At 43.1% G+C, this 72,089-nt stretch overlaps 1 protein-coding gene and 1 long non-coding RNA gene across 3 annotated transcripts; one reads left to right on the top strand and one right to left on the bottom strand.

Moving 5' to 3' along the window:
- Window positions 1-32,155: 32,155 nt before the first annotated feature.
- Window positions 32,156-33,831, top strand: LOC311146510. The gene is made up of 3 exons (XR_014614690.1): window positions 32,156-32,941; window positions 33,187-33,405; window positions 33,500-33,831. It is a non-coding gene; the product is annotated as an uncharacterized lncRNA (long non-coding RNA).
- Window positions 33,832-33,875: 44 nt separating this feature from the next.
- On the bottom strand, window positions 33,876-41,733 carry LOC311146509 (G2/M phase-specific E3 ubiquitin-protein ligase-like). 2 transcript variants are annotated; one of them, XM_084183017.1, is made up of 13 exons: window positions 41,471-41,729; window positions 41,245-41,365; window positions 40,832-41,138; window positions 40,665-40,744; window positions 40,338-40,390; window positions 37,620-37,656; window positions 37,474-37,541; window positions 37,263-37,352; window positions 36,852-37,165; window positions 36,527-36,705; window positions 36,125-36,297; window positions 34,757-34,971; window positions 33,876-34,681 (listed from the first exon to the last, which is right to left on the bottom strand). In XM_084183017.1, the coding sequence occupies exons 3-13, from the start codon at window positions 41,121-41,123 to the stop codon at window positions 34,446-34,448; spliced, it is 1,737 nt and encodes a 578-aa protein (XP_084039143.1). In that variant the 5' UTR covers window positions 41,124-41,138; window positions 41,245-41,365; window positions 41,471-41,729; the 3' UTR covers window positions 33,876-34,445. The 2 variants fall into 2 exon arrangements, with proteins under 2 accessions (XP_084039143.1, XP_084039144.1); XM_084183018.1 differs by lacking the exon at window positions 37,263-37,352 and having other exon boundaries at window positions 41,471-41,733.
- Window positions 41,734-72,089: the final 30,356 nt, after the last annotated feature.

Below are 72,089 nucleotides of genomic sequence, written 5' to 3'. Positions count from 1 at the left end.
GCAGCCTGCCCTCTGTTCTCCTTCTCTCCTGCAGCCTGCCCTCTGTTCTCCTTCTCTCCTGCAGCCTGCCCTCTGTTCTCCTTCTCTCCTGCAGCCTGCCCTCTGTTCTCCTTCTCTCCTGCAGCCTGCCCTCTGTTCTCCTTCTCTCCTGCAGCCTGCCATCTGTTCTCCTTCTCTCCTGCAGCCTGCCCTCTGTTCTCTTTCTCTCCTGCAGCCTGCCCTCTGTTCTCTTTCTCTCCTGCAGCCTGCCCTCTGTTCTCCTTCTCTCCTGCAGCCTGCCCTCTGTTCTCCTTCTCTCCTGCAGCCTGCCCTCTGTTCTCCTTCTCTCCTGCAGCCTGCCCTCTGTTCTCCTTTTCTCCTGCAGCCTGCCCTCTGTTCTCCTTCTCTCCTGCAGCCTGCCCTCTGTTCTCCTTCTCTCCTGCAGTCTGCCCTCTGTTCTCCTTCTCTCCTGCAGCCTGCCCTCTGTTCTCCTTCTCTCCTGCAGCCTGCCCTCTGTTCTCCTTCTCTCCTGCAGCCTGCCCTCTGTTCTCCTTTTCTCCTGCAGCCTGCCCTCTGTTCTCCTTCTCTCCTGCAGCCTGCCCTCTGTTCTCCTTCTCTCCTGCAGTCTGCCCTCTGTTCTCCTTCTCTCCTGCAGCCTGCCCTCTGTTCTCCTTCTCTCCTGCAGTCTGCCCTCTGTTCTCTTTCTATCCTGCAGCTCTTCTTTTAGTGTGGTCAGCTTATTATTACTGCTCTTTCTGTCTTTTTATAGATCTATCACCTCCTTTGTTAGATCAGCCAGCTCTCTCTTGAGTCCATCTATCTCTTGCTGGACCTCTTCAGCTGTGCTGTAAGGCTGCTGTCCTGCTCTGTCCGCACCTTAGTTAGGAGCTCCTCTAAGGTGTGGGTGTCTGGTTGTTGTTTGCTCACGCTCTCGTGAGCAGGACCTCTTCCCCCTCCAGTTTAGTGAACTTGTCTCTCATAGCAGCCATGGTATGAAGGTGGTTCTCTGTAGCTCAGCTGGTAGAGCACGGCGCTTGTAACGCCAAGGTAGTGGGTTCGATCCCCGGGACCACCCATACACAAAAAAAAATGTATGCACGCATGACTGTAAGTCGCTTTGGATAAAAGCGTCTGCTAAATGGCATATTATTATTATTATGGTGGTAAGGAGGGCCTGAGCCTGCTCTGCACTGAGGGGGTCACTCTCCTCCTGGGGCGTGTCCTCCACTATGGTGGGGAAAGAGGTGCTGGATGTGCCTTTTTGGGTGGAGAGAGTGGGGGTGAGGGTTGTGCTGGTTGAGTCTCTCTTGTGCGAGGGGGTGTCACTGGTGGTGTCCTTCTCTCTCAATGCTCTCTCCTTAATCGCCAGAAAGCCTAAGGTTACCTGGCACCATGACAGTCCCAGTCTTGAAGAGGTAGATTTTTATCATGGTGCTGTCTGGGTCGTCTGCCTCTTACTTTCAGCTTCCACCCATTACAAATTCCCTCTTCTTTATGGATGAGTAGTGAGAGCAGACTGCTGAGTGCCATGCACTTGGCTGGTCAGTGAGAAAGATGAGATTACTCACATCACCGTTTTTGTAGAGGTCTGCGAAAAGGATTTCTGGCCTCCGCTTTAGTAGTGTCTGTTTAAAAGCATTCCTCGTTGTGTCATTTTTGGCCTCTGGGGGGTAGAGAATGGACTCAGTGCTGAGGTGGAGGTGGGACATGGTGCCTCAGTTTGTGGGCTCTGCTGCTCTTGCAGCTGTTGCACCATTGACATGGCAACCGGGTTTGTTTGTCTGCTACTGTTGCTAGCTCCTACAGGAATCCTGCAAGAATTCAACCTTTTGTGAAGGAATTGTGCAGTAGGATTGACAAAATTCTGCAGGAAAAGTCCCTGATGCTCCTGCAGGAGTATGAGTATGACTTGTCCTGCAGAAATGTTGGAAATCCTACATAAACATGACAATTCCTGCAGGACCAAGTACATTCCTGCAGGAATCATGCAGGACTGAAACCTTCAGGATTTTGATATTCGTACAGGATATTTGTCACGGATCCCCCCGGTACTGCTACTCATTCCGTTCACCAGCTCCGGAGGTCTACGTCACCGGCTTTTTAGGCATCACTGACCTGGATCATTACCACCAACCCCGGACTGTCTTGTCTCATTACGCACACCTGGTTCCCATTTCTCTTGATTAGTATGTGTATATATGTGCCCTCTGTTCCCCATTGTCCTTGTCGATTATTGTCCCACGTTCGTTGGTCTCGTGAGTACCGTGCATTGTGCTCTTGTTATTACAGGTCTCGTCCCGTGTATTGTTTAGAGGTTTACACTTCGCTCTTTTGTTTGGGTTACATCCCTGTGTTATATATATACGTGTTTGTTTTGGGCTTCGTCCCCGTCGTTTTTCATGACGTACCTTGTGTTGGGTGGAGTAATAAAAAACCCTAATACGTATTCCTGCGCCTGTCTTCTAATCATTATACAATGTGACAATATGGAAATACCTGCAGGACCAAGTACATTCCTGCAGAGATCCTGCAGGATCAAAACCTGCAGGATTTTGATATTCCTGCAGGACATGGCAATTTCAAGTTAACTACAGGATTTGAGATACAGAGAAAGAGACGTTTGAAATATAGTGCAACATCAGACGTTTGAACTCAGCAGATGAGAAATGTAATAAAGGACAATGTCCACATGCAATAAATATAGTGTATGTACATCCCTGTGTGTTATATATATACGTGTTTGTTTTGGGCTTCATCCCCGTCGTTTTTCATGCCGTACCTTGTGTTGGGTGGAGTAATAAAAACCCCTAACACGTATTCCTGCGCCTGTCTTCTAATCATTATACAACGTGACAGAATAATCAACCCAGCAAAATGGAGACAGCGGGAAAGGCCGAGCTGGCGACCATCGTAGGGACAGTCCAGCATCACGAGGACTGTCTCTCCAGACTCGGCAGCGCCATGGACAGCGTGCTGGCCACCATCCTGCGTTTGGAGAGGAATGTGCAGTACCTCCAGTCTCCAGCACCGGTTCTGGCACCAGTCCCCACACCACCACTACCTGCCTCCGTCCCATCTGAACCGGTCCGCGGAATACCCCTGTCCCTCCCAGAGCGCTTCCATGGCGCGCCAGTGAGATGCAAGGGATTCCTTTTGCAATGCGACCTGTACCTCGCTATCTACGCCGAGGCTCTCTGGAAGAGACAGGGTTGCCACAGTTATCTCGGCACTGACCGGAAGGGCCCTGGACTGGGGTGCCGCAGTCTGGGAAACGGGCAGACCCGAGGTTGAGTCCTACGAGTGTGTGGAGGTGTGTTCTGCACGTTTGCCCGAGGCAGAGCGTAGGAGAAGGAGGAATCTCGGCCTCTGCTCCTATTGTGGAGAAAGGGGTCATTTCATTAAATTCCCTGAATTCCCTAGCCCTCACTCCCATTAGCTCTGATTTGATTCCGTAGCTGCCGGGAATCTTTTAGATAGCGCACTGGCCACTGCATTACGCATTCCTTTGGTTCCCCTACAGTCACCCAGTCCTGTTCGAGCCCTGGATAATCATCCAATAGGGAAGTGGCTCGTACATCACATCACTGTTCCTGTTTCTCTGCTGACCCATGACAATCATTTAGAACAGATCACCTTTTTCATTATAGACACCCCCACGCACCCCGTTGTTGTAGATCTCCCCTGGTTGACTTGGCATAACCCTGTTATTTCCTGGTCTGAGAGGAGACTGCTGGGTTGGTCGCAGGAGTGTCAGGGGAGGTGTCTCGCAGTGTCTGTTAACACCACTACGGTGGAAAGTCTGGACCCCGCCACTCAAGTGGATTTACCAGAGGAATACCAGGATCTGCACCGGGTTGTCTCTAAGACCCAGGCTATACGCCTGCCTCCTCATCGCCCCTGGGACTGTGCCATTGACCTGCTGTCTGATGCAGCCCTCCCGAGAGGACACATCTATCCCCTCTCCTACGCGGAGACCGAGTCCATGGAGACCTACGTACAGGAGAGCCTCCAGCAGGGTTTATCTGCCCCTCTACGTCACCAGCCTCCTCAAGCTTATTTTTTGTCAAGAAGAAAGATGGGGACTGCGCCCTTGCATTGATTATCGGACACTGAATAAAGCCACCGTTAAGTTCAGCTATCCTTTACCCCTCATCCCAACCATCATCGAACAAATGCACGGGACGCAGTACTTCACGAAACTGGACTTGAGGAGTGCCTACAATCTGGTGCACAATGAATGGAAAACGGCCTTTTCCACGACCACGGGGCATTACGAGATACCCGTAATGCCCTTTGGCCTGTCTAATGCTCCTTCAGTCTTCCAGGCCTTTATTAACGAAGTGTTTCGCGACATGCTGGGACAGGGTGTAGTAGTTTATATAGACAACATTTTGGTCTATTCTGCTGACCGAGCCCAGCATGTTTCGTTAGTCAGGTCTGTGCTGGGAAGACTGTTGAAGCATAACCTATATGTTAAACAAGAAAAATGTTTTTTTTCCAGCGGTCCGTGTCCTTCTTGGGCCACCTCATATCCACGGAGGGAGTGGAGATGGAGGAGCAACACGTCGGCCCATCCCCAACTCCGTGAAAGCAGTCCAGCGATTCCTGGGGTTCGGCAACTATTTCTGGAGGTTCATCCGGGGCTTCAGCACGGTGGTCGCGCCTCTTACCTCCCTGCTGAGAGGAGGTCTCCAGCGGCTTCGTTGGACGGCGGAGGCGGAGAGGGCGTTCGAGATGCTGAAGGCACGCTTCACCACTGCTCACTTGCTGGCATATCCCGACCCCTCACTTTCCTTCATCGTCGAGGTGGATGCCTCCGAAGTAGGAGTCGGGGCAGTGCTGTCCCAGCGCACCGGAACCCCTCCAAAACTGCAGCCCTGCGCCTTCTACTCCAAGCAGTTGAGCGCCGCCCAGAAGAACTACGACGTAGGGGACCGGGAACTTTTGGCGTTCAAGAAGGCTCTGAAGGCGTGGAGGCACGGGCTGGAGGGTTCCAAACACCCTTTCCTAGTGTGGACGGACCACCGCAACCTGGAGTACATCAGGGCAGCGAAGAGGCTAAACCCGAGACAGGCCAAGTGGGCTCTATTCTTCGCCAGGTTCCAATTCACGCTTTCCTATAGGCCAGGTTCAAAGAACTTGAAGGCGGACGCCCTGTCTCGCCTCTATGACGCAGAGGAGAGGCAGTGAGAGGAGACCCCCATCATCCCTTCGTTCTGTATCATCGCGCCAGTGGTGTGGGACGTGGATGCCGACATACGGCAGGCCCTGCGTAAGGAACCCACACCTGCACAGTACCCAGAGAACCGCGCCTACGTGCCCACGGGTGTACGGGACCACCTCCTTTCCTGGGCGTACACGGCGCCTATGTTGGGTCATCCTGGGATAGGCCATACCATCGCCTGCCTGACTGAGAAGTACTGGTGGCCCACCTTGGCTAGGGACGTCCGGGTTTACGTCTCTTCCTGCTCCATCTGTGCCCAGTCAAAGACACCCAGACACTTCCCTTATGGAAAGCTCCTTTCCCTGCCGGTTCCACAATGACCCTGGTCTCACCTCTTGGTGGACTTTGTCACTGACATTCCCCCCTCCCAGGGGAACACCACCGTTCTCGTCGTTGTGGACCGGTTTTCCAAAGCTTGTCGCCTCCTTCCTCTGCCTGGACTCCCGTCGGCCATGCAAACCGTGGAGGCTCTTTTTACGCATGTCTTCCGGCACTATGGGATCCCGGAGGACATTGTGTCAGACCGTGGCCCTCAGTTCACCTCACGCGTATGGAAAGCGTACATGGAACGCCTGGGGGTCACGGTCAGTCGCACAGAATTCCCTCCGCCACTCCTCCACTAACCTCACTCCTTTCCAGTGTGTGTTGGGGTATCAGCTGGCCCTGGCACCTTGGCATCCGAGCCAGACTGAGGCCCCTGTGGTGGACGAGTGGTTTTGGCGCGCTGAGGAGATCTGAAACACTGCGCACACTCGTCTCCAGCGGGCCGTGCGTCGGCACAAGGAACAGGCCAACCTCCACCACAGTGAGGTGCCTGTTTTCTCTCCAGGCGACCGGGTCTGGCTCTCCACCCGGAACCTGCCCCTCCGCTTGCCCTGCCGGAAGCTGAGCCCGCGGTTTGTGGTGCCGTTTAAAGTCCTGAGGAGGGTTAATGAGGTAACGTACCGTTTGCAACTCCCTGCTGATTACCGCATTAACCTGACTTTTCATGTCTCTCAGGCCAGTGGTGCCTGGTCCCCTCGCTGAGGCTGGACCCAGTGACTCCCCGCCTCCTCCTCTGGACATTGAGGGAGGTCCGGCGTACTCGGTCCGTGACGTCCTGGATTCGAGGCGTCGGGCGGTGCGTCTCCAGTACCTCATCGACTGGGAGGGGTATGGCCCAGAGGAGCGGTGCTGGGTTCCTGCGGTGGACATCCTGGACGCTTCGCTGACCAGGGATTTTCACCGTCGGCGCCCTGACCAACCCTCACCGCGTTCCTGTGGTCATCCCGAAAGCTGGTGTCGTCCCGCTGCTGGTGCAGTGCGTCGGGGGGGGGGGGCATCACTGACCTGGATCATTACCACCAACCCCAGACTGTCTTGTCTCATTATGCACATTCCTGCAGGATATGGCAATTTCAAGTTAACTACAGGATTTGAGATACAGTATGTCGTGACAACAGATAAAGAGATGTTTGAAATATAGTGGAGCATCAGACGTTTGAACTCAGCAGATGAGAAATGTAATAAAGGACAATGTCCACATGCAATAGTGTATGCTATTTTTATTTGATAGATACCAACACATTTACATTTTAGCAGACGCTCTTATCCAGAGCGACTTACAGGAGCAATTAGGGTTAAGTGCCTTGCTCAAGGGCACATCGACAGATTTTTCACTTAGTCAGCTCGGGGATTAGAACCAGCGACCTTTCGGTTACTGGAACAATGTGCTTAACCACTAAGCTACCTGCTGCCCCGGTTTCAGTAGGCCCACAGTTCAGTCAATGTAATAATGTCAATGTAATAATGCATTTATATATCATGCTGCCAGTTTAAGAAACACCTTCAATCATACATACTCTGATGTCAAAAAAAGTTGTATACAGTTACGTTAAATGGTTCAACCCTTTCTCAGTCTACCTCCCATTTGTTGGGCTGTAAACAGATGTAGTTCCCTTGTCCACCTGGGATGTCTTTCAGGTAAACACAGGTGGTACGGATGTCTGTGTTTTGGAATGAATGCGATTCCCATTAACGATCGCTCTGTGGTGAAATTTACATGGTTCTTTGTAAGTAACGTCTGACTCACCAAGGAGAAAAGCCTCCCTTGATGTAGGGTTCCGTGCAACAGGATACACTCTTCTTTTTTTCACATTTGTTGGCAAGTTTATAGCCCCTTAACATTTCTTCAACGAACCTTTAGCTAGCTTGGTTTGATTCTGTGCTGAATGTAATAGTGAGTAGTCTCGGGATGTGTTGGTAGATGGTGAACATTTCCACTCTTTGTCCTGGTACACCTTGAGTGCCATGGAAGAGTTTACCAAGTTTCCCATTACTACTTTCAAAGATGAATGCACTTTGAGCCCACAAAGGTCCCCAGTTTCGGACAGATGTAGGTGCATGCAAAAGAATGTGAACATTGTAGCTGACATGACATTTCCGATACAATTGTTCAAACCTAATAACACATTCTCGAAAGAACATCTCAGCCATATCAACGTAACCGTGTCTTTCAGTAGGTACCCTGCACCAGTAGCAGTAAATGGTGTAAGTACTGCCTGGGTAAAATCCCATTTAAACAGGGGAGGATATAGAACAGCAGGAAGTGTTGGAACTCTGTGGCTTTCCAATATTTGAGTAAATGAATTGAGCGTAGTGGTCTTGTCACATTTACAGGTGGTTTTATGGCAAGCAATCTTTTGTTTATGCGCTCTATTTCTCTTCCAATGTACCAGGACTCAGGGTGATATTTGACTCAAACCACAGTGTAGTAATTTGCCGACATATGCCAAGTAAGATAATGTGCATGTAATCAAAAGCAAACCCTGCAATCATGTTGAAAACAGTTCAGGAACATTAAAGGCGATGGGCCCTTAACACCATGTATGATGTTCCCTGACTCTACCACCAAGGCAACATCTCTGCGGTGTTTAGTGTCTGTGCGTGGCTCTGGCTCACTCACAAGCGGATACACTAGTGAACCCATTACCCTTTTCTACCACTTCTCCTTTGTGATAGCACCAGTTGCACTCATGTTCACCATTGAATTGTACTTTGCAGCGAGCAAGGGAATCACAAATACAAACTGTACACACATACATTTGTGGGTGTCCCTCTCAACTGACATGTTAAGCCTTCACCCTCATGTGAAACACACTCATCCACAAAGGGCTGAAGGAAATAATTCATTTCTGGACTCTTTGGCCCACAGCCCCACAAGAATGATGTGCTTCGCTCTTAGATTTCGGGGAAGTTCATTAACTGTGACTTGTAGGGGCCAGATGTGAAAGGGAGAGGACATGAATATTGGAATGCCATCCACATTCCATGAGAGTGAAAGGTTTATTAAATCAGTGTCATTAAGGGTATATATTGACTTGTATAGTGCACCATCATAGATGTCATCTATACTATCTGAACTGCTCTTGGACCTAGAATAGTTATATTCTAATGCTTCGCAGAATTTGGGGTCTGATAACTTTTCCTCTAGTTGTTTTTTGACTGACAATTTCATGAACACTGATCCACACTTGACAAGAGATGGCATATCCCCAGGGAGGCAACCACATGATGTGCAATGATCTGAAATACTGGCATGTTCGACAAATATACTGCATTTCAAAAGTGACTGTTAGGAACGCCGTTTGTCCCCTCTGGACAATGGAGATTTATAATGTCCAATAAATCACTGAGAGCTATCTTGGTGGTTATGTGTCTTAGAGCATAGCAGAGTAGTGAGAGCAGAGACTCATCTTCAGTAATTTTTGCATTTGGATAGATTTTGCCTTTTCTCCCCCCTCCTTGTCCTCCGACTTGATTTATGATGTCCATGCTTTGTGCATCTGTGTTGTCCCACCTGCGTTGTCTTCCTGTAAGCACAACAGATACCCAGGTCAGAAGGAGGCTTATAGCCGTAGTGTTAACATGAAGGAAGGCAGATCACTAAGAAACAGACAATGGAACAGAAAGTAGACAAATGCAGGAGGAGAATAATGAAACAGAGAAGACAGCGAACAAAAACTGTTGTTGGCTTGCACCTCTCAGTCATCAACCTGTAGTTTGGTATTCTTCCCATATATTGAGCCTACCCTGTAGTCTTGTGGTAAGAGTTTCTGTTTTGAAGTCAGAAGGTTGGGTGTTTGATCCTTGCCAAAGTCATACCAGGGTTGTATTTTTTTTTTATGTGACCATATGAGTCTCTGTTAGGGACTCAGCATTAAATATATTGCATTGTGGATATTTTAAACACCACCCCCAAATATCTGACCTGTTGAGGAACTACATTCCCATTTTACCTAAAAACCTGTCAACTTCTAGGACGGCTAAGTGATCATTGCAGTTACTTTTCGCCACAAAGGTTGAGAGTTCAAGTCCCTTCTGTGACCTATTCCCTACTGTTTAATGGTGTCAGTCTACCTTCTAAGTTCATGCAATTTCAATTGCTATGTTGTTTTACCTGAATGGACGGATGCTGGCGGTCTTGGGTCACGCGGCGATCGACGTTGCTCTCGGCCGAGCTGTCCTGTGGGGAAGAGCCATGCATGTCAGGTGACTGTTGCAACTGTCAGTAACGTTTTAGAAACGAGTGAATGTGTAGCACTGCTATGTTGTTTTACCTGAGTGGAATACTTACTTGTAGCCATGGCTTATAAGCCATTTTCCTCTTCCAATCTAAGGAGGGTAGATGTTGACGAGATGATTAAGGATACAGCACAGACAAAATACAACCAATCGTCATTATCAGTAGACAGTTTTGGTAGACTGTTTTAAGTCCATATAGGTACATTCGATTTGTTATGAATGTCTGAAAATCATACAGTAGCTACCTTTCTTGTTGTTGACCTGTGGCTATCTCCTTTTCGTCCGCCTTGGGACTGGTGTAGGTTCTTGGAGGTAGGCCTTCAATTCCATGACTAGGCCTATAGGCTAGATTAAATGAATGGGGCATAATAGATTAGAGGGCATTGAAAAGGAGATTAAAATAATTAACCAAGATACCCAGAACAGTGTTTCCCCTATGATGTTAGTAGGCGTGGCCAATGGAACGGTTTTAGAGGCCCTCTTGGCCGCAGAGACAACATCTTGCTGTTTTATAGCAAATTTCCTGCAATTTAACACATTTTGCCATGAGGCAGAGAGAACATTTTATAGTTTTAAAGCTAATTTCCTGGAATTCTACACATTTTGCCATGGGGCGGAGAGAAAATGTACAGTTTTAAAGCAAATTTCCTGCAATTCTACACATTATCCCATGGCTTATGTCGTGTTCTTATTTCATTTAAATTTGTTGTTGTTTTGCATACATTCTTATCCAGAGCGACTTACAGCAGTGAGTGCATACATTTTTGTACTTTTTCGTACTATCTGAGTGACTCAAACATTATAACAAAATCAATGGGGGCCCCATGCCATTTTTGGAATTTTTGATTCTCCCTGACTGTCTAGTTTTTATTTTGTTTATTCTTAGTTCTCAAATATGATCTTATTAAAAATGATATTGCTCCATTATATTTTATACTGTCGTGACGTGACTTGCATTCGTGTGATGACTGTTATTTATCAAATCAATTGACTATGTTAAATTGTTACTCGACTAAATTAATCATGTAACAATTAACTCATTAGGAATTTGGGGCACCACGGAATAATTTGATTAACGAGTTACCATCTCCCGAATTAAACTCTTAGAAGATATATATATGTTATATATCGATACCTTTCTTTTCTTTCTGGTCTAACCATTTTAAGCCTTGTAGCCACAGCTCCACGCTTCCTGGTCTTAGATTCAAAGTTCTAACCATTCTAAACGTGCAGTCGCCACTCTCACATTTTGTGGTCTAAAGGTTGATTTGTTTTTCAAGGCTTTTTATGCTCTCTGGGTAAAAGGGGCGTTCCATCATGATGACACAAACTCTGATGTCACTCGGGGCGAGGCTAATCACTGTGCAAAGTTTATATGAAAAACTATTATCTCATTAGAAGACTAAAATCACATTCTTATCTTCACCAAAATACTCTCATACTTAGTCATATATTTTACACAACATTTAGATGTAAACTTGATAGATAGAATATGTACACTTTACGAGTTACAGTTCTTGATACCATCCTTAATGACATCACAAAATAATAAACAATATGACATGATTATTCTTTAGATTCCCACTGACCATTCCAATCATTTTGAGGTCAGGAATAATGTTCCAATATCCAATCTTTTGACGTTAGAGTTTTTAGGCGGCAAGAGTCTCTCTGTAACAAAGAGATTTCTTTCTTCCCATACTAGAGACCAAAAGCAATAATTTTCTGCAAACTATTTATGACCAGCTGTTAAGTCATAAAACCGGCCCAACTCCCCCTTCTCCTCTCCTGTGGGAGAGGGGGTGGGGGGGGGGGGGGGGTCTGGCTATCTGTCAGCCATTTGCCAAGCTGATCTGGCACCTTTGATCCTCACCAAGGAGAGAGTCATGACAGTCCCCCTCTGGTGGGTTCAACCTTGGAAGTATTCTACAAGTTGCAACCCACCATAAAAACCACCACGGGATGTCCTGGTTGTGGATCATCGTTGCGGTCCCCCTCTGGTGGTTTACCCTGGTAGGGTTTCTGCAAGCTGCATACCACCACAAGAATGGGCAGGGGATGTCCGGGTTGGCAATCGCCGTTCCGGACCCGTTGTCGGGTCGTCCAGGCTGGTAGATCTGGGCAGTAACTTAGGCAGATGTTAACAACGCACGTAAACTCACGAAATACATCATTATATTTCTTCCTCAAATGAGCGGCGTTTGGCACTAACTTGTGGTTTTATGGGGAACTTGTTTGTGGCACTATCACTTCCTAAGTCAAAGAAAATGAAAGTAAAAATGAACAAAAACACAAACAAAAGATAAACAAAATATAGTTACCACACCTTAATCATCTAATTGGACTGTATTCTAGATACATCCACGGTCTTGGCTAAATTACTCTATCATGGCATTGTCTAATGTCATATTTAGTGCGTTCCTACTTATCGGTGTGTTTCTTAGGGCACTACCCTAAGTTGATAACTACATGATAAGTCTACAGCTGTACGGCACTAGTTTCGGACAGTCTACAGGGATGACCTATGGACCTCTGGGGAGAAACTGGTGAGTACTGTAGCTGTAGAGTCAAAGGCCTCAGGGTAAATTTTCAACTTTAAGTGATCCTTAAGTGATCCTAGCATAAATCCTCATTAAATGTTCTGTTGTACATGTGTGTTTATGCTTACACAAGTGCACATGCCAAGGGAAAGAAAACCAAGTATCCTTCTAGGCTGCAACCTGTTCAGAATGAGTCTGATGTCATCAGATAATTTTCATGTCAATGCCTGGAGGTCAGTAAGAATTGGTGCCGACCTCAAGCCATAAGTAAAGGGGACCTGTAGTGGTTTTACTACAAGTCACTGTGTCTTACACCATTGTAGTGGCGATAGTTATGAAGGAGTCTATTTCATAGCTATGTTATCCACGGAGGAGCTAACCTCACGGCGCAGTACTCTATAAGCACTTAACCAGTCTTATGCAGTGTAATCATGGTTCATGACTTCTAATAACTATCCTCCTGAATGGAGGGTTCTATTTATTAGTGGCATGTGTGTTAACCATCATTAGAGTGTTTTGGGAGATTTCCTTCCACATGTTGCAATCCGAGTGAATACTAACTCTTCTGTCGCTGTGATCAAGGGCAATTCGACTTGTTGGGTCTCTAACCTTCTTAATGAGTGTGGCTGGACTGACTGTTGCTGGCATTGGTACTGGTACTCAAGGGAACCAGCTATCCTACCGATGTCTTCTGAAATGTTATCCTACCGGAATACATGACTAGAGCATTTTACTAGTTGCATTGTAGTTGAAACTACACATGGCAAGGAATGATTATTGTTGCCATTTGTTTTGGAGGTGGAAAGTCCACTGGACTTCTTTTGCGACCAGTGTGGTACACCTCAGTGATATCTCAGATGTGTTCTAAGGTTATCCCCATCAAGGGGCTTGTCCGCTCCTCTCTGTTCTCATGGGGAAGTTTATAACTAGATTTGTTTCCTGCTCTTGCGGTCTCATACAGTGTTGCACGTAGTCTCGACCCCCCCACCGGCCTCGACGAGGCTCATCATGGGTCTGGGCTAGTATTCCCCCCATTTGTGTCTCGGGACCCCCCCCATCAACGGTTGGTGTTGGTGTCCAAGGCACAAATGAAAAGGTCGGACCCTTTTCGGCATCCGCGTTGTTAGTATATTGGCTGTAACCTTTCAACCAAATCTCCTGGTGTTTGTGCTTCAAAAAGCTCAGTGGCTGTCATGGCCTGTCAGTCACCACAGTGTCCATGTGTGGCAATCGTTCCAGTACCTGCGAACTGAGACGAGGATATCTTTCTGCGATATGGCACAGCTTTTAACCAGTGGTAATCATCGGGTCAGTTGCGGGACTGACGCCGTTAGTTTCATTTTAAGGGGTTTCAGTCCCCCTCAAATCAGAAAATGTATCATCGGAAGCAGAGTACACTCTGCACGTCATTGCTTTTATTCCTGAGACGGCCACAGTGCTTGCGGAAGTGTCAGAAGGACAAGATAAGTTAATCTCGGCTACAGCATCGCATGACTCCAAGGAGGAGGGAAGTTGCTCACTCACAGAGACTGCTGGCTCGAAATTATGAAAATAATGGTCAATCAAGTTTGCTGATTGAATGTGACGAGATATCGTAATATCTCCTTGGGTCAGATTCTGCACCAAGAGTTTTGAAACGTATTTTTCCCAAGGGGTTCTTGCGATAGATACCCCTCATGGATTATTGTGTTGCAGCTAGCGTTCGGAGAAGACAGTGTGACCATACTTGGTTGGTTTTCCAATCCATCAGTGGGATCAAACGATCCATCAAGTCTGCTCCGAGTAACAGGGGTTCACTTTCGAGGTTGGTAACATACACAGGGTGAACAAGCGATACGTCTTGGAAGTGTAGTTTCAGCATGAGTCTCAATGTGAGACGCGAGGTAGTCTGAGTGAAACCTCGAAGTTTAGTATCGCATCGTTCCGTTTTTAACCAACATTTAGCTGGATTCAAAGTCCTTTTGAGATCATTGAACAACGTTTGAGAGCCCGAATCAATTAGTGCATGACAGGATAAGCAGTCCTCCAGGACTATTTCCAGGTATGGGCTGTTTGAGTCACGTTTTGTGGTCATATTCCCCACAAAGTGGAGTGGTTGTTCGCAATGACGCGATGTTTCATTAGTGTTCATGGTGAAACAGATCGATTTATCGGGTTTTGAGTGGAATTGGCTTTTGCAATGTTTTGGACCTTTTGCGTCGCAACATTTGTATCAGAGTCTGTAGACAAAGCCTGTGGGCTTGTTTCTAGATCGAGCGGGCCCTGGATAGGGTCTCGAGTGAGAGCGGGACTAAGTTGATCGTTTACATCCTAGAAAATTGTGTTAATTTTGGCGGACCTGTTGTCCGGCAAATCCACGTCTAGTCATAGTGACTTATCTTTTTCCCCTTTCTCAAATGTTTGCACTTCTGTATTTCTCTTAGCAGAACATTTATAGAGAGAATCTGTTTTAATCTTTGTTACCCTTGTTGTTGGCCAAGAGCAGAAGATTGAGGGACACCTGAGAGAGGCAACGTCTGAAACCTTCTGTCGTCTTCACTCCTTTGTGTACCGAGCTCTGGTTGCGAGCTTGGTTGCTTGACTGGGTAGTCACGCTGTAGCGCGTGACTGTTCTGGAATTCCTCCAGATGGTACCTAAGGGTGGTATTCTGCTGCATAGCGGAGTCCACTTGAGTGCTTAGAGTACTTATTTTAGACACGTGAGTGTCACACTTGCTCCGTTCGTCCTCATACTTATCTGTCATGGTTTGCAGGTAGAGGTCTTGAGTACGGAGCGAGAGATTCAGTGATGAGATTTCCTCCGCTTGCTTAGAAATCAATTTGTCCCTCTTCATAACCTGGGTCCTCTCATCATTCATCTGGTCAGTGATTTCAATGAGTTCCGCTGATTTGTCATCCAACTTGGTCATTGTGCTCATTAACTTATCGTCTTTGGCCTGCAGCATTTGGACTAGAACATTATTGCTTTGAGTAACATTAATCAAAACTGTATGTTATCAAGTTGCGCGCCCCTGTTTGTTGATAACTCGTTGGATTTATCTAGTTTGGTGTGGACTTCGTCGTTTTTAGTTTTGGCTAAATCGAGTTGTTCCTGTAGAAGACGATTTTGTTGAAGAGTTTGTGCTCATTCGTCGTCATTCGTTTTTTAAATTACTTTTAATTGTTCCGTTTTCAAACGCAGTTCCATTGTTAACAGTATTTTTCCCTTTTCTGCTTTTGTCATTAGTGTCCCGGTTCTCTTCACCTGTCCCTTCATGTCAACCGGTTCTTGCTCGTGCTTCTGCTGTGCACTGCGGTACAGGACCAATGTCAAGCTCTGCTGGCCATACATCAGGGCTAAACTCGAGAGAACCTTTACAAGGCCTGCGCCTGATTGTTTATTTTTGGAGGGCGTTTGTCTCAATTTCTGCAGTTTTCCGCTAATGGCATAGTTAGGGTTTATATCGCTGCTGAGGTCAGCGATCAATCCTTTTATGGGTGAGGGTTCACAAATTAGTGGGGGAATGGGGACTACCCCCTCTGATAGCTTGCACATTATTCTTTAAAAAAAATTGAGTTCGGGTTTTGAGTCGTTGGAAGCTGCAAAAATGATTTTAATCTATTTATAGACATTAATGGACCATCAATACTGGATCAGTAATGTGGGAGTTGGACGTGAATGAATTTGCAAAAGCAAATTTAATTGATTAATCAATGTTAATGATTAATCATACCTGTCTAAGCTATCTGGGAATTAACATAATTAACCTGAAAGCATCACTGTATCAAGGTTAATGTGGAAAATTTTAAAATGTCTCATTGGTTTGAACAATTTAATGGTCCTTATCCAAATGATCAACCTGAAAAAGGTTTGTTTGTCAATTTACCTTCCTTGTTAAATTGAATGAGACAACAATATCCAATCAGTTGAGATTGGCTGGATATCATAAGTGTAACCAGTAGTTCAAATGTGAGTATACATTGGCCCTCATATAGGATTCCACCCCCCCCGAAAAAAAATACTGCCGATACTTCACCCTGAGGGCTGAAACCACATGGGATTCCCACGAATGAATGCCAGTGGTGGAGGTGTTGCTGTTTATATTCAGAACCACATCCCTGTAAAGATTAGAGAGGATCTCATGTTAAATACTGTTGAAGTTATATGGCTGCCTCACCTAAAAGCCCATTCTTGTGGGAAGCTGCTATAGACCACGAAGTGCTAACAGTCAGTATTTGGATAACATGTGTGAAATGCTTGATAATGTATGTGATATCAACAGAGAGGTATATTTTCTGGGTGATTTAAATATTGAATGGCTTTCATCAAGCTGCCCACTCAAGAAAAAGCTTCAAACTGTAACCAGCTCCTGCAACCTGGTTCAGGTTATCAGTCAACCTACCAGGGTAGTTACAAACAGCACAGGAATTAAATCATAAACATGTATTGATCACATCTTTACTAATGCTGCAGAAATGTGCTTGAAAGCAGTATCCAGATCCATCGGATGTAGTGATCACAATATAATAGGCATATCTAGGAAAACCAAAGTTCCAAAAGCTGGGCCTAATATAGTGTATAAGGTCATACAATAAGTTTTGCAGTGATTCCTATGTTGTTGATGTAAATAATATTTGTTGGTCCGTGGTGTGTAATGAGGAGTAAACAGATGTCGCACTTGACACATTTATGAAATTGCTCATCTCAGTTACTAATAAGCATGCACCCATTAAGAAAATGACTGAAAAAACTGTTAAATCCCCTTGGATTGATGAGGAATTGAAAAATTGTATGGTTGAGAGGGATAAGGCAAAAGGAATGGCAAATAAGTCTGGCTGCACAACCGATTTTCAAACGTACTGCAAATTGAGAAATCATGTAACAAACTGAATTAATAGAAAAAGAAACTACACTATGAAACAAAGATAAATGACATAAAGAATGATAGTAAAAAGCTTTGGAGCACCTTAAATGACATTTTGAGAAAAAAGGCAAACTCAGCTCCATCATCCATTGAATCAGATGGCTCATTCATTACAAAACCGACTGACATTGCCAAATAATTACTTTAATTCTTTTTTCATTGGCAAGATTAGCAAACTTAGGCATGACATGCCAGCAACAAACGCTGACACTACAAATCCAAGTATATCTGACCAAATCATGAAAGAGAAGAATTGTAATTTTGAATTCCGTAAAGTGAGTGTGGAAGAGGTGAAATAATTATTGTTGTCTGTCAACAATGACAAGCCCCCGGGGTCTGACAACTTGGATTAAATATTACTAAGGACAATAGCGGACGATATTGTCACTCCTATTTGCCATGTCTTAAATTTAAGCCTACAAGAAAGTGTGTGCCCTCAGGTCTGGAGGGAAGCAAAAGTAATTCCGCTACCTAAGAATAGTAAAGCCCCCTTTACTGGCTGACCAAATACAATGCTATTTTACAATAAACAAATTGACAACAGACTTTCAGAACGCTTATTGGGAAGGACATTGAACAAGCACAGCACTTACACATATGACTGATGATTGGCTGAGAGAAATTGATGATAAAAAAATTGTGGGGGCTGTTTTGTTAGACTTCCGTGCGGCTTTTGACATTATCGATCGTAGTCTGCTGCTGGAAAAACATATGTGTCATGCTTTACACCTCCTACTATATTGTGGATAAAGAGTTACCTGTCTAACAGAACACAGAGGGTGTTCTTTAATGGAAGCCTCTCCAACATAATCCAGGTAGAATCAGGAATTCCCCATGGCAGCTGTCTAGGCCCCTTAATTTTTTCAATCTTTACTAACGACATGCCACTGGCTTTGAGTAAAGCCAGTGTGTCTATGTATGCAGATGACTCAACACTATACACGTCAGCTACGACAGCAACTGAAATGACTGCAACACTTAACAAAGAGCTGCAGTTAGTTTCAGAATGGGTGGCAAGGAATAAGTTAGTCCTAAATATTTCAAAAACTCAAAGCATTGTATTTGGGACAAATCATTCACTAAACCCTAAACCTCAACTAAATCTTGTAATAAATAATGTGGAAATTGAGCAAGTTGAGGTGACTAAGCTGCTTGGAGTAACCCTGGATTGTAAACTGTCATGGTCAAAACATATCGATACAACAGTAGCTAAGATGGGGAAAAGTCTGTCCATAATAAAGCGTTGCTCTGCCTTCAAAAATAAAAAAATAAAAAATAAAAAATAACAGCACTATCAACAAGGCAGATTCTGTGGTCAGATGCCACAAAGAGGGACTTAGGAAAGCAAACATTAATAATATGCATGTCAATCTCTCCTGGCTCAAAGTAGAGGAGAGATTGACTTCATCACTACTTGTATTTGGAGACACTTGAAACCCTACCTCTTTAAGGAATACCTGGGATAGTATAAAAGTAATCCTTCCAACCCCCCCCCCCCACTACCCCACCTCCACATAAATAAATAAATAAATAATAATAATATATATATATATATATATATATATATATATATATATATATATATATATATATATATATATATACAGTGGGGAGAACAAGTATTTGATACACTGCCGATTTTGCAGGTTTTCCTACTTACAAAGCATGTAGAGGTCTGTAATTTTTATCATAGGTACACTTCAACTGTGAGAGACGGAATCTAAAACAAAAATCCAGAAAATCACATTGTATGATTTTTAAGTAATTAATTTGCATTTTATTGCATGACATAAGTATTTGATACATCAGAAAAGCAGAAATTAATATTTGGTACAGAAACCTTTGTTTGCAATTACAGAGATCATACGTTTCCTGTAGGTCTTGACCAGGTTTGCACACACTGCAGCAGGGATTTTGGCCCACTCCTCCATACAGACCTTCTCCAGATCCTTCAGGTTTCGGGGCTGTCGCTGGGCAATACGGACTTTCAGCTCCCTCCAAAGATTTTCTATTGGGTTCAGGTCTGGAGGCTGGCTAGGCCACTCCAGGCCCTTGAGATGCTTGTTACGGAGCCACTCCTTAGTTGCCCTGGCTGTGTGTTTCGGGTCGTTGTCATGCTGGAAGACCCAGCCACGACCCATCTTCAATGCTCTTACTGAGGGAAGGAGGTTGTTGGCCAAGATCTCGCAATACATGGCCCCATCCATGCTCCCCTCAATACGGTGCAGTCGTCCTGTCCCCTTTGCAGAAAAGCATCCCCAAAGAATTATGTTTCCAACTCTATGCTTCACGGTTGGGATGGTGTTCTTGTGGTTGTACTCATCCTTCTTCTTCCTCCAAACATGGCGAGTGGAGTTTAGACCAAAAAGCTATATTTTTGTCTCATCAGACCACATGACCTTCTCCCATTCCTCCTCTGGATCATCCAGATGGTCATTGGCAAACTTCAGACGGGCCTGATATGCACTGGCTTGAGCAGGGGGACCTTGCGTGCACCGCAGGATTTTAATCCATGACGGCGTAGTGTGTTACTAATGGTTTTCTTTGAGACTTTGGTCCCAGCTCTCTTCAGGTCATTGACCAGGTCCTGCTGTGTAGTTCTGGGCTGATCCCTCACCTTCCTCATGATCATTGATGCCCCACGAGGTGAGATCTTGCATGGAGCCCCAGACCGAGGGTGATTGACCGTCATCTTGAACTTCTTCCATTTTCTAATAATTGCGCCAAAGGTTGTTGCCTTCTCACCAAGCTGCTTGCCTATTGTCCTGTAGCCCATCCCTGATGTCCTTACACAGCTCTCTGGTCTTGGCCATTGTGGAGAGGTTGGAGTCTGTTTGATTGAGTGTGTGGACAGGTGTCTTTTATACAGGTAACGAGTTCAAACAGGTGCAGTTAATACAGGTAATGAGTGGAGAACAGGAGGGCTTCTTAAAGAAAAACTAACAGGTCTGTGAGAGCCGGAATTCTTACTGGTTGGTAGGTGATCAAATACTTATGTCATGCAATAAAATGCAAATCAATTACTTAAAAATCATACAATGTGATTTTCTGGATTTTTGTTTTAGATTCCATCTCTCACAGTTGAAGTGTACCTATGATAAAAATGACAGACCTCTACATGCTTTGTAAGTAGGAAAACCTGCAAATTCGGCAGTGTATCAAATACTTGTTCTCCCCACTGTATATAAAACAAATGAACATTAAAATTAATTAATATATCTAAAAAATGAATTGTAAAGTGGTTGTCCCACTGGCTATCATAAGGTGAATGCACCAATTTGTAAGTCGCTCTGGATAAGAGCGTCTGCTAAATGACGTAAATGTAATGTAAGAGGTTTGTGAGAGGTATTGACATGTTGAACGCACCGAGCTGTCTGTTTAAACGACTATCACACAGCTCAGACACCCATGCATACCCCACAAGACATGCCACCAGAGGTCTCTTCACATCCCCAAGTCCAGAATAGACTATGGGAGTTGCACAGTACCTTATAGATTCATGACTACATGGAACTCTATTCAACATCAGGTAACTGATGCAAGGAGTAGAATCAGATTTAAAAAACACCTTATGGAACTTCGGGGACTGTGAAGCAACACAAACATAGGCACAGACACACTATATTACATTTACATTTATTTTATTTATTTTTGTCATTTAGCAGACGCTCTTATCCAGAGCGACTTACAGGAGCAATTAGGGTTAAGTGCCTTGCTCAAGGGCACATCGACAGATTTTTTCACCTAGTCGGCTCGGGGATTAGAACCAGCGACCTTTCGGTTACTGGCACAACGCTCTTAACCACTAAGCTACCTGCCGCCCACACACGTACATATGGATTTTGTGTTGTAGATATGTGGTAGTGGAGTATGGGCCTGAGGGCACACACCTAGTGTGTTGTGAATTCTGCAATGTATGTATTGTGATGTTTTTAAAATGGTATAACTGCCTTAATTTTGCCGGACCCCAGGAAGAGTAGCTGCTGCCTGTCTTAGGTCAGTTAGGATCACCACTTTATTTTAAGAATGTGAAATGTCAGAATAATAGTAGAGTGAATGACTTATTTCAGCTTTTATTTCTTTCATCACATTCCCAGTGGGTCAGAAGTTTACATACACTCAATTAGTATTTTGTAGCATTGCCTTTAAATTGTTTAACTTGGGTCAAACATTTCGGGTAGCCTTCCACAAGCTTCCCACAATAAGTTGGGTGAATGTTGGCCCATTCCTCCTGACAGAGCTGGTGTAACTAAGTCAGGTTTGTAGGCCTCCTTGCTCGCACACGCTTTTTCAGTTCTGCCCACACATTTTCTATAGGATTGAGGTCAGGGCTTTGTGATGGCCACTCCAACACCTTGACTTCGTTGTCCTTAAGCCATTTTGCCACAATTTTGGAAGTATGCTTGTCCATTTGGAAGACCCATTTGTGACCAAGCTTTAACTTCCTGACTGATGTCTTGAGATGTTGCTTCAATATATCCACATCATTTTCCTTCCTCATGATGCCATCTATTTTGTGAAGTGCACCAGTCCCTCCTGCAGCAAAGCACCCCCACAGCATGATGCTGCCACCCCCGTGCTTTAAGGTTGGGATGGTGTTCTTCGGCTTGCAAGCAACCCCCTTTTTCCTGCAAACATAACGATGGTCATTATGGCCAAACAGTTATATTTTTGTTTCATCAGACCAGAGGACATTTCTCCAAAAAGTCAGATCTTTGTCCCCATGTGCAGTTGCAAACCGTAGTCTGGCTTTTTTATGGCAGTTTTGGAGCAGTTGCTTCTTCCTTGCTGAGCGGCCTTTCAGGTTATGTCGATATAGGTCTCGTTTTACTGTGGATATAGATACTTTTGTACCTGTTTCCTCCAGCATCTTCACAAGGTCCTTTGCTGTTGTTCTGGGATTGATTTTCACTTTTCGCACCAAAGTACGTTCATCTCTAGGAGACAGAACGCGTCTCCTTCCTGAGCGGTATGACGGCTGCGTGATCACGTGGTGTTTATACTTGCGTACTATTGTTTGTACAGATGAACGTGGTACCTTCAGGCATTTGGAAATTGCTCCCAATGATGAACCAGACTTGTGGAGGTCTACAATGTTTTTTCTGAGGTCTTGGCTGATTTCTTTTGATTTTCCCATGATGTCAAGCAAAGAGGCACTGATTTTGAAGGTAGGCCTTGAAATACATTGTCACGAATTCTGCCGAGACTGCTCCTCCTCCTTGCTCGGGCAGGCTTCGGCGTTCGTCGTCCCCGGAGTACTAGCTGCCACCGTTGAATGTTTCGATATTCGTTTGGTTGGGTCTGTCTGTTACACCTGTGTCCGTTTCCTATGTTGTTTTCGTTAGTTTGTGTGTTATTTTCCGCCTGTCCGTTGGTGTCACCTGTGCAGTACTCTGGACTTTGTTTTTTGTGACGCACTGTGTTGCGTTGTCGCTCGCCTCCTTGTTTTGAGGTCCTTTATTTTTGTATTGTTTATACAGTTAGTAAAGTCTTGTTTGACTCAGCCTATGCGTCCTGCGTCTGACTCCTCAACCGCATCCACATCAACACTGACAGAATAACACACCCGCTATGGAGTCAGCAGGAGCAGCGGCGGCACCCAAGTCGCTGGAGGAACGGATCAGCGATCAAGACACCATGATCCGGCAACTTGGGGCCGCCATGAACGAGGTGTCCAACACTCTGCGCCGTTTGGTCACCGGAGAGGTGCCCACACCTTCGCACACCTTACAATCACCATCGGCCAGTCCTCCTCTCCCAGCACCGTAACCCAGTGGCATTCGGCTCTCGCTCCCGAGGGCATATGATGGTACCGCAGCCGGGTGTCAGGGGTTCCTCCTGCAGGTGGAACTCTACCTGGCCACCATACACCCGGCGCCCTCGGGATACGAGAGCGTCTCCGCCCTCATCTCCTGTCTCTCCGGCAAGGCGTTGGAGTGGACCAACGCCGAATGGAGGGGAATAGACGCCGCCACCATCACCTACGCGGAGTTCTCCCGCCGCTTCAGGGCAGTGTTCGATCATCCACCTGAAGGGAAGGCGGCGGGGGAGTGTCTGTTCCACCTCCCGCAGGGGAAGAGGAGTGCACAGGAGTTCGCCCTGCAGTTCCGGACTCTAGCGGCGGATGCAGGGTGGAATGAGAGGGCCCTCATCGACCACTATCGATGCAGCCTACGAGAGGACATTCGTCGTGAGCTGGCCTGCAGGGACACCAACCTATCCTTCGACCAGTTGGTGGACATTTCCATCCGTCTCGACACCCTGCTGGCTACCCGCGGACGTCCCGAATGGGGGTCGTCCATTCCATCCTCCAGCACCTCCGAGCCGATTCCCATGGAGCTCGGGGGTGCTGGCGCTAGGGAGAGGAGGAGAGAGAACCCGAGGGGGGCCGTCCCCTGCACCAACTGTGGCCATGGAGGGCACACTGCAGCTAGGTGCTGGGGAGGGTCTCCTGGGAGAGGGGACAACAGGTCACGCACTGGGGAGTCATTCCAGGTGAGTAGGCGCCCCACTTACCCAGAGCTCTCTGTTGGTCACCTGTGTATACCTGTGAGATTTCCACAGGTGGCACCTCATTCCCAGCATAAGGTGCTAGTAGATTCAGGCGCAGCTGGGAATTTTGTTGATAGTGAATTTTGTTCTAGGTTAGGAATTCCCCTTCGGCCGGTGGAAGCCGCCTTCCCTGTTCATGCCCTAGACAGCCGGCCGCTGGGGTCGGGGTTGATTAGAGAAGTCACAGCACCACTTAAGATGACTACGCAGGGGGTTCATGAGGAGATCATTCAGTTTTATCTGATCGACTCTCCTGCGTATCCCGTGGTGCTGGGGCTTCCCTGGTTAAGCGCCCATGATCCTACCATTGCGTGGCAACAGAGGGCTCTTATGGAGTGGTCTGCCCAGTGTGTAGGGAGATGTCTAGGTGTTTCCGTACGGGCGACCTCGGTGGAGAGTCCGAACCAAGTGCCCGCAATGCGCATTCCCCCTGAATATGAGGATTTAGCACTTGTGTTCAGCAAGACTAGGGCAACACGGTTGCCACCTCATAGACAGGGGGATTGTGCGATAGATCTCCAAACAGGAGCGGCACTTCCGCGGAGCCGTGTGTATCCCCTGTCTCAAGAGGAGACAGCGGCTATGGAGACTTACATAGCCGAGTCCTTGGAACAGGGATACATACGGTCCTCCACTTCCCCGGTTTCCTCGAGTTTCTTCTTTGTGAAGAAGAAGGACGGGGGTTTGAGCCCGTGTATTGATTACCGTAGTCTCAATCAGATCACGGTTAAGTACAGTTATCCTCTTCCTCTGATTGCGACTATGACTGAATCGTTACGCGGAGCGCGGTTCTTCACAAAGTTGGATCTCAGGAGCGCGTACAATCTGGTGCGCATTAGGGAGGGAGATGAATGGAAAACAGCATTTAGCACCACCTCGGGTCATTACGAGTGTCTCGTCATGCCACACGGGTTAATGAATGCTCCTTCAGTCTTCCAATCCTTTGTGGACGAGATTCTCCGGGACATGCATGGGCAGGGTGTGGTAGTGTACATCGACGACATCCTAGTGTACTCTTCTACACGAGCCGAGCATGTAGCCCTGGTGCGCCGAGTGTTGAGGAGGCTGTTGGAGCATGACTTGTATGTCAAGGCAGAGAAATGCTTGTTTTTCCAGGAGTCCATCTCCTTTTTGGGTTATCGATTGTCCGCGTCTGGTGTGAAGATAGAGGTTGACCGTGTGTCTGCCGTGCGTAATTGGCAAACTCCAACCACTGTAAAAGAGGTGCAGCAGTTTTTGGGTTTTGCTAATTACTACCGGAGGTTTATCCGGGGCTTTGGACAGGTGGCAGCTCCCATTACGTCCCTGCTGAAGGGGGGCCCGGTGCGTTTGCAGTGGTCAGCTGAAGCTGACAGGGCATTTGTTAAACTGAAGAACCTGTTCACTTCGGCTCCGGTGCTGGCGCATCCGGACCCCGCTTTACCATTCCAAGTTGAGATAGACGCATCAGAGGCCGGTATTGGGGCAGTTCTGTCGCAACGGTCCGGCACGCCACCTAAACTCCGCCCCTGTGCGTTCTATTCTAAGAAGCTCAGCCCGGCGGAGCGTAATTATGACGTAGGGGACAGGGAGCTGTTAGCCGTGGTTCAGGCCCTAAAGGTGTGGAGGCATTGGCTTGAGGGGGCTCAACACCCTTTCCTCATTCTGACTGACCACCGTAACCTGGAGTACATCCGGGCAGCTAGGAGATTAAACCCTCGTCAGGCTAGGTGGAACATGTTCCTGACCCGGTTTGTTTTTAAGATCACGTACATCCCAGGGTCCCAGAACGGTAAGGCAGATGCCCTGTCCCGGCGGTATGACACAGAGGAGAGGTCCATTGAGCCTACTCCCATACTGCCGGAGTCGTGTCTGGTGGCTCCGGTGGTGTGGGAGGTCGATGCGGAGATCGAGCGGGCGTTACGTACCGACCCTACTCCCCCAGAGTGTCCTTTGGGGTGGACGTACGTTCCGCTCGAGGTTCGAGATCGCCTTATTTATTGGGCTCATACATCACCCTCCTCTGGACATCCAGGTATTGGCCGGACAGTGCACTGCCTTAGCGTGAAATACTGGTGGCCAACGTTAGCTAGGGATGTCAGGGTTTATGTCTCCTCCTGCTCGGTGTGCGCCCAGTGTAAGGCGCCTAGACACCTGCCCAGGGGGAAGTTACATCCCCTGCCCGTACCACAACGACCATGGTCCCACCTCTCGGTGGATTTTGTGACCGACCTTCCCCCCTCCCAGGGGAATACCACCATTTTGGTCGTTGTGGATCGGTTTTCTAAGGCCTGTCGTCTCCTCCCAATGCCGGGTCTCCCTACTGCCCTACAGACCGCTGAGGCCCTATTTACCCACGTTTTCCGGCACTATGGGGTTCCCGAGGATATAGTGTCTGACCGAGGTCCCCAGTTCACATCCAGAGTCTGGGGGGCGTTCATGGAACGCTTGGGGGTCTCGGTGAGCCTTACCTCGGGTTACCACCCAGAGAGCAATGGGCAGGTAGAACGAGTCAACCAGGATGTGGGTAGGTTTCTGAGGTCCTATTGCCAGGGCCGGCCGGAGGAGTGGTCAAGGTATATCCCCTGGGCAGAGATGGCACAGAACTCTCTCCGCCACTCCTCCACCAATCTAACCCCTTTCCAGTGTGTGTTAGGGTATCAGCCGGTTCTGGCACCATGGCACCAGAGCCAGATCGAGGCTCCTGCGGTGGATGAGTGGATTCGGCACTCGGAGGAGACGTGGAACGCTGCACATGTCCATCTGCAGCGGGCCATCCGTCGACAGAAGGCGAGCGCCGATCGCCACCGCAGTGAGGGACCGGTGTACGCACCGGGAGATAGAGTCTGGCTCTCAACTCGAAACCTGCCGCTCCGCCTGCCCTGCCGGAAGCTGGGTCGGCGGTTTGTGGGGCCTTTTAATGTCCTGAGGAGATTGAACGAGGTGTGTTACAGGTTACAACTGCCTATTGATTATAAGAATATTAACCCCTCGTTCCATGTGTCTCTTCTCAGGCCGGTGGTAGCTGGTCCACTCCAGGAAGGTGAGATAGGAGAGACCCCTCCGCCCCCACTGGACATCGAGGGAGCTCCGGCGTACACGGTCAGGACCATCTTGGACTTGAGACGTCGGATGGGGGGTCTCCAGTATCTCGTGGAGTGGGAGGGGTACGGCCTGGAGGAACGGTGCTGGGTGCCTAGGAGGGATATCCTAGATCCATCCCTCCTGACTGAGTTCCACCGTGGTCATCCCACGCGCCCGGCTCCGCGTCCTCCTGGTCGTCCCCGAGGCCGGGGTCGGCGCACGGCTGGAGCCGCGCGTCAAGGGGGGGGTACTGTCACGAATTCTGCCGAGACTGCTCCTCCTCCTTGCTCGGGCAGGCTTCGGCGTTCGTCGTCCCCGGAGTACTAGCTGCCACCGTTGAATGTTTCGATATTCGTTTGGTTGGGTCTGTCTGTTACACCTGTGTCCGTTTGGGTCTGATTATGTGCCCTATAAGTTTCCTATGTTGTTTTCGTTAGTTTGTGTGTTATTTTCCGCCTGTCCGTTGGTGTCACCTGTGCAGTCCTCTGGACTTTGTTTTTTGTGACGCACTGTGTTGCGTTGTCGCTCGCCTCCTTGTTTTGAGGTCCTTTTTTTTTTTATTGTTTATACAGTTAGTAAAGTCTTGTTTGACTCAGCCTATGCGTCCTGCGTCTGACTCCTCAACCGCATCCACATCAACACTGACATACATCCACAGGTACACCTCCAATTGACTCAAATGATGTTAATTAGCCTATCAGAAGCTTCTAAAGCCATGACCTCATTTTTTTGTATTTTCTAAGCTGTTTAAAGGCACAGTCAACTTAGTGTATGTAAACTTCTGACTCGCTGGAATTGTGATACAGTGAATTATAAGTGAAATAATCTGTCTGTAAACAATTGTTGGAAAAAGTACTTGTGTCATGCACAAAGTAGATTTGCCAAAACTTCAACTGTATATGCAGTACCAGTCAAAAGTTGGACACACCTACTCATTCAAGGGTTTTTCTTTATTAATACTATTTTCTACATTGTAGACTAATAGTGAAGACATCAAAACTATGAAATAACACATATGGAATCATGTACTAACCAAAAAGTGTTAAACAAATCAAAATATATTTTATATTTTTGATTCTTCAAAGTAGCCACCCTTTGCATTGATGACAGCTTTGCACACACTTGGATGGATATGTTATGCAAATTGCAATGCAAATAGTCCGGGTAGCCATGATTAGCTGTTCAGGAGTCTTCTGGCTTGGGGGTAGAAGCTGTTAAGAAGCCTTTTGGACCTAGACTTGGCACTCCGGTACAGCTTGACATGCAGTAGCAGAGAGAACAGTCTATGACTAGGGTGGATGGAGTCTTTGACAATTTTTAGGGCCTTCTTCTGACACCACCTGGAATAGAGGTCCTGGATGGCAGGAAGGTTGGCCCCCGTGATGTACTGGGCCGTATGCACTACCCTCTGTAGTGCCTTGCGGTCAGAGGCCGAGCAGTTGCCATACCAGGCGGTGATGCAATCAGTCAGGATGCTCTCGATGGTGCAGCTGTATAACTTTTTGAGGATCTGAGGACCCATGCCAAATATTTTCAGTCTCCTGAGGGGGAGTAGGCTTTGTCATGCCCTCTTCACGACTGTCTTGGTGTGTTTGGACCATGATAGTTTGTTGGTGATGTGGACACCAAGGAACTTGAAGCTCTCAACCTGTTCCACTACAGCCCTGTCAATGAGAATCGGGGCGTGCTCAGTCCTCTTTTTTCCTGTAGTCCACAATCATCTCTTTTGTCTTGATCACATTGAGGGAGAGGTTGTTATCCTGGTACCACACGGCCAGGTCTCTGACCTCCTCCCTATAGGCTGTCTCATCGTTGTCGGTGATCAGGCCTACCACTGTTGTGTCGTCGGCAAACTTAATGATGGTGTTAGAGTCGTGCCTGGCCATGCAGTCATGGGTGAACAGGGAGTGCAGGAGGGGACTGAGCACGCACCCCTGAGGGGCCCCCGTGTTGAGGATCAGCGTGGCAGATGTGTTGTTACCTACCCTTACTACCTGGGGGCGGCCCGTCAGGAAGTCCAGGATCCAGTTGCAGAGGGAGGTGTTTAGTCCAGGGTCCTTAGCTTAGTGATGAGCTTTGAGGGCACTATGGTGTTGAACGCTGAGCTGTAGTCAATGAAAAGCATTCTGACGTAGGTGTTCCTCTTGTCCAGGGGGGAAAGGGCAGTGTGGAGTGCAATAGAGATTGCATCATATGTGGATCTGTTGGGGTGGTATGCAAATTGTCTGGGTCTAGGGCTTCTGGGATAATGGTGTTGATGTGATTCATGACCAGCCTTTCAAAGCACTTCATGGCTACAGACGTGAGTGCTACGGGTCGGTAGTCATTTAGGCAGGTTATCTTAGTGTTCTTGGGCACAGGGACTATGGTGGTTTGCTTGAAACATGTTGGTATTACAGACACAGTCAGGGACATGTTGAAAATGTCAGTGAAGACACTTGCCAGTTGGTCAGCGCATGCTCGGAGTACACGTCCTGGTAATCCGTCTGGCCCTGCGGCCTTATAAATGCTGACCTGTTTAAAAGTCTTATTCACATCGGCTACGGAGAGCGTGATCACATAGTCATCCGGAACAGCTGATGCTCTCATGCATGCTTCAGTGTTGCTTGCCTAGAAGCGAGCATAGAAGTGATTTAGCTCGTCTGGTAGGCTTGTGTCACTGGGCAGCTCGTGGCTGTGCTTCCCTTTGTAGTCTGTAATAGTTTTCAAGCCCTGCCACATCCGATGAGCGCCAGAGCCGGTGTAGTACGATTCAATCTTAGTCCTGCATTAACTCTTTGCCTGTTTGATTGTTCGTCGGAGGGCATAGCGGGATTTCTTATAAGCGTCCGGGTTAGAGTCCCACTCCTTGAAAGCGGCAGCTCTACCCTTTACAGTGAGGGAAAAAAGTATTTGATCCCCTGCTGATTTTGTACGTTTGCCCACTGACAAAGAAATTATCAGTCTATACTTTTAATGGTAGGTTTATTTGAACAGTGAGAGACAGAATAACACAAAAAAATCCAGAGAAACGCATGTCAAAAATGTTATAAATTGATTTGCATTTTAATTAGGGAAATAAGTATTTGACCCCCTCTCAATCAGAAAGACTCTTAAAGGGAGTGCTCCTAATCTCAGCTTGTTACCTGTATAAAAGACACCTGTCCACAGAAGCAATCAATCAATCAGATTCCAAACTCTCCACCATGGCCAAGACCAAAGAGCTCTCCAAGGATGTCAGGGACAAGATTGTAGACCTACACAAGGCTGGAATGGGCTACAAGGGCATCGCCAAGCAGCTTGGTGAGAAGGTGACAACAGTTGGTGCGATTATTCGCAAATGGAAGAAACACAAAATAACTGTCAATCTCCCTCGGCCTGGGGCTCCATGCAAGATCTCACCTTGTGGAGTTGCAATGATCATGAGAATGGTGAGGAATCAGCCCAGAACTACACGGGAGGATCTTGTCAATGATCTCAAGGCAGCTGGGACCATAGTCACCAAGAAAACAATTTGGTAACACACTACGCCGTGAAGGACTGAAATCCTGCAACGCCCACAAGGTCCCCCTGCTCAAAAAAGCACATATACAGGGCCGTCTGAAGTTTGCCAATGAACATCTGAATGATTCAGAGGAGAACTAGGTGAAAGTGTTGTGGTCAGATGAGACCAAAATTGAGCTCTTTGGCATCAACTCAACTCGCCGTGTTTGGAGGAGGAGGAATGCTGCCTATGACCCCAAGAACACCATCCCCACCGTCAAACATGGAGGTGGAAACATTATGCTTTGGGGGTGATTTTCTGCTAAAGGGACAGGACAACTTCACCGCATCAAAGGGACGATGGACGGGGCCATGTACCGTCAAATCTTGGGTGAGAACCTCCTTCCCTCAGCCAGGGCATTGAAAATGGGTCGTGGATGGGTATTCCAGCATGACAATGACCCAAAACACATGGCCAAGGCAACAAAGGAGTGGCTCAAGAAGAAGCACATTAAGGTCCTGGAGTGGCCTAGCCAATCTCCAGACCTTAATCCCATAGAAAATCTGTAGAGGGAGCTGAAGGTTTAAGTTGCCAAACATCAGCCTCGAAATCTTAATGACTTGGAGAAGATCTGCAAAGAGGAGTGGAACAAAATCCCTCCTGAGATGTGTGCAAACCTGGTGGTCAACTACAAGAAACGTCTGACCTCTGTGATTGCCAACAAGGGTTTTGCCACCAAGTACTAAGTAATGTTTTGCAGAGGGGTCAAATACTTATTTCCCTCATTAAAATGCAAATCAATTTATAACATTAATGTGTTTTTCTGGAATTTTTTGTTGTTATTCTGTCTCTCACTGTTCAAATAAAGCTACCATTAAACTTATAGACTGATCATGTCTTTGTCAGTGGGCAAACGTACAAAATCAGCAGGGGATCAAATACTTTTTTCCCTCACTGTAGCTCAGGGCGGATGTTGCCTGTAATCCATGGCTTCCGGTTGGGGTATGTACGTACGATCACTATGGGGACGATGTCATCAATGCACTTATTGATGAAGCCAGTGACTGATGTGGTGTACTCCTCAATGCTATCGGAAGAACATATTCCAGTCTGTGCTAGCAAAACAGTCCTGTAGCTTAGCATGTGCGTCATCTGACCACTTCCTTGTTAACCGAGTCACTAGTGCTTCCTGCTTTAGTGTTTGCTTATAAGCAGGAATCAGGAGGATAGAGTTATGGTCAATAATATTTTATGCAGTGCTGGAGAAATGGACAATTAAACATGTCAGCTGTTGCTTCATTGGTTAATACAATTTCCATGCAATCTTATACAGTGGGGAAAAAAAGTATTTAGTCAGCCACCAATTGTGCAAGTTCTCCCACTTAAAAAGATGAGAGAGGCCTGTAATTTTCATCATGGGTACACGTCAACTATGACAGACAAAATGAGATTTTTTCCCCCAGAAAATCACATTGTAGGATTTTTTATGAATGTATTTGCAAATTATGGTGGAAAATAAGTATTTGGTCAATAACAAAAGTTTTTCAATACTTTGTTATATACCCTTTGTTGGCAATGACACAGGTCAAAGGTTTTCTGTAAGTCTTCACAAGGTTTTCTACGGTGGCCGGGAAGTGCAAAGCAACATTACAAAGAATGAAACACTTTTACAAAGCTCGAGACAAATTTACATTTTGGAAAACAAATTTACATTTTGGAAAACAAATTTACATTTTATAAAACAAATTTACATTTTAGAAAACAAATTTACATTTTAGAAAACAAATTAACAAGACGCAAAACACTTTTACCAGTCCCGAAACAAATTTACAAATGACAGATTCGTCACGGAAAGGGAATGTACTATATACCGGAAGTGACGAGCGTGGTCTTTTCGTGTTTTTGTTGTGGAGTTTATGGCGTCAAAGAAGTTTATGGTGACCGCCCGAACATGGACTGCGGCCGAGGGATGTTTTGCCCGTTTTGTGGCAAACACATGAACAGCTTAACGCGATTTTGCTTTACGTGTGGTCGGTGTTTGGAGTTTTTAAAGGACGCGGACCAGACGGAAACACCAGACATACTGCATCATTGCGTTCAATATTTTAACGAGGGTCACTCGTACGCTGTAATCGTGGACATGATGTCAAGTCTACACGGTGTAAACATCAGCTTGAGGACTCTTAAAAGTAAACTGAACGAAGCCGGGTTGTACCGCAGAAAGGATTATTCCTCGCCAAACGCCGTGAGTAACGCCATCAGATTTGAACTTCGTGGACCTGGACAACTACTCAATGGGACCTAACTATATGTGGCACGCAGATGGTTATGACAAACTTAAGCCATTCGGTTTGGCAATTTCGGGATGCATAGATGGATTTTCACGTAAAGTATTGTGGCTTCAATGTGGACCAACAAATAATAACCCAACAGTGATTGCTCACTATTTCATGTCATGTGTGCGAAACCTCGGTGTCATCCCCATGACACTGAGGACTGATTGCGGCACTGAGAACGTCATAATGGCTGCAATTCAATGTACCCTACGCCACCATCACAGTGACTACTACTCTGGAGCGTCCAGCCACATGTACGGCTCATCTATAAATAACCAGCGTATTGAGTCTTGGTGGTCTATATTTAGAAAGGGAAGGTGAGTTGTCTTCATAAAGGGTCATTGCATATTTTGGTCATTCGATTTTCTTCTCAGGAACGATTAATGAAAAACGAGCACAATAATAATCAATACAAATTTGTAAAGCAAATCCTGCCCGTCAGGAAAAGTAGCTGTTCCTGAAAAGAAAATCGAATGACCAAAAGATGCACAGACCATACATTTCATTATAACTAACCTTTATTATTTATAGTATAACTAAACATTTGTATCCATTTCTATAGGTCTCAGTTCTGGATGGAGTTATTTGCCGACCTTAGAGATGCCGGATACTTCAACGGGAGTCATGAGCATCAATGCCTATTGAGATATTGCTTTGGTGATGTTATTCAGAAGGACTTGGATGAGTGTGTGAGACTGTGGAACAGCCACAGGATTCGCCCTTCCAGAACAGCAGCATGTCCAGGAGGAGTGCCCAATGAACTCTACTACTTACCACACAGGTGATACATTGGTGATAATAAACAGATAAAAGCATTAATGTAACGTTTTAGCTTAAATGAAAATAAATGCAATTATGTATTCTATTTAACATAGGTTTGGCTCCAGAGACTGCGGATTTCAAAGTGAACAAGCTGAACTTGATGCCCTTCCTGAGGCTAGCCTGTCAATGACTCCTTGTGGGGACCCAAACATGAAGGAGTACTTGGACTTTGCCATGGAACACAATCAGTTACAGAAGCCAGACAACTGGGAGTCTGCATCCGAACTGTACATGAAACTAAAAGAAATGGCTCAGCTATGAAATGATCAAAAAGGGAGGGTTTTTTGTAGTGGTGGAATACTGCTGTCTGTCTGAACACAATATTTATGAATCTGTCACCCAAAGCTTAATTGTTTTTAAGTGTGAAGTAAATTAATCAAAAATAGTAATCAGTATTTATTACACTTTTGTAGAGTAATGGATCTAAAACATTTTCAAAATGTTTACTGTGAGAAAAGAACATGCTCACATACAGTAACATTATAAAAACAACTTTGGCAACTGCACTTTAAAAGTGCACCTTTAATAGGGTTGGGCATCAAGAACCAATTCCTACTTGGAATAGTTTAAAAAATTACGATTCCATCGGAATTGTTTCTTTATTGGAATCGTTTTGGAGGATTGGGTTTCAAATCTGATCATGGGTTCCAAATTTAACATGCGCAAGTTTTGGTTTCTGTAGCGGCCAGGTGCTTGTTGTGTTGCAGCCATGGAGCACAGTAAGCGGTGCTCTAGTGTGGCTTTATTTTACATTGAAAAAGCCCCGTCAAACTGCAACCCACCTTTGAATCAAAATAAAACTTTCCTCTTATTTGTGAAATAAGCAACTTCAACTCCACCGCTCAAAGAATCGGAATCGAGAATCGATAAGAACCGGAATCAAAAGGAAGAATCGGAATTGGAATCAGAATCGTTAAAATCTAAATGATGCCCAACCCTAACCTTTAACAACAACAACTTTTTCAGAGTCTTAACTCTAGGGGTCATCCATCATATAGCTTAGAAACAGCCGAATCCTGGACTATTTTGAATTCCAAAGTCCATTTGTGACTTAAACAAAGTGTATGAGTCTAGGAGTGGTAATCTCAAGGAGTTTGAACATGTATTTGCCATTGGGAACGCAGAGTCCTCCAGGAACTCTATTTGAGGCAGTGGTTCCAAGCCAGATGGGGGAAGTGAAGACAGCCCAGTAGCAAACATCAAAACATCTTCCACAGACACAGCAGCCTGGCCTTCTGCAAAGAAAAACAATTCAGATACATCACTGCCATGTGTTTTCTTAACTAGTTATAAAAAACAAACTAACAAACCTTCACAATCAAGGAGATAGTCTGCCCAGTAGGCCATGGTTTGACTTTCTTTAAGTCTTCGATTACTCCCCGAAGGACTGAGGTCAGGTTTGAAGAGTCTCTCAAGTTCAAAAGCAGTGAGTCGCCTTTCAGAGTGGCACATGACAGGGGCCAGCAAAGTAGGGTGTTGCTGTAGTGCAGTCAAAAACTCCAGGGTTGAAAGACCATCTCTGAATCTACAGAGTGAACACAAACATTGTTTCACTGCTGTGTAGTGCCAATTGAATTTAAAATTATCTAAAGAAAACTATTAAATATTCTCTTCTCTACAATTACTATCCACCTTAACATTGTTGAAAATTGATTTCAAAAACCCTATTTTTGCATTGCACATTAAACGTTAATTGTTACAAACTGTAAGTATAACACACAGAAACAAAAGACTGGAATGACACAGACGGATGGGTGGCTTGAGCACTCACACGATGCCTTCAGAAAGTCTACACACCCATTGCACTTTTTCACAACTTTGTTTCGTTATAGATTCAATTTAAAATAGTAATATTAATATTTTTCCTCATCAGCCTACACACAATACATCATAATGACAAAGCAAAAACAAGTTTTTAGAAATTGTAGCAAATTTAATAAAAATTAAAAACTGGAATATCACATTCGCACAAGTTAATTAACCATTTTCTCAGTACACTGTTGAAACACCTTTGGAAGTAATTCCAGCCTGGATTCCTCGTGTATGAAGCTACAGGCTTTACACACAACATCACCACACTCTTTATATCTGATTTTCAGGGACATTTACAAGAGATACTAAAACCTCTCTGCATGTCAGGATCTCTATGAGAACTGAGGGCAGAAATAGATCCATATGTAAATGACACTGCTACAGTATGGAGCAGGTGGTTGGATAAACAGCAGCAAGTCATCAAGGGTTTGATGGGTAAAGTGAGCCTCAAACCATCACTCTGCTGCCAGATGTGCAGCAGAGGTGGATGGATCACTTTAAGGGGTAACTGGACTGATTTTCCTCTATGGAAGAGTTAGTCAGGAGGAGAAACCTAAGATCTAATTTCTGTTTTTGCTTTGTCATTATGATGTATTGTGTGTAGATTGATGAGGAAAAGGATTTAAATATATTTTAAATTGAATCTATAAAGGTGTGCAGACTTAATGAAGGCACTGTAGTTTGACACAGAATGAAGTGACATCACATATCCGTTGAAATACACTAAGGTACAAATTCTGATTAAGGACAAATTGATAACAGATATACATACTTGCATAAACCAAAGATGGGGACCATGAGGCATTTCAAACAAAAAATTCATACATAAATAAATAAAAATCTCATCACTACAAATATCATCTTACCTGTCAATTACAGATGAGTTGCGGTCAATGATATACCATTGGAGGTAGTCTGACACGATTTCTTTATTTTCTTCCACAGTAGCCACATGTCTCAGACAACCTGCTGTCTGTAACATTGTGCTGTGTCTCATCATACATTCTTGCAAAGCATCCAATGAAGCAGCATTCTCAATCTGAAAGACATGAAAATGGGCAAAAACACCCCAGTCAATAACTGTATGCACTGTATCTCCTTGCCTATTTTTTAAATAACGTACATAGCAAGGTGTAATCTTACACTATCAAAAACTAATAAATAAATTAAATATATTCCGCACGTGATATAGGAAGTAAACATTGTCTCAAAAACACTGCAGTAAGTATGAAAAACTCTGCCCTACCATACCCTTATGCTATTCTCACCTCTTGCAAAGCTTTCCCTATTTCTTCATCAGTTATTAAATTATTTGTTGCTTTGAATGAAGGCTGGCCTGCAAGATAATGTACAAGATCTTCTGACAGGAAATGGGGTCCTGGACCTCCATGCACAACTGACACAGCAATCATCTTTCCTGCCAAGTAGTATTCATCCTCCCTAACAGCTGTGAATGAATTCATATTGCAAAATTAAAACAATGCATTACTGTATATACTGTAATATGCAAGCATATGTCATGTGATATATCTGGTCAATGAGCATTAACCAACCATTAGTAGCCTATAGTACACATCCAACCAATATGCATACCCTTTGCATTGTAGACCAAGAACCGATGTCCTTCTGGTCCATCAAAAATGGGCCGGTCTTTTAGGTGTTTCATCAGTAGAGTTAAAAACTCTCGTCTTGGACCACCAGTGTCAATTCCCTCTTCCAGAACACCAGTATCATCAGTAAATTTCACCAGCATGTCACAGGTTTCAGAATATGTTGTACGCTTGAAACCTCTGACTGCCCCATCCCAAACATTATCCCTTGAGATGTTAAACCGGCTGACTTTTTTATGATCAATAGGAAGAGACAGGTTTGCTACGATGTCAGGTAATGCAATGTCCGTCTCCTCCCTGTAATGACAAAAAGTTAATTCATTTGTGGATATTCCAGATATACAAGAACTATTGTACAGTGAAAAAACTGGAGTGCTATAGTCAAAAGCATAACATTGCTGTGTGTTGGAAATTCTTCACATTGACAGCAACCGGCTCTTCGTCCTCCTGCTCAACATTTGGTGAATACAGGTCTGTGTATTTACTGTTGGGAAATTGCCATTTCCATGTTAAAACATCTTACAAACAAAAATGTCTTCCCCATGTAATCAGTTCAATACATTTAAATTATGTCAGTCATTATCTTTTCTTTTTTTTTTACTTACCTGTAGCAAGACATTTTTTCTGGATTTGCTTCCGGTGGATCCAGATCCTCAGCATCAGATATTACTATCTGAAAAAAAGATTAAAATGTCTGAAACAACAACACTGAAAGCAAGAAATGTCATGCTGCCACACTCTGCCTTATTACCTGTCCAGGCTGAATTGTTGATTGTCCTGGTGCATCTCTGAAACATGATAAAACATATTAAAATGATTAGCTCCATGATAAAGGCTATAATGTAGCTTTGAGTAGCATGTAGTAGTAGAGGGAACAGAAAGATGTATTTTTTAAAAATATTATTTTGAGAACATGTGGATAGGAGCGCTTCCTGGACTCAAATCTGAGTTAGTTTGAGTTTCTTTTTTAATGGAAAAGGTATAAAATAAAAGAAAGCTCAAACTACTATTTTTTAACTATTAAAATGCTTGTATTGCAAGTGGCCAAGCCATACAGAACCAATTTAAAATAACTTTAATGCGTTTTTGCATCTAGCCTTCGTCAGCGAGTCAAACAGATGAAATGAGAGACAATGGGTATTTTCTAGTGTCCAAGGTGTTCTGGGCTAGAGTAGGTGTTGTAGACATCTTAAAACCAGTAGGTGTCCTTCAGGCCTACATTAGTCAAATCATGTAAACATTATGTACAGTGGGGAAAAAATGTATTTAGTCAGCCACCAAATGTGCAAGTTCTCCCACTTCAAAAGATGAGAGAGGCCTGTAATTTTCATCATAGGTACACGTCAACTATGACAGACAAAATGAGGAAAAAAAATCCAGAAAGTCACATTGTAGGATTTTTTATGAATTTATTAGCAAATTATGGTGGAAAATAAGTATTTGGTCAATAACAAAAGTTTCTCAATACTTTATTATATACCCTTTGTTGGCAATGACACAGGTCAAATGTTTTCTGTAAGTCTTCACAAGGTTTTCACACACTGTTGCTGGTATTTTGGCCCATTCCTCCATGCAGATCTCCTCTAGAGCAGTGATGTTTTGGGGCTATCGCTGGGCAACACAGACTTTCAACTCACTCCAAAGATTTTCTATGGGGTTGAGATCTGGAGACTGGCTAGGCCACTCCAGGACCTTGAAATGCTTCTTACGAAGCCACTCCTTCGTTGCCCGGGTGGTGTGTTTGGGATCATTGTCATGCTGAAAGACCCAGCCACGTTTAATCTTCAATGACCTTACTGATGGAAGGAGGTTTTCACTCAAAATCTCACGATACATGGCCCCATTCATTCTTTCCTTTACACGGATCAGTCGTCCTGGTCCCTTTGCAGAAAAACAGCCCCAAAGCATGATGTTTCCACCCCCATGCTTCACAGTAGGTATGGTGTTCTTTGGATGCAAGTCAGCATTCTTTGTCCTCCAAACACGACGAGCTGAGTTTTTACCAAAAAGTTATATTTTGGTTTCATCTGACCATATGACATTCTCACAATCCTCTTCTGGATCATCCAAATGCACTCTAGCAAACTTCAGACGGGCCTGGACATGTACTGGCTTAAGCAGGGGGACATGTCTGCACTGCAGGATTTGAGTCCCTGGCGGCATAGTGTGTTACTGATGGTAGGCTTCGTTACTTTGGTCCCAGCTCTCTGCAGGTCATTCACTAGGTCCCGCCGTGTGGTTCTGGGATTTTTGCTCACCATTCTTGTGATCATTTTGACCCCACGGGGTGAGATCTTGCGTGGAGCCCCAGATCGAGGGAGATTATCAGTGGTCTTGTATGTCGTCCATTTCCTAATAATTGCTCCCACAGTTGATTTCTTCAAACCAAGCTGCTTACCTATTGCAGATTCAGTCTTCCCAGCCTGGTGCAGGTCTACAATTTTGTTTCTGGTGTCCTTTGACAGCTCTTTGGTCTTGGCCATAGTGGAGTTTGGAGTGTGACTGTTTGAGGTTGTGGACAGGGGTCTTTTATACTGATAACAAGTTCAAACAGGTGCCATTAATACAGGTAACGAGTGGAGGACAGAGGAGCCTCTTAAAGAAGAAGTTACAGGTCTGTGAGAGCCAGAAATCTTGCTTGTTTGTAGGTGACCAAATACTTATTTTCCACCATAATTTGCAAATAAATTCATAAAAAATCCTACAATGTGATTTTCTGGATTCTTTTTTCTCATTTTGTCTGTCATAGTTGACGTGTACCTATGATGAAAATTACAGGCCTCTCTCATCTTTTTAAGTGGGAGAACTTGCACAATTGGTGGCTGACTAAATACTTTTTTTCCCCACTGTATATGGATGTGTCCCATGTTTCCTATTGGTGGATTACCACTAGAAAAAACCCAGTGTCTCTCATTACATCTGTTTGACTCCCTGACAAAGGCTAGATGCCGAAACGTGTTGGAGTTCTTTAAGTTGGTACTGGATGACCGTGCCACTTCAGTAAAGGCCTATAGTACCTATGCAGTATCGACAGTGATGTGGGACATATGAATGGACAGTGGATACCCCCCACTTCATTCTCACGTGTTTTTTTTAATGGTTTGGTTAATTTTTGTTTATTCAACTGCAAGAGCAACTGTATTTCAGTGAGTTTATTCTGTAAAGCTCTGCTCACACAGGCAGCTGTGGGTCCTTTAGGTAGGGAGCGAGGGGGCACCGCAGTCAGTTACAGAAACAGCTGATAGCATGTAGCAACGTTGAGCTTATGTGCAGCAATATAAATGTATGTATAATGTGTATGTGAATAAGTAGTGAAATATCTGCTAGTAGTTTTATCAGTTTTGTGAGTTAAATAAAAAAAAAGGTGAAATTGCACTTTACCTGGTAGTGAAAGCACTGTAGCCCAACAAAATATGAATTATTATTGCACGTGTGAAAATTCCTTTGTGTCCAAGTGTGCAACACCTACCTTTCATCGTCCAGCTTGTGTTTGGGAGTACTTCGATTTTGTGGTTCAAAAACCTGAGAGGAAACGGATAAAATGATCAACAACTTTCAACAGGTTCCATTATTTTTCCATTACCACATACAGTATATATCAATGCTGAATGGTTGTCTGTGTTACTGTATAATAGTTACTGCAAAATAATCAAAACAAGCCTTTTTCCACTAAAATATTGACCAGGACATTGATTTTATGCTTAAAATCCAATGTACATCTAATTAATAAATTATATGAAAATTAATAAATACAAACATACATAAACATTTAAAAAAAGAGAAATAACTGATGTACCAAAGTGTCAGCACGATTGAGTTCAGCTGTGCTCCTTGTTGTGATGACAATTTCAGAATCAGAGTCTGAGGTATCATCCACTGAAAAAAATAATTCAAACAACCATTATCTATCCTCCAGCAGAGTATCTAAATATGTAAAAATATTGAATCATGAGATCCACTAACCTCTTTTATAGTGTTTTTCTAGGCAAATGAAAAAAGTGATCCTGGAATATGCCTTTCCTATTTCCTTTTTATATTCTGCCAATTTGAATGGCCTTTCTGACCCAGGCACATGAACCACCTCTGAGCAGTCTGGATACAAAAGGACATAAGGTCCTTCATGCATGTCCTTGTTAAATGTTGTCATTTTCTGGACAGCTTGTTTCAGTAGATCAGGTGCTGCTACCTCTGGGTCTGTAAATAACTGTAGTGTTTTCCCTCTTAGAGGTTTTAAATCAGTCCCACTTGGCACCATCAATCCTACGTTTATCTAGTAAAATAACAAAGATATAATTAATGTATACATAGGTAAAATAAATATACACAAATACATATAGAGCATTGCAAAATTGTATAGGACGGTCAGTACACCTTACCTGGACGTGTTTTCTTTTTTAGGCCTATATCTTCCTTTTGGCCCATAGTTAAAAGACTGTCGTTCTTTTGATTTCGAGCTTCTGTACTCCATGAACTGTTTGTATGATGGGCATGGTTGTTCTGCAGAAATGGACAGAGTTCCGAAACAGTAAGTTAGAAGCTGTTCAAAAAATCATTAGCGTTACTGTCCTTAGATAGCTAGCGTTTTGGTTTTGCTAAACTTACTTTGCATAGCACTGTCCGGCTGTCGAGACGTCCCCTGTGTTTCCAATGTTTCCGTCTTGTCCGCGTCCTTTAAAAACTCCAAACACCGACCACACGTAAAGCAAAACCGCGTTAAGCTGTTCATGTGTTTGCCACAAAACGGGCAAAACATCCCTCGGCCGCAGTCCATGTTCGGGCGGTCACCATAAACTTATTTGACGCCATAAACTCCACAACAAAAACACGAAAAGACCACGCTCGTCACTTCCGGTATATGGTACATTCCCTTTCCGTGACGAATCTGTCATTTGTAAATTTGTTTCGGGACTGGTAAAAGTGTTTTGCGTCTTGTTAATTTGTTTTCTAAAATGTAAATTTGTTTTTTAAAATGTAAATTTGTTTTATAAAATGTAAATTTGTTTTATAAAATGTAAATTTGTTTTCCAAAATGTAAATTTGTTTTCCAAAATGTAAATTTGTTTTCCAAAATGTAAATTTGTCTCGAGCTTTGTAAAAGTGTTTCATTCTTTGTAATGTTGCTTTGAACTTCCCGGCCACCTTAGTTTTCACACACTGTTGCTGGTATTTTGGCCCATTCCTCCATGCAGATCTCCTCTAGAGCAGTGATGTTTTGGGGCTGTCGCTGGGCAACACGGACTTTCAACTCCCTCCAAAGATTTTCTATGGGGTTGAGATCTGGAGACTGGCTAGGCCACTCCAGGACCTTGAAATGCTTCTTATGAAGCCACTTCTTCGTTGCCCGGGCGGTGTGTTTGGGATCATTGTCATGCTGAAAGACCCAGCCACGTTTCATCTTCAATGCCCTTGCTGATGGAAGGAGGTTTTCACTCAAAATCTCACGATACATGGCCCCATTCATTCTTTCCTTTACACGGATCAGTCGTCCTGGTCCCTTTGCAGAAAAACAGCCCCAAAGCATGATGTTTCCACCCCCATGCTTCACAGTAGGTATGGTGTTCTTTGGATGCAACTCAGCATTCTTTGTCCTCCAAACACGACGAGTTGAGTTTTTACCAAAAAGTTATATTTTGGTTTCATCTGAACATATGACATTCTCCCAATCCTCTTCTGGATCATTCAAATGCACTCTAGCAAACTTCAGACGGGCCTGGACATGTACTGGCTTAAGCAGGGGGACACGTCTTGCACTGCAGGATTTGAGTCCCTGGCGGCGTAGTGTGTTACTGATGGTAGGCTTTGTAACTTTGGTCCCAGCTCTCTGCAGGTCATTCACTAGGTCCCCCCGTGTGGTTCTGGGATTTTTGCTCACCGTTCTTGTGATCATTTTGACCCCACGGGGTGAGATCTTGCGTGGAGCCCCAGATCGAGGGAGATTATCAGTGGTCTTGTATGTCTTCCATTTCCTAATAATTGCTCCCACAGTTGATTTCTTCAAACCAACCTGCTTACCTATTGCAGATTCAGTCTTCCCAGCCTGGTGCAGGTCTACAATTTTGTTTCTGGTGTCCTTTGACAGCTCTTTGGTCTTGGCCATAGTGGAGTTTGTAGTGTGACTGTTTGAGGTTGTGACAGGTGTCTTTTATACTGATAACTAGTTCAAACAGGTGCCATTAATACAGGTAACGAGTGGAGGACAGAGGAGCCTCTTAAAGAAGAAGTTACATGTCTGTTAGAGCCAGAAATCTTGCTTGTTTGTAGGTGACCAAATACTTATTTTCCACCATAATTTGCAAATAAATTCATTAACAATCCTACAATGTGATTTTCTGTATTTTGTTTTCTCAATTTGTCTGTCATATTTGACATGTACCTATGATGAAAATTACAGGCCTCTCTCATCTTTTTAAGTGGGAGAACTTTCACAATTGGTGGCTGACTAAATACTTTTTTCCCCCACTGTATCTTGTGCAATCTGTACATTCTTTTGAAAGAATGTGGATTATCCTACATGAAATTCTCTGAAGGATGAGGAAGGAATCCAGCAGGTTGTCCTACAGGAAAATTGCCCTGTAAATCATGTGGAATTACCTGCAGGACTCTTACCTACAGGATATCCCACAGGATTTTGGAGCCATTTTGGTGTAGGACAATTCCTACAGGTAGTCCTTCAGGAAACAATCCTGCAGGATGTATTTTAGGACTATTTGCAGGATTCCTGCAGGATTGTTTTCCTGAAGGACTACCTGCATGATTTCTACAGGATCCTGCAGGAAAGAGGCCCCGAAAATCCTGTGGGATATCCTGCAGGACTTCCTATTCCTGCAGGATATATATTCTGCAGGATTCCTGCAGAATGTTTTGTGCAGGATTCCTGTAGGACATTTTTTGTAAGGGCTAGCTCTAGCTTAGCTCAAAAACCATAAAAAATAGTGACATATCTTCAAAAAAACGGAATATACACTACCAGTCAAAAGTTTGGACTATTTTATACATTGTAGAATAATAGTGAAGACATCAAAACTATGAAATAACACAATATGGAATCATGCAGTAACCAAAAAAGTGTTAAACAAATCTACATTTATTTTATATTTGAGGTTCTTCAAAGTAGCCACCCTTTGCCTTGATGACAGCTTTGCACACTCTTGGCATTCTCTCAACCAGCTTCATTAGGTAGTCACCTGGAATGCATTTCAATTATCAGGTGTGCCTTCTTAAAAGTTAATTTGTGGAATTTCTTTCCTTCTTAATGCGTTCGAGCCAATCAGTTGTGTTGTGACAAGGTAGGGGGGTATACAGAAGGTAGCCCTATTTGGTAAATGACCAAGTCCATATTATGGCAAGAACAGCTCAAATAATCAAAGAGAAATGACAGTCCATCATTACTTTAAGACATGAAGGTCAGTCAATACGGAACATTTCAAGAACTTTGAAAGTTTCTTCAAGTGCAGTCGCAAAAACCATCAAGCGCTATGATGAAACTGGCTCTCATGAGGACCGCCACAGGAATGGAAGACCCAGAGTTACCTCTGCTGCAGAGGATAAGTTCATTACAATTACCAGCCTCAGAAATTGCAGCCCAAATAAATGCTTCACAGAGTTCAAGTCACAGACACATCTCAACATCAACTGTTCAGAGGGGACTGTGTGAATCAGGCCTTCATGGTCGAATAACTGCATAGAAACCACTACTAAAGGACACCAATAAGAAGAAGAGACCTGCTTGGGCCAAGTAACACGAGCAATGGACATTAGACTGGTGGAAATTTGAGATTTTTGTTTCCAACCGCCGTGCCTTTGTGAGACGCAGAGTAGGTGAACGGATGATCTCTGTATTAGTAGTTCCCACCGTTAAGTATGGAGGAGGAGGTGTTATGGTGTGGGGGTGCTTTGCTGGTGAAACTGTCTGAGATTTATTTAGAGATCAAGGCACACTTAACCAGCATGGCTACCACAGCATTCTGCAGTGATACGCCATCCCATCTGGTTTGGGCTTAGTGGGACTATCACTTGTTTTTCAACAGGACATTGACCCAACACACCTCCAGGCTGTGTAAGGGCTATTTGACCAAGAAGGAGAGTGATGGAGTGCTGCATCAGATGACTTGGCCTCCACAATCCCCCAACCTCAACCAAATTGAGATGGTTTGGGATGAGTCGGACGGCAGATTGAAGGAAAAGCAGCCAACAAGTGCTCAGCATATGTTGGAAAAGCATTCCAGGTGAAGCTGGTTGAGAGAATGCCAAGAGTGTGCAAAGCTGTCATAAATGCAAATGGTGGCTATTTGAAGAATCTCAAATATAAAATATATTTTGTTTAACACTTTTTTGGTTACTACATGATTCCATATGTCTTATTTCATAGTTTTGATGTCGTCACTATTATTCTACAATGTAGAAAATAGTAAAAATAAAGAAAAACCCTTGAATGAGTGTAATGATGTCATGTCAAAGTATTGTGAGGACAGAGGAAGAGTTAAGAGATGAATGGTTTGGGGCCATGAAGTCTACATTGCATTATGTCAAAGTAGATTACTGATGTTTAGGATAGCATGAGTGATGTTTAGGATAGTGACTTGGGGCTAAAGAGTGATGAACATCAAAGACAGGGAGTGCCCATGGAGACTTGCCAGATGTATGCCAGGAAGATGGTAATAAAGGGTATATAAAGGAGATTGTTTCCTTTGTTCAAGTTAGTTCAACTGACGAAGGGCAAAGCCATGTCCGTTTGTTAGATGAACCCACGAGCTCGTGATTCAATAAATACTTGGTATGAAATCTCCACAGAATGTCTAAGTATATCCTTGCATCCTTGATTCTTTGATACCCGAGAAACTCATCATAACAATGAGTGTGTCCAAACTTTCGACTGGTACTGTATGTGTAGAGTCCGTGCTCCTTTTTGGTTCAATCACACAGTTTGGTCATTTGATGTAGTTGTATTAACTCCCCTTGCTAGGTTTGTTCTAGCTCAATTTTTCTGGCTAGCTGGTTAACTTGCTGTCTACATTTTTGTTGTGTGGCTATCTAGGGAGAGTCAAAACTTCTTCATTTGAGGCACAAAGTAGAGTAGAGTCATTATTTCTTGTCTTGAATTATTTTTTAGATTTGATTGTCTTCTCATTTTAAAAACAAAAAATAGATAAATAAATCAGTAGCTCATGTCTGTAGCTCTCTCTCTCTCTCTCTCTCTCTCTCTCTCTCTCTCTCTCTCTCTCTCTCTCTCTCTCTCTCTCTCTCTCTCTCTCTCTCTCTCTCTCTCTCTCTCTCTCTCTCTCTCTCTCTCTCATACAAACAGTGTATTCCAGAGTTGTTGGAACCTGGGCATTGAAATTTGTTTATGTGTTGTGTGTTTGATACATTTCTGATGTGCTTACTGCCTCACAGTTGTTTACTGCTATCAGCACAGGACATCCATTAAGGTGGCATCTCTTTATCAGATAACAGGGATCCAGGCTTTTAAGATGCCAATTAAAAGATGAAAACTGCTCTGTGAAAAAAGAGCAGATACTTCAATGACTGAGATAAATTGATACTTCAGTGCAGAGTAAATTTACCAGCTTTTTCAACGATAGCTAATTCGTATGATAGAAGCCTTTCACTCTTTCTCTGCCAGTAAAAACAATATTCAATAAGATCAAAAGTTGATATTGCTCTCTCTCTCTCTCTCTCTCTCTCTCTCTCTCTCTCTCTCTCTCTCTCTCTCTCTCTCTCACACACACACACACACACACACACACACACACACCCACACACACACACATACATACATACACACACGCTTTTAAATCTGTCAAACACATAACCCTACAATAGTAACATTTACAAATGATTTAAGCAGCAGGGTAAGTAGTCAGCATGTCTGTCATTTGACTTATAAACCTTTGGAAACTAGCGCACAGGGTCTATTTGACACCTTGTTCATTTTGATGTGGAGATTGCTGCTTGTCTTCACAAACGTAATCAAACTGTCAGTCCTGCTACCATACTCTGTCATTTTCACCCCAATCTCGCTAGCTATTTTCCACCTCTGTGAAGTAGATATGTTTATGGCAATTTTCCTCAGCCGATATTGTCACCCATTGACTTAAACATTCACAATGAACAGGACGGCAGATATCTGCCATTGTTCTTTCTGAACAGCCTTTGTATTCTGCTCGTGGATGCAAAATTACCACCACCCCTGTCTCCTGCAGTCTCCTCAAAATTGCCTTGACAAAATACCTGCCCATTACTTACTTTGGTCCCCTTGTCACTGCAAGCCATTAAAATAAAAACAGTTGGTGCTGACACGTGTCAAGGAAGGACACACATTCTGCCCTCTGAATTAGGTGTACCTGAAGGTCATTTTGAGGTCAGGATTTTTTTAGAATTACTACCGCTGTTTAAATTGTAGGCTGTACAGTAAATTGGATAATGGATTTTTTTTTTTTTTTTTTTTTTTTTTTTTTTTTTACCTTTATTTAACCAGGTAAGCCAGTTGAGAACAGGTTCTCATTTACAACTGCGACCTGGCCAAGATAAAGCAAAGTAGTGCAATAAAAACAACACAGAGTTACATATGGGGTAAAAAAAAAACATAAAGTCAGAAATACAACAGAAAATATATATACAGTGTGTGCAAATGTAGCAAATGTAGCAAATATGAATTGGGTAACTTCATGTAAGGCCTGGTGTCTTTGTCAAAGTGCTAAGTAAGCTTCCATTGTGTAATTGAATATGCCCTCAATAACCTAGTTGGTGAAGTAAAGTTAATAAGCGAATAATGTATGGCCATGATAAGCACATTTCTGTTGGTCATTTATAATTTATTTAATGAAGCTGTTGTTGACAACTTATGGCAATGAATCCATTCTGAGTCTAGGCACAATTACACATAGATGATTAATTGAGTATTAATTAAGGAGGCTTGACATTAACATTAGTATTCAACCCATAATCGTAACACTGCAGAAGGCTACATAGGGGCCAAGATTGTCCCCTAGAGCTTTCCCTATAGTGGATACCTGCAAATCTAAACTTCTTTAAAAAAAACAAACATTTTGAACGTCTTCTATAGGAGGGCACATCAAGGCCCTGTTAGGATAATTGTTATTGACAGGCCATTATGGTCCTTAGCTAACAAATGCCAGCAATACTAATCATATGATAATTTACAGATAGGATCATCCTACTCAATCAACATAATGCATTAAATAAAATCCTTCAAGCGCTATCATTACATTAGGACTAACACCCTGTCCTCTTATTTGAGACGATAATTAAAAGTGATAAAGTGCCCGAATCGACTAATCCCCAAGCGATCAGAAATACACTTTGTTACATATTCATCATAATGTAGCACCTTTGCTGAAGGATACACAGTAACTGAGGTCAATAGGAAAAATGATGGTAACTTCAATTGGAAACTAATACAATTTCACACTATACCACATGCACATTGTCATAAAATAGTAGTGCATCATGGAATAGTAGAGGAAGATATTCTTAAGAAAATTAAATGAATCGCTCGTACAATATGAAAGTAAACTTTGACTGAGGGCAGCTTGAAGTTAAATACTTGAAGCTCTTTGATGTGTTCTCTGATATCATCCTCTCCTCTCTTCTTATATCCCAGCTGCAGGGAGACACTCACTGACACTCACATTCTGTCATGGGAGAGAAAAGCTCATGGCTCTCTGACTTCTATTCCAGTTATTGGGTGGAAGTCATTTGGATCAAAATTGTAATTATTATCACCCCTCAATCTAAGTGTAAATGAAATGCTCCAAAAGCAATCTGCTGGAAATCATTAGTTTGGCATTCTCTTTTTGTTATGTTACTGCAGGCTGAGACAAAGACTGAGACTCAAGGCAAATGTTTCCAACATCTCCACAGACATTCAGTACACTACTTCCTTGTGGAGCATGGTGCCCCTGAGCTGTTCTCCCTCTTTCTCTCCCATGACAGCGTCAGTGAGTTGTGTGTTGCAAATGGCATCCTATTCCCTATTTAGTGCACTACTTTTGACCAAGGCCCATAGGAAGATACAGTATGTGCTTTATCATCCTCTCCAAGGTTTACACTACTGGAGTGTTCTGACTTAGTAGATAATGTATCGGTGACACCTTGATAGTTGGCTGTGAATGACTGCTGCAGAAATGTGACGCTTAATATTGGTCTTGCTTTCTGTGCTGGTGGTTTTGGCGCTCAAGGGTAGGGAATACTTCATTATGAGTTAATCATGCATTTTTAAATGAGTAATAATAACACTTGTTAGCGTAATATCCCTGATGTATTGTTGCCATATGTTTTCAAAGTCAATTTTCCACAATTATTTTCTAGCATAACACAGTGTGATACTTTTCCATACTGACATCATGACGACTTTTGATGGCACTTCTCTGCTTCAAAATTGGAAGGGGGTAAACTAGAATCCATGTGGGTCAAAGTTTAATGTTAGGCCGTGTCTGTTTATCTCAGGTCTCCATTGCCTGTGGTTGTTTAATTTCCAGTGGCTGTGGCAGAACAGTGTGAAGCAGATGAGTTGGAGCCCTGATGCACATCTGACAGCCTGGAGCAGCAGCCAGGGGGCATCCCAAATGGCACCCTATTCCCTATACAGTGCATTACTTTTGACCAGAGACCTATGAGCCTGGTCAAAAGTAGTGCACGATAAAGGGAATAGGGTGCCATTTGGGACACAACCACAGTCAGCCAGAAACTGCTGGGCAGCGTTGTCAGCAGCTGAAGGTGTCCCTGTTTATGCATCCATGCCCTCCTCCTGCTCTCTGCTGCTCTCCGAGCCAAACAAGTAATTGGATTTGATTGAAAAAAAATAGAGACATGCAGGCTCAATTGCACTCTGCTGCTCAGTGCTAGTGTGCTTAGCAGATCGAGGCCTTATCTGATGAGACATGCTAAACACCCCGAGAGCTTTTTAGCTATGGTCTCCGTTTCACATCTGCAACATTGTCAGATACTACTTTTTTTTTTAGAGTGATGTACTGCAATCTCAGGGTGATGAACGAACAGGAGGATATGTTGCATTCAAGAATAGCATTGTCTCTATGGTTGTGTCCCAAATGGCACCCCATTCCCTATATAGTGCACTATTTTTGACCAGGGCTCAGGGCCATTTTTTACGCACCCATTGTGTTGTTAACCAAGGTCAATGTCAGACATTCAGTGATGTCCTTTACCACAGGTCATGAAAATGGCATAATTACATCTTATTAACATTTGTGCTATCCTGGCAGGATGTGGTGGGGACCTTGTCCCAAATGGCATCCTATTAACAACGTAGTACACTACTTTTAACCAGGGCCCATAGGGCTCTGATCAAATGTTCTTGTGTTTTATATATGTTTCCACACTATGAGGTTTGAATAATACTGTGACATTTTGAAAATTATGATAATGCACTTATAGTGTAAGAGCTGTTTGAAAAGACCGCCTGAAATTTTAGCTTGTTTGGCTGGGTGGGGTTTTTGGTCAGGTTAGCGTTTTTCGTCATGAATCTTTCTGGATACAGAGTGTTCACTAGCTGCATAAAATCTGATTTTAACCCTAACCTTAACCACACTGCTAACCCTAATGCCTAACCCTAACCTTAAATTAAGGCCCAAACCTTAAATAAAAAAATATAGCCAATATTTACTTTGCAGGTGGCCTATCTAAGGGAAATCGCTCAGGACAAGACTCATGACAGTAAACTTCAACCTGCGGTTTTTGTACCGCTAATAGACCAATTACAAAAAGAGTTTGCCCTCCTCTCCGCCAATAACAGCTAGTTTTCAGGTTACACATCCCTCCCGTTAGGCTCCTCCAATTAGGCCCCTATCTTAGACCACTCCCAGACAGTCCTAGCAAAATTCTTGCTTGATAAATAGGATTTTGCTAAGAAGCTATTTTTGTTTCTTTTTGACCATTTTAATTGAAAACAATCACAGTAAGGTCAGTAGCAATGCGTGGATAAAATCACTGGGGAAGACGAGCCAGAAAAAAAAGCCATACTACAACCTATGTGTTGTGATAATTGCGTTGTTTGCTCTATAACCTGTTAGTTCATATGCCTTGCCACTGTGATATATAGGCCTAAGGCCGAGACAATAAGAAGACACAGTTGCATAATAAATCAAATCAAATCAAATCAAATGTTATTGGCCACATGCGCCGAATACAACAGGTGCTTACTTACAGCCCTTAACCAACAGTGCATTTATTTTTTAATAAAAAAGTAAAATAAAACAACAACAAAAAATTGTTGAGAAAAAAAGAGCAGAAGTAAAATAAAATAACAGTAGGGAGGCTATATATACAGGGGGGTACCGGTGCAGAGTCAATGTGCGGGGGCATCGGCTAGTTGAGGTAGTTGAAGTAATATGTACATGTGGGTAGAGTTAAAGTGACTATGCATAAATAATTAACAGAGTAGCAGCAGCGTAAAAATATGGGGTGGGGGGGCAGTGCAAATAGTCCGGGTAGCCATGATTAGCTGTTCAGGAGTCTTATGGCTTGGGGGTAGAAGCTGTTGAGAAGTCTTTTGGACCTAGACTTGGCACTCCGGTACCGCTTGCCGTGCGGTAGCAGAGAGAACAGTCTATGACTAGGGTGGCTGGAGTCTTTGACAATTTTGAGGGCTTTCCTTTGTTTCATCACAAAACCGGAGAGCAACCTCTGCCTGCTGAAGTCCACAAGTATATTGCATGTAACAAACAGTTACATGACCTACAGCATGTTCAAGCAAGTTAATGTTGCTGACATTTTCGGATTACTAAACAACTATTGATTTAGAACCACAGAGAGTTTCCGCAAGTCGCAAAGAAAACAAGCGCTTCCTCAACTATTCCAGCACCATTTCAACTTTAACATTTCAACATCATCAAATCACCTAAAGTGCATTCGGAAAGTATTCAGGCCCCTTGACTTTTTCCACATTTTGTTAATTACAGCATTATTCTAAAATTGATTAAATAAATTGTTTTCCTCATCAATCTATACACAATAACCCAGGGGTTATCCTCCTCTGTTTCATAAACAAACTATGACTCTATCATCCAGTACACGCTTTTAGTTTTTATTGTCCTAGGCTACCTGGCTAAAATGCTTGCTCACTAGCCTAACTTCCTTTCATGGGCAACGATGAGCCAGCTAGTTAACATTAGCTTACTACATCTAGCTACATATTGAACTTCCATCCTCTCAGGCCAGGGGCACAATGTATGAATTTAGGGTTGGATTAGAATCTCTGTTATAATCATTGAACAGTACGGAGAATTAAGTAAAACCAGAAGTCCAAATCCCTATCTCCATCCTTTGATAATTTAGGAAAGGGACAATTTTAGCTAGCTAGCTAGCCACCGGAGGACAACGACACAACGAGATGCAACAATTCAAGTTTTTTCTGTCAATGACGTTTTGCTTTTGATGTGATGTGATGGGTGTGAAGCCAAATCCAAACTGGCTTCCCTTGACACTTTTTTTTTGGTGCGCCAGGACCATTCACAGCTGAGATCACTCAGTTTAGCTCAACGCTGTTTGCTATTATTTTATACTTTTTTTATCAAGGGAGGCCAAATGCTCATTGGCTTCCCTTGCATTCAATGCTACGGGCGGTAACAATGTCATACTTTTTTTGATCAGACAGCATCAGATAGATGGGCTACACATACATTCAGCGTCTTGCGAATAGAAGGAAAATCATGAAACACAAAAAGACAAAATAAATTATTTGGTAAATTATTAAAATTTTTTGGTCATTTAGCAGACGCTCTTATCCAGAGCGACTTACAGGAGCAATTAGGGTTAAGTGCCTTGCTCAAGGGCACATCGACAGATTTTTCACCTAGTCGGCTCGGGGATTAGAACCAGCGACCTTTCGGTTACTGGCACAACGCTCTTAACCACCAAGCTACATCGGCAGTGCCACACATGGAGAGAAGACACTTGACCACTTTTATTCTCCCTTCAGAGACGGCTACACTCTTAGAAAAAAAAGTATTCCAAAAGGGTTCTTTGCAGAGGGATAGGGTTCTACCAGGAACCATTTTGATCTGAGGATCCCTTTTTGGAAGAGAAGGGTTCTTTGTAAGGCAAAGGGTTCTACCTAGAACCTTTATCATCCTAAGAACAGTTTTCGGAGGAAACGGTTCTTTGATCATTCTTTGGAAAGCAAGAAGGATTCTTTGGAAGACAAGAAGGGTTCTACATAGAACCATATATCATATTTCCCAGCATGCTCTATTGCAGGGGGATTTTCTGAATTGTATTTTTGCATTGGTTGATACATTTTATGCTACACCAAGATATATAACATACATGTTCAATTATTGGATATCTCTGGCTGGATTCCAATAGGAATTACACATCACTTTGCAAGCCAGCATAATGTGACTTGCAGGCCTGATGTGGCCTGTAAACCAGGATTTTCTTAACACCACTGTGTTAGGGTAAACTCCCAAAGAAAGGCCTTATATGTAATGTATTGTCATAAAGAATTACATTTTAAAGGCTAATAAGGCTGCCGGAACTGTTCATAGAAGGTTTTAGGAAGAACCTTTAGATGATAAAATTGTTATTCGTAGAACCCTTCATAGAGGGTTCAAGTCAAAACCCTTCATATAGGGTTCTAGGTAGAACCATATACAGGTTTTTTTTTCTAAGGAACCCTACATAGAGGGTTCTAGGTAGAACTCTCTGCAAAGGGTTATACCTAGCACCAAAAAACAGTTCCCCTATTAGGACAAACCGAATATCCCTATATGGTTCTACTAAGCACCTTTTTTTCTAAGAGTGTACAAGGCCCTCCCTCTGTCACTGGGTTCATCAGGAAGTTCATAGAGCAGGGGTGTCGAATTCATTTCGCTTTAACAAGGTCCGGAGGGCCTCACTGAAAATGTGCTAAAAATAGTCCTCTATCCATCGTTTTTTGAATTTTCGATGCTCCCTGACTGTATAGTGATTATTAATGAGCTGGACAGTCAAGAAACCGTATGAATATATCTCCATGATCATTTCTACACGGTTTCTATTTGGTTTTAGTCATTTTAAAGTATATCACCTCCACCTTGCTCGACACCCTAGACCCACTACAATTTGCATACTGCCCCAACAGATCCACAGATGACGAAATCACCGTTGCACTGCACATCTTTACATTTTAGTCATTTAGCAGATGCTCTTATCCAGAGCGACTTACAGTTAGTGAGTGCATACATAATTTTTTCATACTGGCCCCCCGTGGGAATCGAACCCACAACCCTGGCGTTGCAAATGCCATGCTCTACCAACTGAGCTACATCCCTGCCGGCCATTCCCTCCCCTACGCTGGGCCAATTGGGTCTCCCGGTCGCGGCCAGCTACGACAGCGCCTGGATACGAACCAGGATCTCTAATGGCGCAGCTAGCACTGCGATGCAGTGCCTTAGACCACTGCGCCACTCACTCTATCCCACCTGGACAAGAGGATTACCTATGTGAGAATGCTGTTCATAGACTACAGCTCTGCCTTCAATACTATAGTGCCCTCCAAACTTGTCACTAAGCTCAGGGCCTTGGGTCTGAAACCCTCCCTTTGCAACTAGGTCCTAGATTTCCTGACGGCCCGACCCCAGGTGGTGAGCGTAGGCAACAACACCTCTGCCACGCTGATCCTCAACACGGGGGCCCACCAGGGGTGTGTGCTCAGCCCCCTCCTGTACTCCCTGTTCACCCATGACTGCGTGGCTAAGCACGACTCCAACTCAATCATCATCATTGCTGACGACACGACAGTGGTACGCCTGATTACCAACAACGACTAGACAGCCTACAGGGAGGAGGTTAGAGCCCTTGTGGAGTGGTGCCAGGAAAATAACCTCCCCCTCAACGTAAAGAAAAACAAAGGAGCTGATCGTGGACTACAGGAGACAGAAGAGGGAGCACACCACCATCCACATTGACAGGGCTGCAGTGGAGAGGGTCAAAAGCTTCAAGTTCCTTGGCGTGCACATCACTGAGGACCTGAAATGGTCCCACCCCACAGACACTGTGGTGAAGAAGGCGCAACAGCGCCTTTACAACTTCAGGCGGCTGAAGAAATTCGGCATGGCACTTAAGACACTCACAAACTTGTACAGATACACCATTGAGAGCATTCTATAAATAAAAATAATTAGTCATTTAGCAGACGCTCTTATCCAGAGCGACTTACAGGAGCAATTAGGGTTAAGTGCCTTGCTCAAGGGCACATCGACAGATTTTTCACCTAGTGGGCTCGGGGATTAGAACCAGCGACCTTTCGGTTACTGGCACAACGCTCTTAACCACTAAGCTACCTGCCGCCCCATTCTGTCAGGCTGCATCACCGCCTGGTACGGCAACTGCACCACCCTCAACCGAATGACTCTCCAGAGGGTGGTGCAGTCAGCCCAATGCATCACCAGAGGCACGCTGCCTGCTCTCCAGGACATTTACAGCACTTGGTGTCACGTTCTGTTCACTCTGCTACCATCTACCAGACAGAGACTGTACAGGTGCATCAACACCGGGACCAAAAGACTGAAAAACATCTATCCCCAGGCCATCATACTGTTGAACAGCCATCACGCAATCTCCTGTAGTAAGCGACAAAGAGAGACTCACTCACACAAAACACACACACAAGCTCACACACACACGCTGACTCCTGTACTCACATATACACTCACACTCACACACACACAGCCAATGCTGCTGTCCCTTGAGACATTTCTTTTATACTATTTTTCACACTGTGTAGTCATATACTGTATTCTTGACATGGCTCATTCTAATATACTGTTTCTACTGCTGTACATCACATTTTTGTTACATTGTTTATACACATCGCATATTTATATACAGGATTCTTGACATAGCTCACTGTAATATATCTACTGCTGCACATATCATTCTAAGTATATATTTTGGTGTATATACACATGGATTGCATTTGGATTACTGATACAGTGTTATTTGGGTTGTTAATGGGATTCGTTCTGACATATGTGGTTTCTAGTTTTTGATTATTTGTGTACTTGTTTTACATTGTTACTGCACTGTTAGGAGCTAGTAACACAAGCATTTTGCTGCCCCTCTATAACATCTGCTAAATTGTGTACGCAACCAATAAACAAAACAGGCTTAAACGACAGAACATTCTTCTTTGACTTGAGCGTATCCTGAAGGCATCTGTCAATGTTGTTTCTCTGTTCGATCGCTGCCCTGGGCTAAGGATTAGCTGTATAGTAGACTGGCTGTCAGTGAAGCAGCTCAGCTCCACATGGCACCTCTCTGAGCCAAAGGACTAAAAGTTCCTCACCCCCCATTATAACATACTACTCGCCTCCAGGAAAGGGCCCCCAAGACATCTTGCCCTCTGCAAATGACTAACTTTCTGCCTGTCCATCCTTTGGATCTATGGTGTCATTACTCAATTCCCAGCCTTCTCCCTGGCCACAAGGTGTCAATGCTTCCCTATCTCTGTCTGTCAAAGAGACGGGCAGCCCGCAGCGCGTGATTGATGGGGTCCTTTTTAAATCCATGGCTTGAGGGGGAGCATCGAGGACACAGTGTGGTATTTCTCTGGGGTGGATTTGACTCTATCTACCATGTGCCAGATGTGGCCATTGTCTTAATGGCTCAAGCACTAAGGGGTGTCATAAATTGTACATCATACAGGAGAGTGGAGATGCCAGGGACGCTTATCACAGCTTCTAAAGATCACCCTAGCAAACCTCCCCCCCAAAAAATGTAATAGCACAGAGTTTTTAAACCATCTTTGGTTATAATGTCAGACAAGAGCTCAAGCCCTCTTTGGAAATGCTTGACAAGTGGTGCAGATGTGACGGCAAAGTAAACCATATCTTCAAATACATACTCTACCTAGAAATGCAATCAAATCTCTCACCATGCCTACTGACTTGATAACAGACATGATACTTCTAAAGTTAATTTGTTTTTGTAGTTCACCACAATTATATTTTTCATCCCTAGATTATTTTAGCAAGCACAATGCAAAGCTTCAAAACTTATTTTTTTTAAAGGCCCAGTGCAGTCAAAAACATGATATTCCTGTTTATATATATATATATATATATATATATATATATATATATATATATATATATATATATATAAATATTTATATATATATATATTTCCACATTATAAGGTTGGAATAACACTGTGAAATTGTGAAAATTATGAAAATTCCCTTTTAGTGTAAGAGTTGTTTGAAAAGACTGCTTGAAATTTTGGCCTGCCTGGTGACATCAGAGTTCCAAACCTCTCTGCCAGTTTCAGTTTCGCCCTCCCCACTCAGACCACTACCAGACAGTCCTAGCAAAATTAAAGCTTGAGAAATGGTTGTTTGCAAACAAGCCATTTTTGTTTATTTTTTTACAATTTTAATTGAAGACGATCACAGTAAGTTACTAGATATTGAGATAAAAAACGGCTGCATTGGACTTTAAAAAAATAAAATAAAATACCTGTTTAATTTAATCGTGGTATCTGCATGGTTTCTTTTTTTATGCAGGTTACTGTAGTGCATTTAAAGCTACTGTAGCTAGGTGTTAGATCACGTGTGCTGCAGTGCAACTCATTTCTATAGGCTTTACATTTTACAGGAAGTTAATTACTGTCCTATCAGCTTCACTGTGGATCAATATGTGTCTAAAAGGGCTGTTTCAAGGAGCACTGCAGACCTCATTAACTGACCTTCAGCCCCTGATCAAGGATAGAGAATTGACAATGACAGAGCCATGGCCGCAGGCAGACCGGCCTGCTGTAGCTAGCCGCGTGCACATGACTGTAATTCAATGTGCAGATGTCAAAAGACTGATCATGAATGCACCCCATCCTCCCTCTAAAGTAGGACAACTGCATGTGTGTATGCGTGTGACAACTCTGCTTGGTCACTCAAACACTGACATAGGCACGAGGCACACTCCCACTGTTCTGAAAATCATAGCCCAATCAATTTGGATTGATCTTTGTCGGCAGTGTCTCGCAGTAAAGTCAGCATCAGGGGGCAATATAAATGCCTGTGGAGATTGACATGTTGTTCTTACATTTTAGTAAAACATTATATTGTAATCTGCAACCAAGGAGAGAAAAAACATCCTTAAAACATCCCACATCTGTATCCAGTACCCACCCCATATCCTCGACTCATTGCCATCCATCTCATGTCTTAGAGACAGTTTAGAGCAGGGGTGTCAAACGTCCGGCCCGCGGGCCGGATCAGGCCAGCAAACGGGTTTAATCCGGCCCTGAGATGATTTTGTAAAGTATAAAAATGAGCTGCAATTTTTCAATAAAATAAACTGCTGTTCCAATTGTGTCCACTGGATGGCGCAATAGCAATTGTGTTAAGCAAGCAAACTGTTTATACCGGGGCAGAGCAAATAGGTCAAGCAAGTGCAGCCAGTCCGGATGAGCTACTTTGTTTTGCCCGCGATATTTATTACGGCTTCTACTTTTAACATTATGTGCTTTGGCACCCTCATTGCCCCAATATGTCTCTGTCAAAAAAGAGAAAAGTGGACGCAGAGTGCAGAGTGTTCCAAGAAAAATTGTCATCCTTCTATTTATTCACGGAATTGAATGGGAAAGCTGTATGTTTGGTGTGTTCACAGCATGTTGCAGTGCTGAAAGAATATAACCTTCGTCGCCACTATGTGAGTCTTCATGCCGACAAATATGACAACTTTCAAGGACAGAGGAGAAGAGAGAAGGTGAATGAACTGTTGGCGGGTCTGAAGAAACAGCAGTCTGTGTTTACTCACAGCCGAGACATCAGTGACGCTGCAGTGAAAGCTAGCTACCTCATTGCTAATGAAATCGCAGTGGCTTCAAAACCATTTAGTGAGGGTGAATTTGTAAAAACATGCATGATGAAGGCAGCGGAGATTGTGTGCCCTGAATAGCACCAGGCTTTTGCAAATATCAGCCTGACAAGAAACACAGTTGCAGACAGGATTTCCGATCTTTCAGTGGATTTGGACAGCCAGTTGAAGCAAAAAGTAAAGTAATTTATTGCGTTTTCGGTTGCAATTGATGAAAGCACGGACATTACAGATGTTGCACAACTGGCCATTTTCATCCGCAGAGTTGATGACACATTGACCGTCACCGAGGAGTTCGTGGAGTTGGTGCCGATGACAGATACAACGACAGCAGCTGATATTTTCACTGCACTCGTCAGCGCGCTGGACAGGGTCGGAGTGGACTGGTCCCGCGCTGTCAGCCTGGCTACAGATGGTGCGCCCTCAATGATCGGGAAAAAAGCAGACGTTGTGACAAAGTTCAGAGAGAAAGTGCAATCTGCAAATGGAGGACGTGATTTTTGGACTTTTCACTGTATTTTGCACCAGGAGGCTTTGTGTTGCAAGTCATTAAAGATGGATAATGTCATGAAGGTGGTTATTATTTTTATTATATTATTATTATATTATTATATTATATTTGTAGCTCAGCTGGTAGAGCACGGCGCTTGTAACGCCAAGGTAGTGGGTTCGATCCCCGGGACCACCCATACACAAAAATGTATGCACGCATGACTGTAAGTCGCTTTGGATAAAAGCGTCTGCTAAATGGCATATTATTATTATTATTATTATTATTATTATTATATTATTATTATATTATTATTATTATATTATCCAAACTGTTAATTTCATCCGATCCAGAAGCCTGAATCAACGTCAGTTTGACAGCCTTCTCAGAGAGAAAGACCACATCTATGGCCTGCCATACCACACTGAGGTAAGATGGTTAAGCCGAGGTGCTGTGCTGAGGCGTTTCTTTGATTTACGAGAAGAAATTGAACAGTTCATGGAAGAAAAGGGCAAACCAGTGTTAGAATTTCATTCCGCAGAATGGATGCAGGACCTTGCATTTATGGTGGATGTTACAGAGCACCTGAATAACTTGAACAAACAGCTGCAAGGGTGCAACAAAGTTGCCACGCAGTATTATGACAGCATACGTTCTTTCAAGTTGAAGCTGTCATTGTGGGAGACGCAACTCGCCGGTGGTGATGCAGCTCACTTCCCCTGTCTGAAAAATGTGTGCGCGACCCAACATGTGGCAGACATGAAGCGGTTCAAAGATAAAATAACGGGACTGTTAAGGGAGTTTGAGCAACGCTTTCAGATTTTTGGTGAACTGGAGAAAGACTTCAACGTTTTTTGTTCGCCATTAACCGTGAATCCCTCTGATCTGCCCGTCAGCATCCAACTTGAAATAATATACTTGCAGTATGACTCGGATTTGAAGGGCAAATTTGCCGCAGCTGGCTTGGACACATTTTATCAGAATCTCTTGCCAGGTTACCCCAACTTGACAGCCCTCGCTGCAAAACTGTTGTGCATGTTTGGAACCACATATCTTTGTGAGCAAGTTCTCTGTAATGAGCATAAATAAAACAAAGCTGCGCTCAAGGCTCACGCACAAGCACTTGAATCACATCCTGAAGTTGGCTGCCACTCAGGATGTGACGCCTGATATTGATGCGCTGGTGAAAGCTAAAAGATGCCAGGTATCAGGAGTCAAATAAACTATGCAACCCCACTTAAAGTGCTGCATGAGACACCCTGATATAGTTCTGTGATCTGTGATATACAGTGGGGAAAAAAAGTATTTAGTCAGCCACCAATTGTGCAAGTTGTCCCACTTAAAAAGATGAGAGAGGCCTTTAATTTTCATCATAGGTACACGTCAACTATGACAGACAAAATGAGAGAAAAAAATCCAGAAAATCACATTGTAGGATTTTTTATGAATTTATTTGCAAATTATGGTGGAAAATATGTATTTGGTCAATAACAAAAGTTTCTCAATACTTTGTTATATACCCTTTGTTGGCAATGACACAGGTCAAACGTTTTCTGTAAGTCTTCACAAGGTTTTCACACACTATTTTGGCCCATTCCTCCATGCAGATCTCCTCTAGAGCAGTGATGTTTTGGGGCTGTCGCTGGGCAACACGGACTTTCAACTCCCTCAAATATTTTCTATGGGGTTGAGATCTGGAGACTGGCTAGGCCCAGTGGCGGCTCCTGAAAAAATTCTCAGGAGGGGCAATTTTTCTGATGATTTAGGTGACCTACACACGTGCACGAGTCCGTGCACGCGATTCCAGATATCTTTACCTCTGAATAAACTGCCTTTATTATACCATATCCACCCTGTCCAAAGTCTCTACTTGGTCTCAGTTCTCCAGTAAACTTGTGATTATCAACAGTACACAACGGTAACAAACAATTGGGGGAACTCACGGGGCAGATAGTAACCACTTAAAAGGAAGCGATTCCCAAACCTTCCATAACAAAGCCATCACCTACAGAGAGATGAACTTGGAGAAGAGTCCCCTAAGTAAGCTTGTCCTGGGCCTCTGTTCACAAACACAAACAGACCCCACACAGCCCCAGGACAACAACAACAACAACAACAACAACAACACAATTAGACCCAACCAAATCATGAGAAAACAAAAAGATAATTACTTGACACATTGGAAAGAACAAACAAAAAAACAGAGCAAACTAGAATGCTATTTGGCCCTAAACAGAGAGTACACAGTGGCAGAATACCTGACCACTGTGACTGACCCAAACTTAATGAAAGCTTTGACTATGTACAGACTCAGTGACCATAGCCTTGCTATTGAGAAAGGCCGCCGTAGGCAGACCTGGCTCTCAAGAGAAGACAGGCTATGTGCACACTGCCCACAAAATGAGGTGGAAACTGAGCTGCACTTCCTAACCTCCTGCCAAATGTATGACCATATTAGAGACACATATTTCCCTCAGATTACAGCGATCCACAAAGAATTCGAAAACAAACCCAATTTTGATAAACTCCCTTATCTACTGGGTGAAAAACCACAGTGTGCCATCACAGCTGCAAGATTTGTGACCTGTTGCCACAAGAAAAGGGCAACCAGTGAAGAACAAACACCATTGTAAATACAACCCATATTTATGTTTATTTATTTTCCCATTTGTACTTTAACTATTTGCACATTGTAACAACACTGTATATATACATAATATGACATTTGAAATGTCTTTATTCTTTTGAAACTTCTGAGTGTAATGTTTACTGTTAATATTTATTGTTTATTTCACTTTTGTTTACTATCTACTTCCCTTGCTTTGGCAATGTTAACACACGTTTCCCATGCCAATAAAGCCCTTAAATTGAATTGAATTGATAGTAAGGTCGCAATGACACAGAAAGCAGTTCAATGTCGGGGTACAGAGTCGCTCTCTTACCAGGATCGCGGTCCGCTCTGACCAGGGTGAAGGTGGCCGGCTCCACTTCTCTGTCCGGGACTCATCCAGCCAAGTCTCCCAGCTGTATTGGGATTCAGCTGCCAGCAGCGTTTTCATTATTTAGTCCGTTCGTAGCGGGTATGTACACGATCAACAAGATCAGTCCAAAACCAACCACTGGAAATCCATGGTTGGCAGAATGTTTGTAAACTAAGTCTACAAATTAAAAACATAAAATAACGCCGCACTGCAGGTCGCAACAGAGACGCTTCTAGCCGCCATTGTCTTAGTTACGTTCAACGTTACGTCACGTATGACGAAAGCGCGTAAGTGCAAGCCCACAGACACCCATAGAGAATGTATTGAAAGCTTTGAAATGTGAAAAAAATAGATTTTACATGACAGGCTATGAGAGACTTCTGGGCGATTTTCAACTTGACTGAAATCGCCCCAAAAACGGGCGGGGCCATTTGAAGCACGACTTTAGCCTGATTTGACATTTAGTGGCTGGCAGATCAGACGTGAACACTGATAACTGCTGTTGCCGTGATATAATTGATTAGAAAAAAAATCCCTTCCTTTTCCCGTTTGGCAGTGCGTCGCCCATATCGCCCTATTGAACAAGCCGTCCCTGGCTAGGCCACTCCAGGACCTTGAAATGCTTCTTACGAAGCCACTCCTTCGTTGCCTGGGCAGTGTGTTTGGGATCATTGTCATGCTGAAAGACCCAGCCACGTTTCATCTTCAATGCCCTTGCTGATGGAAGGAGGTTTTCACTCAAAATCTCACGATACATGGCCCCATTCATTCTTTCCTTTACACGGATCAGTCGTCCTGGTCCCTTTGCAGAAAAACAGCCCCAAAGCATGATGTTTACACCCCCATGCTTCACAGTAGGTATGGTGTTCTTTGGATGCAACTCAGCATTCTTTGTCCTCCAAACACGACGAGTTGAGTTTTTACCAAAAAGTTCTATTTTGGTTTCATCTGACCATATGACATTCTCCCTATCCTCTTCTGGATCATCCAAATGCACTGTAGCAAACTTCAGACGGGCCTGGACATGTACTGGCTTAAGCAGGGGGACACGTCTTGCACTGCAGGATTTGAGTCCCTGGCGGCGTAGTGTGTTACTGATGGTAGGCTTTGTTACTTTGGTCCCAGCTCTCTGCAGGTCATTCACTAGGTCCCCCTGTGTGGTTCTGGGATTTTTGCTCACCATTCTTGTGATCATTTTGACCCCACGGGGTGAGATCTTGCGTGGAGCCCCAGATCGAGGGAGATTATCAGTGGACTTGTGTGTCTTCCATTTCCTAATAATTGCTCCCACAGTTGATTTCTTCAAACCAAGCTGCTCACCTATTGCAGATTCAGTCTTCCCAGCCTGGTGCAGGTCTACAATTTTGTTTCTGGTGTCCTTTGACAGCTCTTTGGTCTTGGCCATAGTGGAGTTTGGAGTGTGACTGTTTGAGGTTGTGGACAGGTGTATTTTATACTGATAACAAGTTCAAACAGGTGCTATTAATACAGGTAACGAGTGGAGGACAGAGGAGCCTCTTACAGAAGAAGTTACAGGTCTGTGAGAGCCAGAAATATTGCTTGTTTGTAGGTGACCAAATACTTATTTTCCACCATCATTTGCAAATAAATTCATTAAAAATCCTACAATGTGATTTTCTGGATTATTTTTTCTTAATTTGTCTGTCATAGTTGACGTGTACCTATGATGAAAATTACAGGTCTCTCTCATCTTTTTAAGTGGGAGAACTTGCACAATTGGTGGCTGACTAAATACTTGTTTTCCCCACTGTACTTCTGTGAATCACTGAGGCATTGTGTGTTTGTGTGTTGTTTGTCCTCAGAATTTCAAATAGCTTGAGGTGTTTTATGATTAATAGTGATGTTGTGCTTTTGGACACACTGTCCTCAGGCTCCAGCTTTATGTTTATATGTTTTTATGTTGATGTGCTATTGTTTTTAATTTATTTTATTTTATTTGTATATTTAACCTATTCTTGACTCTGTGGTTCTTGCACTTGTTTGGGGAACAGGATTTCATTATTTGTATCTACATTTCTGCCTGAGAAATGACACCCTGATATAGTTCTGTGATCTGTGAAACAGTTCTGTGAATCACTGAGGCATTGTGTGTTTGTGTGTTCTTTTTCTTTAGAATTTTCAAATAAACTTGAGGTGTTTTATGATTAATAGTGATGTTGTGCTTGTACTATTTTGGACACACTGTCCTCAGGCTCCAGCTTTATGTTTTATGTTGATAGTATTAAAACAAAGAAAACAATCTGAAGTTGTTGTTTTTAAGTTATATATACCATGATTTTACCGGTCCGGCCCACTTGGGAATAGATTTTCCTCCATGTGGCCCCTGAGCTAAAATGAGTTTGACACCCCTGGTTTAGAGGTAACTGACAGTTTAAAAAAATTACAACGCCTTGTGTCATTCAACCATCACTGACGGATGTTTTGATTTAGCTGTCTCATATACACAATATGACCAGGCAGTTAGTTACCTGACCTAAAGCCACGCAGTTCCATCACACTGTCTGTAAAGCCAACCGTGACACTGCACTTCCAGATTATGAGCCCTGACCATGACGATAATGCAAATAGCCACCTCAAGGGCACTGTGCAGTAGGATGAAAACATGTCAGACCTGATTCCACCCAGCTTCTCACTGTCCAGATGAATTACCAAAGGCCCCACGTAAGATCAGAAAAGCTGGCATGGCTTGCTTGGCCCTGGTTCTGTCTGTCACCCCGTATGCCATTGTTCTATAATGTTACTGCAGTGGGCTAAATCAGGGTCACACAGAGTGATTCTTGGTAGTCTTAAACAAATCTAATTTGAAATAAAAGTATACACCTCACACACATGATGATGGGCTTAAGAAAAAGAAGACACCTGTAACATGTCAGATATAGAGTTGATTCAATTTTGAATCCCAATATTACACTTTATATACATCACAGAAGACTGAAATATATCACAGCTTTTTGACATAGAAACACCAGATTTTTGTTGTTTATTGTAATTTTTTAACCTCTTTTTCGATCTTGTCTCATCACTGCAACTCCCCCAACGAGCTCAGGAGTGGCGAAGGTCGAGTCATGCGTCCTCCGAAACATGACCCGTCAAACCATGCTTCTTAACTCGGAAACCAGCTGCACCAATGTGTCGGAGGAAACACCGTTCAACTGACGACCGAAGTCAGCCTGCAGGCGCCCGGCCTGCCGTAAGGAGTCGCTAGAGCGCAATGAGCCAAATAAAACACCCCCCCACGCCAAACTCTCCCCTAACCCGGACGACGCTGGGCCAATTGTGCACCGCCCTATGGGACTCCCGGTCACGGCCGGTTGTGACACAGCTTGGGATCGAACCCGGGTCTGTAGTGACGCCTCAAGTAATGCGATGCAGTACCTTAGACCGCTGCACCACTCGGGGGGCCTTAAATTTTTTTTTTTTATTAATGATGAAATTATAACAAATATTAATAACATTTTGGTCATTGACTGCAGGAAAGGGCTATGTTACACCCTGCACATCTACACCATTGATGGATTTCATTAGTAACAGAGAAAGAGAAACAAACCATTATGATTGCTTGACAGACCGACAAACTCTAAGTACACATAGCCCAGAGGCGAGTTCAACAAGGCTTCTGTTTGCAGCGAACATGTTGCCAGAGTAACAATTTCAGTTGAACAATTTGAATGAACATTCCAAAATGTTACGGTAAAACATCAAACAGCTACTTTTTGTAAGGATTACTGTGGATTTTAGTGACAATATTCCAACTGAAAATGACTTAGCTATTCCTACTAAATATAGTAGAAAGTCTACATGGCCAATTGATTATTTTTAGCGTCAGTTTAGACCTAAAACAGACACTTACGTTCACCGCACACTATCTTCTCAAACTGTTAGCTAACGTTAGCGAATGGTCACGGCTAACACAAAACAAATGGAATATGTTAGCTAACGTTAGCCAATGTTCGTTAACTATTTCCCTTGTTGAACGCACCTCAGATTTGTTTGTTTGCTTTTGAAATTTTGATTGGAGTGCTTTCATGTGTAGCTCATTAGAAAATAATAGGGCATTGCAGAGAGATCAAACCCCTGGCTCCATCTTCTTATGACAGATGTTTGTTTTAGTTTTACAATTAAATATGTAGCAGTTATCTCTCTCTTCTTTGCCCACACTCGTATCATTAAAGTCAGCAGAACCATGTTGTCCTTGGGGGCCTTTCCATAACTCTTCCATAGCTCTTCTAGGTTGTTTCACTGAGTACATTTTCTGATTGTTTTTTTATTATTATTTCATGGCACTTTGGCAAAAAATCATCCAAACGATGGTACCTTAGATTACCGTTGTTTTGGCTCTCATATTTTTACTGCCAGTAATGACAGTTAATTGTTGGTTCCAGACGTCAGAGCTAGTTACTAATTATCCCCCTCAGACAGCTTCCCACTGGGCACACCATGTAATTTCAACGTAGACATTTTGGTAATATTTGTTTGAGATGTTGATCAATGAGATTTCAACCTTTATTCACCCACTCAAAAAGACAACCAGAAGTTTGTTGAATTCCCAATGTGTTATCACTATGCTTTAAACCATCTAAAAGCACAACAAAACTCCAATGGAAAAACAATGTCTGATATTTGGTTTAGTTGTCATCTAAATGTGTTATTAACTGTGCTTTCAACCATTTACGGCACAACAAAGTTCAAATGGGAATACAATGTCAGATATTTTGTTTATTTATACAACAACTTAATGTGTTATCACTGTGCTTCATCTCATTGCACAACAAGTGGTGTAAAGTACTTAAGTAAAAATACTTTAAAGTACTACTTAAGTAGTTTTTTGTGGTATCTGTACTTTACTTTAATAGTTATATTACTTTACCACATTCTTAAAGAGAATAATGTACTTTTTACTCCATACATTTTCCCTGACACCCAAAAGTACTCGTTACATTTTGACAGGAAAATGGTCCAATTCACGCACTTATCAAGAGAACATCCATATTCATCACTACTGCCTCTGATCTGGCAGACTCACTAACCACAAATGCTTCGTTTGTAAATTTTATCTGAGTGTTGTAGTGTGCCCCTGGCTATCCATCAATAAAAAATGACAATAAAATGTTGTCTGGTTTGCTTAATATAAGGAATTTGAAATAATGTATACTTTTGATACTTAAGTATATTTAAAACCAAATACTTTTAGACTTTTACTCAAGTAGTATTTTACTGGATGACTTTCACTTTTACTTGAGTCATTTTCTATTAATGTATCTTTACTTTTACTCAAGTATGGCAATTTAGTACTTTTTCTACCACTGAGCACATCAGATTACCTGGATTGCAGTTGAGATTACATTAAAGTACATAGTGCAAGTAATTAATGCTGTTCGAGATTCTGCTCAGATTATTATAGCAATTGTGAAGATCTCCACAGACCTGCGACCTTTGCATACTATCTTGAACATGCACGCTTTCTATGATTACATAAGAAGACACTTAGTTACAGTAACCTCAACATGTGGCCATGGATGTGTTACTTATTTTAAGGTTGAATAAAAACTGTTACATTACTTTGTAAGATAGCCTTAACTTTATGGTATTTACTGTAATACAAAAGTGATATTGAATTGTGTTTGGTTGTCAACGCAACCAAATAACAACAATCGAAGGGGATGTATATTTTGTGCCACTTACTTAGTCTGGCTTTATTTCAATTTTTTCTACAAATTGATAATTGATATGTTGGATTCATGTCTCCATCTCAACCAAAAATCGAAGATAAATGCACTTTAAATAAAGTTTGATTTGATTTAGTTCTATTCTTTAACTTAGATTTTTGGTTGAGCTGGAGACGTGAATCCAACATATCAATTATCAATTTGTAGAAAAAAATTGAATTAAAGCCAGACTAAGTAAGTGGCACAAAATATACATCCACTTTGATTGTTGTTATTTGGTTGCGTTGACAACCAAACACAATTCAATATCACTTTTGTATTACAGTAAATAGCATAAAGTTAAGGCTATCTTACAAAGTAATGTAACAGTTTTTATTCAACCTTAAAATAAGTAACTTGTAATAAGTATTAACTTGAAGATTAAATATGAAATCAACCGAAGCTTGAAACCCTAGACCTATATGTATAGTCTATTCTTAGTTGAACCCTGGGTTGAATTGAACAGACCCACGTTTAGAAATTACAGTGGGGAAAAAAAGTATTTAGTCAGCCACCACTTGTGCAAGTTCTCCCACTTAAAAAGATGAGAGAGGCCTGTAATTTTCATCATAGGTACACGTCTGACTGGTGGCTGACTAAATACTTTTTTCCCCCACTGTATATTTAATTATAACTTCCATTAGATGTTTTCCACAAATTCACCCCTGCATAAGGATCAATCCTACAGACAATTGACAGAGTACATTGAAATTGAATTGAATTTAACTTCTGGCTTCCGGCGGACTATTCCGTTTTTTTGCAAGCTAATTCCCAGCAATGCTAGTGTGAAAATACTTGCGTTGCTAAACGCAGCTACCAAGAAGCCATTTCAGGCTATCAATCAAGTTAGAGTAGCTAGCTTGTCTAACTTTTTAAGGTTGCATGACTGCTGGCAAGGTTGGTCGATTTTAGAAAAGCAAGCAATAACTAAATGTATTGAATAAGAATGATCTCCTTTGCAGGGAATGAAACGTGTTCAAGTGACACTAAAAGTGTTATAATCTCCTGAAAGCTGCCTCTCTCTGTTTTACAGTCTAGTTCATTAAGCTCAAACTTTGTTCTGTGAAATGATATGTAAATCCTATTGGACTCAGTGAGTGATGATAACTCTGAGAGAAACCCGATTGCTGATTTTAAAAAATGTAACATTCGCTGAAACAACATTGTCACACTGTTGCCTTTCGTTTTTACAATAATAGGCTGAGATGGTTGCCCTGATTATACTGTCTGCACTGTGAATAAATTGTTTTTCTGCAAAGGGACCAGGACGACTGATCCGTGTAAAGGAAAGAATGAATGGGGCCATGTATAGTGAGATTTTGAGTGAAAACCTCCTTCCATCAGCAAGGGCATTGAAGATGAAACGTGGCTGGGTCTTTCAGCATGACAATGATCCCAAACACACCGCCTGGGCAACGAAGGAGTGGCTTCGTAAGAAGCATTTCAAGGTCCTGGAGTGGCCTAGCCAGTCTCCAGATCTCAACCCCATAGAAAATCTTTGGAGGGAGTTGAAAGTCTGTGTTGCCCAGCGACAGCCCCAAAACATCACTGCTCTAGAGGAGATCTGCATGGAGGAATGGGCCAAAATACCAGCAACAGTGTGTGAAAACCTTGTGAAGACTTACAGAAAACGTTTGACCTGTGTCATTGCCAACAAAGGGTATATAACAAAGTATTGAGAAACTTTTGTTATTGACCAAATACTTATTTTCCACCATAATTTGCAAATAAATTCATTAAAAATCCTACAATGTGATTTTCTGGATTTTTTTTTCTCATTTTGTCTGTCATAGTTGACGTGTACCTATGATGAAAATTACAGGCCTCTCTCATCTTTTTAAGTGGGAGAACTTGCACAATTGGTGGCTGACTAAATACTTTTTTTCCCCACTGTATATTTAATTATAACTTCCATTAGATGTTTTCCACAAATTCACCCCTGCATAAGGATCAATCCTACAGACAATTGACAGAGTACATTGAAATTGAATTGAATTTAACTTCTGGCTTCCGGCGGACTATTTCGTTTTTTTGCAAGCTAATTCCCAGCAATGCTAGTGTGAAAATACTAGCGTTGCTAAAAGCAGCTACCAAGAAGCCATTTCAGGCTATCATTCAAGTTAGAGTAGCTAGCTTGTCTAACTTTTTAAGGTTGCATGACTGCTGGCAAGGTTGGTCGATTTTAGAAAAGCAAGCAATAACTAAATGTATTGAATAAGAATGATCTCTTTTGCAGGGAATGAAACGTGTTCAAGTGACACTAAAAGTGTTATAATCTCCTGAAAGCTGCCTCTCTCTGTTTTACAGTCTAGTTCATTAAGCTCAAACTTTGTTCTGTGAAATGATATGTAAATCCTATTGGACTCAGTGAGTGATGATAACTCTGAGAGAAACCCGATTGCTGATTTTAAAAAATGTAACATTCGCTGAAACAACATTGTCACACTGTTGCCTTTCGTTTTTACAAGAATAGGCTGAGATGGTTGCCCTGATTATACTGTCTGCACTGTGAATAAATTGTGATCAGGTAATGAAAACAGATTTTAAAAAGCTTCCCATTAAACAGTTGATAAATCCTAACTGGTCATTTATTGTAAATGGTGCAGCCATGACAATCCTGGCAATGATAGATTATCCCTCCCCCATTTGAGACAACAGTGACAAAGGTACTGTAATGAAAGCCCACGAGATGTGACACAAAACACTATCAAAAACAGTAACATCTGCATAAAACATTATTACATTGCACTATTTCAAGAAATTCTGAGCTCTTTGAATTATTAGAAGACATTAATTATTCAAAGATTAATATGTTATCTGTATCCCTGCTGATTCTGTAAATTAACTCTTTGTACTGTAACATAATTTTCCAAATGGGATGAAGTAAATAGAGATGTATTTACTGTGCATCAATGTTTATAAATGCCATAAACTCTCACATGAAATATTTGTGGTAGGTCTTCTTCAAAAAGTACTGAAGTATTTTCCTTCCCATGCAGGAAGATATCTAGAGTCTACAGATGTTGAGTTGAGGGATATTCCACTGAGGTTGTTGGAAGTCTACAGCAGAGTTTTCCCCCTATGTCTTTTATACTGGCAGGCTAAATAGAAATCCCTGCAGGGGCTTAGCAGTCTTGCTGTAGCTGATACCTCCAATGTGGCTCAGGGAACACGATACATCTCGTATTCTTCTGACCAAACTAAAATCCAGTTACTTGCTCAAAGCTTTTTCCCACAGTACTTTTTAAGCCGCTCAAGAATTCAATTCTATTTCTAAAAAAAAAATTCTGTCCCTTTTTGTTGAATTGTCCAAAGTATCCAACAGGGACGCCTGGTGTCCCACAGGTCTGTAATGAATGTAACACCTATGTGTTTAAAAATATATATTGCCTGATATTTTTGAAAATACAGTATCTCTATGTATTGAAGCAGGATTATACAGGATCAGAGAAGAGTGAACTGATTCCTAAGGCTTTGAATGACTAAAGAGTTTCAATTTTACAGCATTCCTCTATCAGTTGGTCAGTACATAATACTGTACTTTTATGAGAACAATTCTTATTCCGTTGAGTCTGTTGAGTAAAACGAATTTCCTGTACATACACCAGATATGGATTCTTACAAAGCCACATGGTGCTGGTACTCTATGTGTAAATACGTTTTCTATGTTAATATAGTGCAACTGACTTGAAATGAGCTAATCACATGCAACTGAATCCCATTGTAAGCTACCTCAGAGCCCTCAGCCATGTATCTGTAGCAGTGCTGAAACAAGCAGTAATGAAACAGTTTATATTGATCCAGAGACGTTAAGTTGGACAAGTATGCCTTGTATCAATATACCCTTTTGGGGAACCCAGTTAACACATCTGTAATTTATCCAGCCTGCCCACCCGGCAAAAGATAAGGACAAACAGCCCACTGGGCAAAAACTGGTTGAATCAACATTGTTCCCACGTCATTTCAACAAAATAATTTAACCCTGGTGCTTTGCTGAAAATAAATTATGTGCTATGTGGTATGGGTCAGATTGACCCGCACAGTTTAAACACACTGAATCCTCTTCACCAAAGACAAATTCACAATCTGGATCATCAACAGGGTTAATGTGATGACATTTAACCAACGTGGAAAAATGATTTAATTTGCAAAAAGTCATAAACGTAAGGGAATTTTGTATTTTTTCCACCC

This window comes from Coregonus lavaretus (genome assembly GCF_964263955.1).
Source record: "Coregonus lavaretus genome assembly, chromosome: 19".
Classification (NCBI taxonomy): domain Eukaryota; kingdom Metazoa; phylum Chordata; class Actinopteri; order Salmoniformes; family Salmonidae; genus Coregonus; species Coregonus lavaretus.
Note: the sequence above shows the minus strand (reverse complement) of the source record. Positions and strands in the feature narration are given on the sequence as shown.

Coding starts and splice junctions, on each gene's coding strand:
- LOC311146509 (XM_084183017.1), bottom strand. CDS start 41,123: ATGGTGCCAAGTGGGACTGATTTAAAACCTCTAAGAGGGAAAACACTA. Junction 37,657..40,337: donor CACAAGCTGGACGATGAAAG/GTAGGTGTTGCA, acceptor ATCATGTTTCAG/AGATGCACCAGGACAATCAA. Junction 36,706..36,851: donor CTTGGTCTACAATGCAAAGG/GTATGCATATTG, acceptor ATTCATTCACAG/CTGTTAGGGAGGATGAATAC.